This window comes from Oryza brachyantha, chromosome 3 (assembly GCF_000231095.2).
Source record: "Oryza brachyantha chromosome 3, ObraRS2, whole genome shotgun sequence".
NCBI lineage: Eukaryota > Viridiplantae > Streptophyta > Magnoliopsida > Poales > Poaceae > Oryza > Oryza brachyantha.
The window spans coordinates 9,200,389-9,261,336 of NC_023165.2; the positions used below are offsets into that span (position 1 = coordinate 9,200,389).

General features: G+C 41.6%; 6 protein-coding genes and 1 non-coding gene across 8 annotated transcripts; 3 read left to right on the forward strand and 4 right to left on the reverse strand.

The window, feature by feature from the left end:
- The first annotated feature begins 2,863 nt into the window (after positions 1 to 2,863).
- LOC102699767 lies at positions 2,864 to 7,422 on the forward strand. Of its 2 annotated transcripts, none has more exons than XM_015835771.2 (6): positions 2,864 to 2,970; positions 3,121 to 3,376; positions 3,457 to 3,515; positions 3,620 to 5,392; positions 6,299 to 6,443; positions 6,526 to 7,422. In XM_015835771.2, exons 2-6 carry the CDS (start codon positions 3,247 to 3,249, stop codon positions 7,251 to 7,253), a joined length of 2,835 nt encoding a protein of 944 aa, XP_015691257.1. In that variant the 5' UTR covers positions 2,864 to 2,970; positions 3,121 to 3,246; the 3' UTR covers positions 7,254 to 7,422. The 2 variants fall into 2 exon arrangements, with proteins under 2 accessions (XP_015691257.1, XP_015691258.1); XM_015835772.2 differs by having other exon boundaries at positions 6,535 to 7,422.
- Positions 7,423 to 10,663: 3,241 nt separating this feature from the next.
- Positions 10,664 to 12,076, forward strand: LOC102700043 (formin-like protein 1). Its single transcript, XM_040522219.1, has one exon. The coding sequence runs from the start codon at positions 10,786 to 10,788 to the stop codon at positions 11,851 to 11,853; it is 1,068 nt and encodes a 355-aa protein (XP_040378153.1). The 5' UTR covers positions 10,664 to 10,785; the 3' UTR covers positions 11,854 to 12,076.
- Positions 12,077 to 16,196: 4,120 nt separating this feature from the next.
- Positions 16,197 to 22,065, reverse strand: LOC102700323 (myb-related protein P-like). Its single transcript, XM_040522180.1, has 3 exons — positions 21,606 to 22,065; positions 21,190 to 21,319; positions 16,197 to 17,227 (listed from the first exon to the last, which is right to left on the reverse strand). The coding sequence occupies exons 1-3, from the start codon at positions 21,736 to 21,738 to the stop codon at positions 16,474 to 16,476; spliced, it is 1,017 nt and encodes a 338-aa protein (XP_040378114.1). The 5' UTR covers positions 21,739 to 22,065; the 3' UTR covers positions 16,197 to 16,473.
- A 19,317-nt stretch (positions 22,066 to 41,382) lies between these two features.
- Positions 41,383 to 42,421, reverse strand: LOC102719282. Its single transcript, XM_040522758.1, has 4 exons — positions 42,330 to 42,421; positions 42,159 to 42,235; positions 41,840 to 42,065; positions 41,383 to 41,753 (listed from the first exon to the last, which is right to left on the reverse strand). The coding sequence occupies exons 1-4, from the start codon at positions 42,415 to 42,417 to the stop codon at positions 41,608 to 41,610; spliced, it is 537 nt and encodes a 178-aa protein (XP_040378692.1). The 5' UTR covers positions 42,418 to 42,421; the 3' UTR covers positions 41,383 to 41,607.
- Positions 42,422 to 46,882: 4,461 nt separating this feature from the next.
- On the reverse strand, positions 46,883 to 48,112 carry LOC102719568. The gene is made up of 5 exons (XM_040521553.1): positions 48,060 to 48,112; positions 47,834 to 47,997; positions 47,650 to 47,705; positions 47,086 to 47,425; positions 46,883 to 46,995 (listed from the first exon to the last, which is right to left on the reverse strand). Exons 1-5 carry the CDS (start codon positions 48,110 to 48,112, stop codon positions 46,883 to 46,885), a joined length of 726 nt encoding a protein of 241 aa, XP_040377487.1.
- A 1,297-nt stretch (positions 48,113 to 49,409) lies between these two features.
- Positions 49,410 to 49,482, reverse strand: TRNAA-AGC. The gene has a single exon. It is a non-coding gene; the product is annotated as a tRNA-Ala (tRNA).
- Positions 49,483 to 49,791: 309 nt separating this feature from the next.
- On the forward strand, positions 49,792 to 57,203 carry LOC102719748. The gene is made up of 10 exons (XM_006649888.3): positions 49,792 to 49,917; positions 50,049 to 50,138; positions 50,216 to 50,320; positions 50,628 to 50,729; positions 51,921 to 52,005; positions 52,493 to 52,577; positions 52,677 to 52,721; positions 52,841 to 55,822; positions 55,991 to 56,207; positions 56,353 to 57,203. The coding sequence occupies exons 1-10, from the start codon at positions 49,819 to 49,821 to the stop codon at positions 56,923 to 56,925; spliced, it is 4,383 nt and encodes a 1,460-aa protein (XP_006649951.1). The 5' UTR covers positions 49,792 to 49,818; the 3' UTR covers positions 56,926 to 57,203.
- The last annotated feature ends 3,745 nt before the right edge of the window (positions 57,204 to 60,948 follow it).

Genomic DNA, 60,948 nt, shown 5'->3' on the forward strand with positions numbered 1-60,948 from the left:
TTAGTCTTTATAGATTTGTACCTGTATGTGTGAGGTAGGGAAAAAATGGAGATGGTACCTGTTTGACTTGAGGTTTCAAGGACAACATGACATTTTGATTTTCTCTTTTAGGCCTTATTAGTTGCAAAAAATTTTTGGCAAAAGGGTCACGTCGAACGTTTGCCCGGGTGGCAGAAGGGGTTTTTGGACACGAATAAAAAAATTCACAGCTCGCCTATAAACCGCGAGATGAATCTTTTAAGTCTAATTAATCCGTCATTATCACATGTTGGTTAGTGGTTACTATAGCTAATCATGTACTAATTAGACTCAAAAGATTCATCTCACGATTTCCCCCATAACTGTATAATTAGTTTTTATTTTCATTTATATTTAATGCTCCATTTAATTGTCTAAAGATTCGATGTGATATTTTTAAGAAAAGTTTTTGCAAACTAAACATGACCATAATGCAGAGCCACGTTGAATCTGTTGTACAAAAGCAAAAGTAGGAACATCCAATAGGATTTTTTGATGCTAAAAACCGTGGTATTAGGCATTGACATGTGGTCCTCACATCGCACACACCATGCGTCAGTGTCTAATATATGGTTGGTATTGTATGGCTGAACTTCTAAAAACTATAAAATTGAAATCTTCCTAACAAAAAGGTTCGATTTTAATTAAGTTCATAAGGTAATGACTTCACATGTTAAAGACAACCATGTGAAGAAGAATACAAATGATTTTACATTTGCATTAGGAATTTGTATAGGCGCTAGCCCTACAGGTTATAACTATGTTCGCTTATGATCCAGAGAAAAAAAAACCCATATTATCCTATAGCTTGGAGAAATAAATCTAAACAATTATATTACGAAGAGACTAAATTATAAAGTACGGTAGCTTAGATCCAATGGTACTTTTAGTATGTATTGTAAACCAAATAAATTGAATACTAACTACTACCTCCGCCTTATAATAATTTCAACCTTATAAATCAAGTTTGAACTACAATGCCGCAATTATTATGGGATAAAGTTAATGGTATAAAAAAACATGAGCTAAGAATTATGTATTAGATCCAATTCAACTAGCTTACGCAAAATTACATAGGCAAACCGGCTAGGTGATATTACCAATGTTGCGGTTTTTAGGCATATGAAATTAAAAATGAAAACTTTTAAAATTTTTAATAGCGATTTAATAGTATGAACTATGAAATTAACTGCTACAAAATAAAAAATCTAGTTAGAAAGGTCAAATGATGAACTTCTATATAATTTTTTTTTCATAAAAAGATTATACTATTTATTTAGTAGTTCTGAAAACATGCGTGTAAAAACTAAGAAAAAAAGCTAATAGAATTAAATAGAGAAGAATGGAACCTGTACTCCACTTCCATCAAGTTTAAAGAATACTACGTCTGCAAGGAACAGTTGAGCCAATAAAGAAAACTCAAAAGATATCGGTTTATAATTCATCTACCAGCAACTATACCTTTTTTCACTCAGCCCCCTTTGATTTCTAGGAGGACAATATAGAAATTTGGGAGGATTTTAATCATTTTTACTACTATAAAAACATAGCTAGTGGTGGTGGACCAACTACTCCTTACCCTCTTAACTTTGTAATATTAAAAATCAATCAAATCTAGATGTATATCCACATAAAATCAAATTGATATGGATATTTTTCTATTTATTCTAGGAATAACATAATATGTTTGTATCATTTATAAAGAACCGTCATTCAGCTAGTATGGAAAACATTCCTATAAAAACATCTTAAACAAATGATTGCTTCCTACCTTTTGCTCTAAAATTAATGTGGTTTGGACAATGCTATAGAGATTTTTGAGAGAAATAAACCTAAGAAAGTAGGACCTCATATTTTCTTTTTTCATTACCTTAATTTTTTTTATTTCTTCTCTGTACGAATCAAAAGTTGTTTTTCAACTTTCATATGTATTTTAATTTCTACATAAATTTAGTACTGGACAAGGTATATTCTATTATTGCTACGTTTTTCTTATTCGCAATGGCTGAGTAGTCGCACCCGATCGGATCTATACCACGTAAATATTGCACGACCAGGATTACGATTCCATGCATCGGCTACAAAAGGCTGTGCACGATACCAATCGCTGGATCCCAAGATTCAAATCGATCCGGTGGGCATCGGCCGAAGCTGCTGAACTGCCGATGCAATGAGGATGCGCCCGGACCCACCAGCGCATCACATGCGCAGCCGAAACAGTACCAACGGCACACTGCGGCCCGGCCCCACCTGTCATACAGGAATTCCGCGACAACCCCCTCCCAGCAAAATCATTTTTTTTTCAAACAGTCCCGGTCCCACCGCCCAGATTGTGTTTGACTCGGGCTCCGACTCGATCCGAACCATCCATCCAGCTCCGCCCTCTCAGAGGAGGACCACGCCACGTCACCGCCCAAGCGGAGGACCACGCCACATCCTGACCGTCCATCACGCGCGTCAAGATTCGCGCGCCCGCCTCGTGATGGGATCGATTCCTCCCGCACCTAGAAGAATTTGAAATCCTGCGCTTGAAAAGAGCCGTTGCGTTGCCCCGTCGCCTCGCTTGCCTGTTTCATCGTTTTCCCCACCACCCACCACCTGCTCCCGTCCACGCCACGGCGCGCGGCTGTCGATCACCGACACGTGGGACCCACGCTCGCGGGAGGCCCACCCGTCAGCCACCTCTTCCCCTCTCAACGGTAGGGCGGGGCCCGCCCCCGAATTCGAAAAAAACCCTCCATTTGTGCATGCCTGTTGTTATTATCTTTGGATCGACTCCCCTCGGCATAAATGCCCCGCCTTTAATGGCTTCCCCGATCTGATGCTCCCGGCCTCCGCTTCTCGCCTCGCCGCCGCCGCAGCCGCTGCTCCTGCTGCGGAGAATACCACTCGTGGTCGTGGTGGTGGTGGCCTGCTCCCCCCGAGCTGCGGCGCTCCACGTCGGTAGAGCAGGTACTCCCCCGAGGGCCTCTTCTCCCCCACTCTATTGTTAGGCTTGGGAAGGCGTGTTGCGCCGCGATCGATTGATGAGGTGTTTGTGCTCCGATCCGTTGGTTTTCTGTTCGGCTGTGGTTGGTTTTAATTATTGTTGATTTGTGATAGGCTGCTGTATCGGTGATTTTTTTTTTCCTGCGGGGATGGAACGGATCGGATGCTGAGGAAAGGGGAGAAGAGTTTTTGATTTGAAGTAGAGATTTTTTGGGATTTGAGGGGAGTAGACGTGGAGCGATGGGGACGGAGAAGGGTGGAGCAAAGGTTGGCGGCGGCGGCGGAGGAGGTGGTGGTGGCGGGGGTGGGCTGTTCAACCTGTTTGACTGGAAGCGCAAGTCCCGGAAGAAGCTGTTCTCCAACTCGCCCGGTAGGTGTTTGCTAGAATGCCTCGCTCGCTTTCTTCTTCTTCTGTTGCCGTGGTTTCTTAGCCGTGTGATCTGCTCGCAGAGGGTGCTAAGCTTGTCAAGAGAGGCGAAGAAACCCTTCCGTCTGGGCGCCTCCACTTGGTATGTGATCTCTGATCTCTCGTTGGCCTTTCTCTGCTGCTGTGATTTGCATTACGCTGTGGGACTGGTGGTGTTCACAGGCGTTTGGGATCGTGTATTTGCAGATTGACGACGACGAGGGGATTGGTGTGTCAAGCTTCAAAGGGAGCAGCGACTACAGCTGCGCTTCCTCGGTGACTGATGAGGAAGGGCGTGAGATGAAGGCGCCAGGGGTAGTGGCCAGGCTCATGGGCTTGGATGCCATGCCCTCTACGGGTGTCCCGGAGCCGTACTGTACCCCATTCCGTGACACACGGTCGTTCAGGGACAGCCAGAGCCTAAAGAGGAGCCCAGAGTACTCCGGGAGTGACCAATTCAGCTATGTGCCGCGAAGAGTTGACGGCTACATGAGGAAGCCATTGGATCTGAGAGCTCAGAAGATGCCAAGCAGCCCAATTGAGAGGTTCCAGTTAGAAGCACTGCCGCCGAGGTCGGCCAAACCCTTACCAATGTCCCATCACAGATTGTTATCTCCTATCAAGAATCCAGGATTCAGTTCAGCAAGAAATGCGGCCCAAATCATGGAGGCAGCAGCCAAGATTCTTGAGCCGAGGCCACAGGTCAGTTCTAGGGAGAAAATCTGTTCATACAGTCCTGCGCGGATTCCTTTGAGGGTTTCTGATACACGGGAGAATATCCCAGCTTCTCAGAGAGCAGTTTCTCGGCAGCTGCAGTCATCACGGACCACTATTGAGCTGCCTGATGTGAGATTTTCAAGGGGGCAGCAAATGAACCGGAGCTGGAACTCCAGTGAAGAGGATATTGTTATATTTAGAACTTCATCTGATTCTTATGAGATTAATAACCCTGGTGTTTCAAAGAACAACAAGGGGAAGTCTATTTCGTTGGCACTGCAGGCAAAGGTCAATGTGCAAAAAAGGGAAGGATTGAGTTCTTCTGGAAAAAATTCAGGACAGAAAGAACGTGATGAGTTCAGAACAAGCCAACCTTTTAGGAGCCAGTCTAATGGCCAGAAGAACAAGCAACAGAAGAAGCCATCATCATCAGGTACTTCCTCCCCTGTCCTTAGGCAAAACAACCAGAAACAAAATTCTATGGTTACCAGAGGAAAGTCGGCACCAAACAAATCAGTGTCAAGCCAGCAAGGTAGAAAGATGGCTGGAGATTGCTCAACTGGGAAGCTGAAGAACGGAAACAAAATATCTAAAGGTGGCAGCAGAAAGGACATCATAGAAAGCATAAGTGGTGACAAGGAAGGTTCATCGTCAAACAACAAGGACTTTCCACAAAAGAAACGCTTGATAGAGAGGAACTCCACCAATGAGAAGGGTACGTTCGTGCCTGAAAAATCAGCAGCTAGGATTCAGAAGCAAGTTCAACCTAATGTTGTCATGGATGAGCACATTAAGTGGAACAATGATAGTAAAGATTCTACAGATGTAGTGTCATTTACCTTTACCTCACCATTGGTTAAACCATCAGCTGGACCGTCCAGACTATCAGGGAAGTGGGATACAAGAGGTAATTTTAGCTTGGATGCCATAAATGAGGATGATTCAGACAAAAAGTCTGAAGGACTCTCATCAGGAGGCTTGAACTTTGTAAACGGTGATGCATTGAGCCTTCTCCTAGAAAAGAAATTGAAGGAGCTAGCATCAAAGATTGAGCCATCCATCAACTTTACTAGGGGTGACACATTTGTGCCTGCTACCTTTTCCTTAGAAGAGCCTGTGGTCTCCTCTTCCAGCAATTGGGATATGGAAAGTGGAGTATTTGACTGCAGCCCTTCTGAAGTAAAATCTTCTCAATATGTTGATTATTGCCAATCAGCGCAGTCATCAACCAAAGCCCAAATTTTCCGTGGAAGCCAATTACAGGTAAACACTGCCTTCTGTTAGCACAAAATAATCCTCTCATGCTGGCAGGAATAGCCATTTTTTTTCACTCTATATTGATGTTTTGCTGTTGACATCTAAATTAGCTTTATGTCACTTGGACAGCCCATTTCTTTCTGTAACACAAATTTTGAAGGCCTTGCCCTCAATGTTAGAATTGAAAATCTGGCTAGCATGTCCATGCAGCTTTACATAGCATTTCTGTGGCCTAATGTTTTTACTAGAAATATTTATTTTCAATGCTTGAACACTCATGCGCTCCCTTCTGGGACCACCGTGATGTTTATTAAGAAATATCGAGCTTCCCTGCTTAAATATGTATTGTGTGATTGAAAATCATGGTACAGCTGCAACCTTTTGCTGGCAGGCATGTTTACTGTTTTGAACTCTTTGTTGTGTTGAACATAGACGTTATGAGTGTATTTACGTGTTTCCATAATCCACCCTTATCATTTGAGAACTATGCTTGTCTTTTCCTCCTTGACCCTCGAATATTTTGCTTCTCGGGGTAGTCAGGTGGTGGCATGGAGCCATATAGTTAATTTGTAGTGCTTGTTATCTTTCACTTCTCGGTGCTTATCAATATCCATGTTCAGTAGATTTCCTTGTGTTGTGGCAGATAGATCATTCTTTTATAAGATTTATTAGCAGCAAATCCTTTCTGGTATGTCTGCTTATGTGGCATATCCTTCCTTATTATTTTATTTCCAAGGAAATTTCATTTCATCTGGGCGGAGGAACAGTTTGCTTATTATGTGCATGACCGGTTGGTTTCCTCATGTTATGGCACATATGTCTTGATAAGTTGTATTAACAGGCAGTGTTTTTATTCTGTAGCGTTTCCTAGCATGGGTTATTTTAGGTCTGAAGAAATTCTATTTCATGTAGGTAGAGGAACCCGAAGAATGCAGCAGTATAAGCAACACAAGGAAAGAACAGGAGAATGAAGATCTAAGTCCCCTCTCTGTCCTTGAACCAACCTTTCTAAGCGAGAGTTGCTGGTCTTCGGATTGCTGCTCAGGCAGCAGCAATGGTACTTAAACATATCAGAAATACTGTAATTTTTAATTCTAACTGTACCACTGACCTTTTTCTGAATTTAAATCATGCTTTAGTCTTTACAGGGAGCAAAGGATATTCGTCATCGTCTGAAGTTAAAAACCTCCCAAGGAATTTCTTGATCAATCCACCATTAGTGGATACTGAGACCAAGACAACGGATTCAGTGTCTTCTTCATCGATTGATGCTTCGGACACCTCGGCCTCAATTGATGCCTCGGACATCTCAGATATCACCCAATGTTCAAAGAAATCAAGAAACTCTGAGCTGGAGTACATTGGGGATGTTCTAGGCAATGTCAACCTGACAAAAGGTGGACTGGGGTCACTATTTATCAGTCAAGATGATGTATCGGTTTTGGACCCCCTCGTCTTCGACAAATTGGAAAGCATGAACTTATATACACAAGGGAAAAATAATTTGGACCGTATAGGGCACAGAAGGCTCCTGTTCGACTGCGTAAGTGAATGCCTGAAGATGAGACGGCTCACCTACTTCCGGGCAGGATATGCAGCATGGAGCAAAGGATTGGCCGTGATGAGCAGGGACATAGAAACTGAAGTCTGCAATGAGATCAGTGGTTGGAAGGGCATGGGCGATTGGGTGGAAGATGAACTAGTCGACAAGGACATGAGCAGCGGGCTGGGCACATGGGTCGATTTCCGGGTAGAGGAGTTTGAGACAGGCGAAGAGGTGGAGAGGGAAATACTGAGCTCACTGCTCGACGAAGTGATCACCGACGTCTTTGTGAGACGAAGGCAGGAGTGTAAATTTGTAATTTGACCCCGAGCGTTGTTGTTTTTGTTGTGTAATTTTGTTTCGTTAAGTTATATCCATCCCTATTTGATTTGTCCACCAGACTTTGTCCAAATCAGTTATATATATGTTGATTTGAGACTGGATAGTAATCAATCAATTCTAATACCGAATCTGCTACACTTGGTTGAGATGATTTCAACGGAGTTACTGCTTATAAACCGTAGTAGTCATAAGTCATAGTCTATGGTATTAAGGACTGCAAATGTTAGTGACACTGTTATACTGGCTAATAACTAATAGTGCATTTCACAGTGGTACTACCTGCTAATTAAGGCATTTCACAGTTGTTAGTCTGTTACTTGTACTAGTACACTAGGGAATTTATTTGCGCCTCACACGTTGCTGGAATGCAGCATGATTTGTGATGTGGTCTTCATAAATCAGAAGGTTGGGATCATATTCATGGGCGTGCCGACAGGTCACGCTGGCCTGGTATGCGCTAGAATTATTTGTCCAATGCAATTAGGACCTAATCCCATGCATTTGTTGTGATGTTATTTGGTTCTGATTCAGCTCTGCTGTACCAGATGGGTTTAACGTTGATTGCTGCATGATATACTTTTAACATATACCTGCAACCCGTTAGTAGTCTGTGAGACTGACATTTGTGTATTTGTGCTACACTGGCTTTTTCTCCATGGGGCGTGTGACGATGGAAACATGAGTTTCTCCTACGAAATACTCTCTTTGTTTCGTAACTTAACGTATGTTTAACTTTTTTACTCCTGTTCGACTATTTGTCTTATTTAAAAAATTAAAGAAAATCATTTATTTTTTCTAACTTAATTTGTTATCAAAAGAACTTATTTTATTTTTTATATTTATACTAAATTTTTAAATAACATGAATAATCAAATGTTGTAAAAAAATCAAACATTCTTCCGTTATTAAATGTAAACCGAGGTAGTAGCTCGGTCTCAGTGGTACCTACAAAACCAGGATCCAGCACCCATGGGAGAACTGGGCTGTGCGGAGGGATCGGCCCAACTTTTCGGTGCCCAGTGCCCACGTTAGTGTACGTACAGTTCTAACTTTTGTAATTTGTAGAAAATGCTAGATAACTCGTAAAATTCATAGAAATTACACCATGCTCCAAAAATTATCAAACCAATTTTTTTGAACTCGTAAAAATACCCTCTTTAATTTAGTTAAATAATTTTATACAGAAATAACTAAATACATGCTAATATATAGTAGAGTATAAATACCGTAATCGATGTATAAAAACTTCTAGAATTCATTTAGGTCCAAACACAGTCGATAAGTTGTTAGATTCAAAGAGGTATTCGCTTTAACACTGTGAAGTATAAATTTATTGAGTAATATGGAGAGAATACACTAAAAATTTGTATAAATCGCATATAGAATTTATCTTTCATTTGTACCTTAAGCAAATAGTTATAGCATTTTTTTTATTTTGTGTGTGTGTGTGTGTTTTTTTTGGGGGGGGGGGGGGGGGGGGGGGGTTTGTAAATAGAAATTACATCTTAGTTCGAAAATGCGTAACCTAACCATGTAAACTAAAATATTGCACTGTTAGTATAATAAATAGATCTAAAGTTTCGTGTATAATGAAATAGCTATAAATAGCATACGAGATAAAATGCATATGAACTTGTTGGAAGCTCCAAATTTAATGAAGCCAAATTTGTAGATATTAAAATAATATAATCTTTCGTGATGTAGATTTGCACCTCACACATATAACTCATAGAATGGACGTATAGTAGTAGTACACTAAGATATTTTGTGGAAAGATTGGAGCGGCACTTTGATAGGCTCTCTAAAAAGCCCGTAATGTAGAGGTGTGTGCTAGCTAATTTTATCTCGATCATACACATGTGAATTAAAAGTTTAACACAAACAAATACAATACACTAGAATTTATACTATTTATTATATCCATTTGCACCAAGTTTACTATTCAAATTGCATACCTGGCACCTCAGTCCTCAGGTACCCACTCTTTTCTAGGCTCTACCTTGAAAAGAAAGGTTAGTGTGCCTCTCTTTTTTTTTTCTTTTTTTCTTTTTTGAGTTTGTGTAAAAGTTGCTTCTTGCACAAAACATAAGAGTTTGGTTGTACTCTCTTCATCAACAAAATACTAACTTTAAAATTTTGACCCACTCTTGGTACATATAAATATAAAAGTAAAAATACTAGAATAATATTCACATCATCCATTTGCAACGTAACTGGTCATTATTTCCAATACATTTGTTATACTCCCTACGCTATATATTATAAGGTGTTTCTCTCTACCTAAATACATTCACGAATCAACGATTTTATATATATATATATATATATATATATGAGGAATAATTATCAATAGGAGAACGGAGTTCTTCTGAAAGATAATCATATTCTCATTTACTGGAGTGAAACCACAATTTCCTACTGAGGAGATGGCTGTAAATACTGAGAATATGACCATTCCAATGCCTTTTCTCTTTAGAATTTGCTGTGCACTTGGTACCAAGTTAAGGTAGAGGTAAATATATATAATCGTTGATTCATGAATGTATTTATATATATAATCTAGAAAAAAACCAGAACATATCTTATTAACTGGAACAGAGGATATCTTATTAACTGGAACAGAGGTAATACTTTCATAAACACCAATACAATGATTGTTTAAACATAAATTTATTTGGAACAAAATGAGAGGACAAATATGATCTTATTTGAGATGAAGTGAGTTGTCTTTTGTCAGTAATTTTCATAAAATTAGATGTGCTTTGACAACATTATCATAAAACTCCATATTTAAGGTTGTATGTGATAATACCATATATTTAACACCAAATTTTAGAAAACTATAGATTCATTGTTTCTATCCCAAAACTAGTTTCACTATTATCTTTTTTTTTTTTACAAAAGTTGTAGTTTTGTGATAAAATAGACATTAAATATGTATTTTATGACACGTTGACTTAAATCTATAGTTTTATGATAAATTTGATGTTAAATTTGTAATTTTACAATACACACCCTTAATATATTGTTTTAAGATAGTTTTCTAAAATTTACTCTTTATTTATTTCTCTCTTCGTCCCGCCCCTTAATTATATGTGATATTTTGTTTTACGTATTTGGAGGCTTATATATCTTGCTTTTCGGGTGGTAGAACGAGAGAGAAATGAATACATGATGTAGTAAATTGATACTTTACTCCATACTGATCACCCTACAGTCCATATAGATGGATCTTACCACTGGTACTGTGGGGGCGCGTCCTCGCTGGACTATTCCTTGGATCAAAGACGTGGAGGCAGTAGGCACACCGCCCAAGTTAGATTAGCCCGAGCAGTAAATAGACCTAATCCAAGGAGGCGTAGCCGCCGCTGACCCCATCCATCCCATCACCATTTCACCGCCCTTCCGCTTCTCTCTCTCCGTTTATAAGCCACCCGCGCATCTCCCTCCATCTTCCGGAATCCCACCACCCTTGTTCCTTCCATCTCCCCGCCACCACAACCCGAGGAGCGCCATGGACGACGACATCGACAGCAGCTGCTCCACCCCCTTCGCCAGCGCGCCGTCCAGCCCCGGCAGGTCCCCCGCGACCGGCGGCGGGTACTTCTTCAGCGCCCCGGCCAGCCCCATCCACCACCTGCTGCTCTCGTCCTCCTCGGCCGCCTCCGGTGCCGTGCACGGCGCCGGGTGCGGCGGCGTGGGCGACGCGGAGTTCGAGTTCGGTGGCCCCGGCGGCCCCATGATTTCTGCCGATGAGCTCTTCCACAACGGCCAGATCCGGCCGCTCACCCTGTCCCCGCTCCCGGATCTCGACCCCGGCAGCGACGACGACGACGGAGACTGCCGCCCTGCGCCTGTGCGAGGCCGCGAGCTGACACTGCGGAGCGGGTCTGTGCACCGCCGCACGCGGTCCATGTCGCCGCTCCGCGGCGCGTCGCCGAGGCTCAAGCTGCTCAATGCGCTCGTCCCCGCGCCGGATCTTGGGTCGGCGCCGTCGCACTCGGCTGGGTCGGAGGAGGCTACGCCACCGGTCACCGCCTCGTCACGCTCGTCGTCTTCGTCCTCGACGTCATCGTCCTCGTCCGCCTCGTCGTCCGTCCGCGGGTCACGGCGGTGGGTGTTCCTCAAGGACATGCTCCTCCACCGCAGCAAGAGCGAGCCCGGCGGAGCCCACGCGCACGACGCCCCCGCCAAGCCCGAAAAGGCGTGGCCGTTCTCGCCCTCGTGGGCATCATCAAGAGACAGGATCGCCGCCAAGCTCCGCGCGGCGAGGTCACCACCACCACCACAACCACAACAAGAACAACAATCGCCAGCGTCGACGGAGGCCGCCGGCGGCGAAGAACCCCAGCCGCCGCGGGGGCGCGGCAGGGGCAAGCAGGGCAGGCGTCGTTCGACCACGATAGCGGCGGCGCACGAGCGTCTCTACGCGGCGCCGAACCGGGCGCAGGCGGAGGAGATGCGGCGGCGGACGTTCCTCCCCTACCGGCAGGGCCTCCTCGGCTGCCTCGGCTTCAGCTCCCGCGGCTACGGCGCGCTCCACGGCTTCACGAAAACCCTCAACCCCGTCTTCTCCCGGTAAAAACTAAAAAGCGATGGCAGAAACGCCGCCATCTCCAAAATGGAAATGAAAAGAATGAGACCAAAAGGGAAGAGCTTAATCAATCAAGTTCTTTGCTGCTGCATGTTAGTAATTATTTCCTGTGTAAGCAAAGCTTGTACTACTTGTTTTCTTTTTTTTCATTTTCATTTTTCTGCCTTCGATTTGTGCTTGTGTTTTGTATAGGCAGGCAGCGCGAGAGGGATAACAGAATTCCTCCTCCCTTGTTCGGAGGCGTTGGTAGTACTAGTAGTTGTCACTGGTCAGTCACATCAGCTGGAAACATCAGCGGTTGGTAAATGTGGCGCGAAGCAGAATACCTGGTGATTTTTCCCCTTCTTGTGTGCATGGAACTATCATCTCAAACTGTACTCGTAGAAAGTATATAGACTATAGAGTGGCGTACAACTACAAACTGTCATCTCCACATGCGTATTATCCTCATCGGCCGTGTTGTGTAGTATACTACTCCTCTCCACTACCGGTAAACACTCCTCTCCACTACCGGTAAACAGTTTCGTGTAATTGCATGTCATCTAAATAGTTATTAAAAATATAAAAAAATTGATAAGATGGATTAATATGAATTATATCACTTTACAAACATGCAAGTTTAAATTCAACTTCTATAAGTTGTAGAAAAAAACCAATAAAACTGAAACTAACTATACGCATATTCATAATTGTTTTTGTTATTTTTTCTACAACTTGTAAAACATGAATTTAAACTTGCATGTTGGTGATATGATATAACTCATATTAAATTATCTTGTTAAATTTTTTTATATTTTTTAATAACTATTTAAATGGCATAAAAGCAACGGGTGTATATACATCCATGTATAAAAAACTATTTCTTTCCACTACCAAGTAGTACTTTTTTTGTCCAGTGCACCACAGTCGCAAAAAGCTAATGCACTTGCCCTCCGATGCGCTTAGATTTGCCTTTGGTTGGAGCAGCCGTACGGCTGCTGCGACCAATCTTTGCACCACCTTTCCCGAGCCAGTACGAAACAAAAAGATCGCGCACGCTGTACCGGTTCCAACTTCCAAGGCCGGCCGGGGGCCGTTCCTCCACAGCTCGCCACGAGCCAGCCGATCGATCGAGAGCTGGCGTCACCGCTCTCACCAGCACCGTGTTCGTGTCAAGCGAAACGGGACGGGATCACGAGGCGCGTGCACGTACACGTACGTACCACCGCGGCGCACGCAGGCCGGTGGGCCAGGTCAGCGAGTAAACAAACAAGCGGGGGTAGGGGGAGGGGCGCACGATCCACATGGGAGGGAGGGCGCGCGGGGGCCCTCGCGACGGCACGTGCCGTGTCGGGGTGGTGCCCGAGTCGTCGTCCTCCTGCTCGGCTCACCCTCCTCTCCTCCTCCATCCTCCAGCTGCCGCCGCATGATTGGGGTGTTTTTTTCGAGATCCGGAACGCGTGCGGACAGAAAAGAAAGAGGGGGGGGGGGGGGGGGGGGGGCTGACCGCCTTACGTGCGTGCGCCGCAGGAACGGTTTGATCCTTGATCGCGGTTTTATCTGCTCAATCCCCCGACGTGCACAACTCTTGATTGCACAGCTCGACAGTCATATGATCACGAAAGAGAGAAAAGGATGATCTGCTTAAGTGTTTGTTAGGATATATGCTTAGTGATGGATGAAGCGTTAGTTATCAGAACATTAACCACTCTCCCTGATCAGTTATAACTGGTTGTCAGGAACGGGCTTCATCGGTCTTGCATGTGCTAAGCTGTCGAGCTGTGCATTATCTTCCTTTTTCTTGTCTTAATGTTCTGGTTGCTGCTCGACTAGGGTCATGACAGGTGCTTAGTCCGCATGGGTCATGACTACGGTCTACGTAGCGCGACGTGTTAACCGACTGTGCCAGTGGGCACACCAATCGGCCAAAAGATGAATAGTAGAGGAACAGTCTTATAATCTGATTTTTTTTCTCTCTTAATATTTCGGAACCAACAAAAACACGTACGTCATTGATGCCGTTAGTAAAATAATTTTACATTCAAATGTTATAGTACTCTAGAAATAGACTACAAACAGTGTCTGATGAACACTTCTTTTCTGTTCTGCTCCAGATGACCTCTACAAGACTACAACACACATACAATGCACCACAGCGGCAGCATAATTAGTGACACGCCAACGCCAATTAAAACAAAACCGGCCGAAAAACTCAAACAGCTCGGCGATGAGATCACTGTGGGATGAACGCCACCTGACAAACCTGCATCATGACGCCGCACAGTCCCGGCCGGTGCGCAATCCAATTCGCCCACCGGCAGATATATATATGGGCCCTGAATCCCCGATTATATTCTCGATTAGCATGATCAAACACGTATTAGCGGCCCAAAGCTCGTACAAAGAGCGACCTGTTCGAGCACCGTGACATCAATACGTCTGCGACCACGCGCCCATCCATGAGACCATGATCCATCCACACACACACACACCCATGGCGCTGCAAAGATGGGAGGTTTTATGGTGAGACGTCGCCATGGATGAGGAGTTTCTGCGAGTTCAGACTTTCAGTTCCAGACATGGCCTGGCTAGCCAGGTCATGTGAGCGCATGTGATCGGCCATCAATCACCTCGCCACAAGCTGACAAGCGCGCAGTGGCCGGCCGGCTGCTGCAATGCATCGGTCCCAGCTCTCGTACGCACGCTGCAGACACGCACAATTATTTGGGGTGTACCCGCGTACATAGAGGCTAAAAAGACTGCTAAAAAGACTCACAATGAGTGACCCAGTTATCTTAGCTAGATCGATCGATCGATCGCAAAATAATTGCTGAAAAGGAGACACGTGAAATTGTACACATCATGAGAGGAAAAGCCTGAGCCAGTTCAGTCCTACCTTGAGCAAATGATATCGCCTTCCTGTAGAGATCGAAGTCAGTTCAGGTCTTAGCCTCTTAGGGCAGCACCACAGCTAGCTAGGCCGTGCACTAATACACATTGTCAGAGACTACAAGGATGTACCGAATCAACAGCTTATGAATAATATCCGATCATGATTTAGCACGTAGAGTAATGCCATCGACGAACGGCCGAACGAAGACACGGACAGCGTCGACGGATCGATTTCACACAGATCATTTATTAAGAAGATCTTAAGAATCTGACGCGAGGCCTGATTCAGACAGTGGACAATGAAATTGAATCGCTTTGTTAGGGATGCTAGTTAGCCACACATGTTCAAGCGCTGGCCTGTTCACCGATGGCTCAGCTGGTACGGTTGGGCCGATAGATCGCTTTAACCGCCGTACTGGTAGCGATCGCCGACGCTACAGTCGCCGGATGCCGACCGCGCAGCGAGCGATCGCCACTGCGTTTGTCCCCCCGGGAGTACAGCGTCCACTGGCCTGTCTATCTGCAGCACCGGAGGCAGACCTGACGGAGCGGACGAACATGCCCCGCCAGAGCTGCGTACTAGCTCCAGATGCCCGCCTGATTCGACCGGGACGGCTTGTTGGCTCCCGTCTCCGGCGCCGGCCGGCTGGCCACTGATTGCTGCCGAGCGTGTGTTCGTCAGCTCACGTTTCTGCTTGTCTAGTCGATCGAAGGCCTCCTTGTTGGCTGCGCCTAGCCACAGATTCTCTGATTTCTGAATTTCTGGAACTGGTAACTTGCAGAGTTTTGTGTCTGGTCAGAGCGTCAGGGTTGGCACTGGAATTATCAGTGTCAATGTCTTAACGTGTCATCCGATCCATCGATGGAGTGACATCTTTTGCCGAGGATTTGACGGGGGAACAAGTGGACAACTTCTCTGGAGTGTAAACGTACTGCTGCCAATTTATTACAGACGATAAGAAACCTCGTGATGGGTTGATCAGTTGATGTCTCGTCACTGGGGAAACGCTGTTATTTGCCCCTCTCGAGCACGAAACCTCTGTATAGTGCCATTGCTTGTTGCCGGGTGCTACTCTTCTCCCTGGAACAGAAGTTCAGAACAGCAGCAATCCTACAGTTGTCCCATACGGAACGTGAACGAGTATAGTTGTCTCAGATCCATAACTACGCTGTGTACGCACTGTCCTGAAGAAACAGACAAAACTATACTGCATAACTGGTGAGGAACTCCATCAGGAACATCTTTCAGATTTGTTTTTCCTCTCCTCCACCTGGTAAGCAATCTGCTAAATCTCATACTGCCACACTTGCAGCATGGGAGGGGTGGTGTATAGGTGGATGGGTTGTCTGCTCGATTTATTCCAAGATGTTTCCACGGTTTTATCTACCTCTTCACCCTAGAACTAATCAAGCGAACACAAAAACAATGATCAGTTGTCAATGAACCCAGTGAGACCAACCAGAACAGCCCAACGCCAAAGCTCACTTCATTTCCACAAGAGGTGCAAACAGGTTCAAAGGTGTCCACTCTACACTTCACAAGTCCACTCTACACTTCACAGGAGCAGGCGTGAAACCTGCCGATTTCCACTACAGCCTGCATGACATGTGAGGGAAACGACTCTCCATCGCACAAGAGACCGAGAGAGGGAAGCCACAACTACCAAACTATGAATGGCTAGCAAAAATTTGTACAAGTCTACGACGACAGCTTTGCTGTGCTGGCCACGGTGAGGCTCAGCACGAGTCCGAGAGGAGCCAGCTCGCGAACGACTCGAGCTCGTCCGAGCTGCAGCAGGCCATCGTGCCGTTCGGCTCGCCTGCGTCGCGGGCAAGGCCGCTCTGGGCCGGATCACCCCACAGATCGGCCGCGAAGCCGTCCCAGTCCATGTCTAGCAGGTCGTCCGCCTGGGCCGCGACGTCCACCGGCTCGAGGCCCGGTATACCGGCGCCGTCGGGCGCGACGCCGCCGCACAGCAGGGCCTCCATCTCGGCGATCTCGCTCTCGGCCTCCCAGAGGCCTATCTCCATCGGGTCCAGCGACATCGGGCCCGTCGTTGTCTCCTCGCTGCACGGCCCATCGGGCGTGCCGCTGTCGCTGCTGTTGTTGGGCTGCTGGCTTGGCTCCTCCGGCTCCGGGTCGACCACCACGCTGCCGCTCCGCGCCTCGACGCTCTGCTCGCGAGGCGGGCTCGACGCCGGCAACGGCGGCGTGGCATCGGTGGCCGCCGCCGCCGCAGCAGCAGCAGCCGCCTTGCGCGGCTCGGCATCCTCCCGCTTCTTGTCGCCCTTCCGCGACTGCCCAGCTGTCCGGCCGCCACGCCGCTTCCCTGCAGCCTGAAGCTTGGTCACGTCGATGGTCACGGCGGCCTCGCTGGCGGCGGTGTACGTCCTCCGGTACGTGTGGATCTGCCGGCTCAGGTGCGAGTTCCAGTAGTTCTTGATCTCGTTGTCCGTTCGACCCGGGAGGTGGCTCGCGATCAGGGACCACCTGTCAGTCATACAAACAACATTTTTCACGATTAGCTGGTCCAATCTCCTGTCACGCGAAGAAAGAAGGAATTCTCTCCTAAATCACCGCTGATTTTGATTTTTTTAATAGATGTTTGACTGTTCGTTTTATTTAAAAATTTTATTTAATTATTAATTATTTTTATATCATTTTGTGTTTCGTTAAATATATTTTTATGCATATATATATATAGATTTACATATTTGATAAATCTTTTAAATAAGAGAAATATTTAAACGCGTATAAAAAATAAACTACGTCTCAATATTTATATAGACGGGGTAGTACTACATTTACTGCACGTCTACACGTGACGCCGATGCCATGCGCCATTGCGCCTAGGCTTTCGCAATAATAAAGCTGTGGAGAAACTGTTGTACTACCGGGGTTGTAGTGGTACGCCGCTTAACTACACAGGGACTTGTAGATACTTAATAAATTAAGTTCTTAGATAGAATATTTGACTCTTTATTTTATTAAAAAAATTTACGATTAATAATTTTATTTTTATTAGATTATAAAATATGAATAGTATTTTAGATGTGACTAATTTTTTTAAAAAATTTTCAAATAAGACAGATGATTAAATGCTCGATAAAAAAATAAAAAAAATTGGTTTTTTTGACGAGGGAGCAGACACCAGGCCAGACGTAGCCCGTGGGGCGACCTGGTTCGTGTATCATTGCGGAGCGCGACGCTGGGACGCCGGAAAGCAATAGAAAGTTCAGTGGAGAAATTAAGAGAGGACCGGAGGCAGGTGCACTGCTAGGCCGCCGGCCCGGGGACCCCATGAGCAAGGCCGGTTTCGTTCGCTCTCTCTCCCCACCTCCCCCAAAATCTCCATGCGTGATTTGTTAACGTTAAAGTCAGGAGCGTCATGAAGGCATGTGGGGCCCGCAATTAACCTTGGAGGGGCCCACGGACAGCGACTGGTGAGCCAGATGTACATGATTAGCCAATTGAAAAGGGCGCGTCGTTAGCGCGATGATGATCTGCGTGAGAGGGACATGCCCTCGTTAAGGAGGAAGGGCAAAAGGAAAAGAAAAAAAAAAAGAAAAGGAGAGAGAGGATACTCCTTAAAAAAGCGCGTGCAAAGTGCAAAATCGCGCAAGCGGAGCGTGACAGACATGGCGTCCGTCCAAGACGGACGAGTCATGTGTCAGCAGTTAAGTCTGACGGCCCAGTGGTCGTTCTCTTGGCATTTATATGTACCCTTGACAGCTTGACAGATCAACCGGGGTAATTAACATGTAGCCTTGTCTCGTTGGCTTAGCTAGCTTGACAGGCACACGTTACACAGCGCTGCGACGACGTACCCTACACGGCTACACGTAAGTTTACTACGTAGGAGTGTACGTACCTCCGATCCTGTCTGCACCTCCGTGCATTCGTTTTGCAGAGCGCTATAGTGAGCTACAACACGTGACGTGGCCGGGGCAGAGGCCAACACATGCATTCCCTTCTGTCGCCGCCCTTCCTCCCCAATACCACACGCATGCGAAATCCTCAAACATAAAAGGAAAATCTTTACTACGTGCTAGCTAGTAACCGCATGCACAGTAGGTGCAGTAAAATGCTATAATTACTCGTGTTAGTGTACAATCGGAATAGATAAGAAAGGGTGGATGATCGATAATTTTTTTCGCGAATTATTATTCCGATCTTTATGGTGCTCAAGATAAGACACTACCTGGTATTTTATTAGAAACTTCAATTATGTTCACAGTTTGTGGCAGTGTGTACAACTATATATGCGTGATGGCCCATGCTCGAAGCCAGTAGCCACGCGTAGCAGGTATGGACAACATTTGTCCCACAACGACGACGGCCGTGTGCGCGACGAGACGTACGTTATATATAGAAGTCCAAATTAAAACTCAAGAGGCCGGCCGGCCAGCTTAATTTAACGTTTGTTCGTTCTGAGATGCAGTCACAACACTCACAAACAAGCAGTGCAGCAACACAAGTACTGAAAAGGGGTTAGGGCGTGTCTCGTCGTGAGGGGGAAACACCTGTCGCGAACTCGCGATACATGCATGTGTGTTTGGGAGATGCACTTGTCGTACGTTAATTTGGATCTCCCGCACCGACGCGGCAGACGTGCTCAGACAATCAGACATGTCGAATCGTCTATCAGTTAAGGCGTTACAGCCACGAGGAAGTCCCGTGCTTTTTTTTTTACTCACTACAGCCAGCGATACTCCATAATTTAGCTAACTGCAGGAAGCTTAGCTCGGATATGATGGTCTGTTATAGAAACTGATAAACTAACCGCCGCTATATATCTATGTGCGACGACTTCTGAAGGTATTTCCAATAGTACTGCGATCTTATGATCTTTTATCACGAGAAAGCATTTAGACCAACGATTTCCTCCCTCGTGTTTCTTCGCCTTTTGATGGAAGAAATTAATAAATCCAGAGATTAATCTGGTCTTGGAAATTGTTGAACTAGCAGAGAGGAGACTGTACCCCCCCCCCCCCCCCCCCCGGGGTGGGTGTTAGGCAATTGAGTTTACATATTTACTGCATTTAGGAATATACCATACCAGTGCAATCCTATAGTTGTATGATCCGATGCACAGGCATTTAGTCAAGAATTTATAGAGGGTGGGTCGATCGGAAATTCAACTTGTATATGCAATTGATTGGGCCGGTCCCAGATGTTAGGGAACGTACACTTATGCATGCCAAGTTGCAAACTTGAAGCATGCATAAAAGAGGTCATTTTCTGGCGGTCTAGTACCAATCTAACTTACAGCTATTACTACTTGTTGGAGCAAATTAACGTTGGTCGAACAACCCAACAAACAAGCCTGAAGGGCGTGTCCACCCGCGCACTACAAAAAATATTGATGCACGGTAAGAAGGGAGAGGTCAATCATCCTCGATCCTTGTGATACATGGTATAATATTTTCTGAAAGAACACATGAAAAGTTTTTAAAATCATATGATGGAACTTATCTTTCACTTGACATATAGAGAGCACTCTAGCCCAACACAAATATATATACTATATCGTACGAGACGACTACACTACTTAGGGTTAAGCGTGGATGGATTAATTGTGGGACACTGGACGTACACGTGTTGCTATCTAGCCTAGAAGCTACTGCATGCATAAGCTGCAGACGCGCCGGGCTCTTCCGCCACACGCTTCGGGGGTGACACACGTGACAGCGACCAAATTGATTATTTAACCGGCAAAAGCTAGCTGTGTGCACTTTCCCGGCGTATAGCACACGTACGCGAAGGCATATATGCACTGCAGGTAACATGCAGTACAAAAATACCTGAGACGAGACGACCTCGAAGTTAAAAGGGGGCCGGTACGTTTCAGCCATGCATGCATACAGGCATGCAGCTATTTCGTTTTTCCGGTGCCTTTTTTACTACTACCGTCTACTGCTACTACCTGCACATAGGGGCTGAAGCTAATTAAATGGCTAGCACGCACAGTTCGTACTGTTGCAGTATAGTATGTACATGTCTACGTGTGACTCTGTGAGGTGCATGACAGTAATGTCTCAACTCTCAACGACTCAACCGATCGAAGGACTCAACCCTCAAGGAGTCAATATAATATATTCGGATCTAACGAAGAAGCCTTTTTGGACTCGTCAGATGCGATATATTCGTCCGAAGTTGTTAAAACTAGCAAGTGTTCTCAAAATCGATCATCACTCAGGAGTGCACGTGACAAATTAAATGAACCTAATCATAGTTTATACACTGCTTCCGTCGAACGTACTGTGGGGAGTACTTATGCTGTCGAGTAGTGGAACCCATTTTTTATAAAATAAGGTTTAAAGTACATGAAGTGATATCTGTAGGGTACAGTGGGCGTGTATTAACATCAGTAACTAACAGTGTGTGGGATCGGAGGAGGGGAAAAAAAAAGCAGAGGAGAAAAGGAGAGGGGCGTGGATCGATCAGTGTACCTGTTCCCGAGGGTAGCGTGGAGCTTGATGATGACGTCCTCTTCCTCCTTGGAGATGTTCCCACGCTTCACCCCGGCTCTCAGGTAGTTGATCCACCGCAGCCTGCAGCTCTTGCCGCACCGCAGCAGCCCTGGAGATATACGGACGGCACGACACGAATTAACCCCAACGAGTCAAGGTGACGAATATATAGCCGCCGGGAAGCACGAGTACGTTTTTTTTGGCAGGATTTAGGGCTTCGGTTAATTAGCAAGCTGCTTAATCAACCGTACTGTGGCCGACAGGGAATGAACAAATTAAGGGTCGATCGATAATAAAGATCGATCGATTGTGCAGGTTGATCATGCACATGTGTGTGTAAAGATGGGAATATGCGATAGCTAGCTCCGGCGGTGGTGGGCGTAGCACACACGCACCTGCATTCTTGGGGAGCGAGCGCCAGCAACCCTCGCCGTGCTTGGCAATGTAGCCGGCGAGCGCCTCGTCCTCCTCCGCCGTCCACCTCCCGCGCTTCAGCCCCACCTTCTCGCAGCACGGCGCCCTCCCCATCGCTCGGCCGGCCGATAGCTCGTTCTGGCGGCGCGCGCGCGCGCGCGGGGCTCCGGACGCGGACGACGTGCCTAGCTAGCTCGACCGTAGTCTCCCCGGCCGGCCTTGCGCACGGTGGCTGTAGCTAGCTCGGAGGCAGCTAGCCAGTGCGTGCGTACGCGCTGTCACTGGTTCGCGCGTGTGCGTCCAAGGCGGCGGGTTGGTGGTGGTGATCGGATCGATCGGCCGCTAGCTAGCTAGCTCGCTCTCGCGCGCGCTAGTTAATTTGGATCGAGAGGCCACGCACGCACACGACGGCCTGCACGGCGCCATAATATAGGAGGCGGAGCAGCCAGCCGCGCGGTGGCGGGCGGCGTGGTGGTACGTATAAGCTATAGCTCGCTCGCGAGCTAGAAGGTGGGGGAGTGTGGACTAGCGGTTGGCGACGGTGGCACGTGGGCGCACGGGGGTATGTGGGCGCCGTGGCGCAAGGCCTCACCACCGTCCCCTTCACGGCCTTGTGAGCGACCACGTTGTCGGCGATCGACGACGCTGCCTAGCTCGCTCGATCGTTTATTTACTGCGCTGCTACCCTCTGATTAATAATATATTGGGCCTCGGCGGAAGCACTGTAGAGAGGTTGTACTTGTTATCGAGAGCTAGCGTACGGGCGTGCAAAATTATCTAATTAAGCATGGTGTGTTGCAACAGATCACCACAAGTTTGTATGGTTCGAGTGCTTATGAAAAAAAGTAAGTAGCTAGAGCTAGATCATTACATTAGAATGGTTGTCACCTAAGCAAGAGCTACAACATCCTCGATTGACTTAGGTTAGTGACGCTCGGTGTGGTGGTGAACTAGCGTGTCATCAACTAGTAGAGTATACTAGCAACTAGCAGTTATCCTACGTACGTGCAAGGGGTTTTTATATTTGTATTCATGTATTTATTGTATTTCTCGGCCCGCAATTCTTGGAGGTGGTAGGTAGATGTGTAGGATTAAACTAAGCTACTACCTACCTACAAGTGTTAAACCAATGGGACTACAGCTCGCCATAAACACAAGCCGTATGCTTAGGGGGGTTTTGGACTATTTGCCCCTCTCTTCATTGGTTGACTCTCGTATGACATGTTACCTATACAGACTTTTAACTATTTGTCATATGAATCGACCAAACTAGCACACGACTAGTATCGTTATAAATAGTATCTATATATGGTCTTTTATTTTGATGATAACAATTTTTTAACTATTCATTCAATCATATTTTTTGATAAATTGCATGGAACTACATTTCTCATTATTTCAATCTGTACTTGTACATGAACTCTTTTCCACATAACACTAATTTGTAATTCAAATTTTAGATACTTTTAAAGTGTATTTATACGTTGACCCTTTCTCTTAATTTTACTTATTTTTAACCATAATTTTTTATGTTTCCAAAATGTATTTATAGATGGATTCTTCCCTCAATATTAATTATTTAAAAATTTTTAGTCCGAAATTTGGATTTTTCTAAACTGTATTTACACATGGACTCTTTTTATTATTTTTTCTTTATTTTTAATTAAAAAATTAGATTTCTAATCTAATCCTTTTTACCTGGAATTTTAGATGTTTCCAAATTGTATTTATAGATGGACTCTTCCCTAGTTCCCTTATTATCAATTATTATATTTGGATTTTTCTAAATTGTATTTGCACATGGACTCTTTTTATTATTTTTCTTTATGTTTAATTCCAAAATTAAATTTCTAATTAGATTCTTTTAATCAGAATTAGAGATATTTTCCAAATTGTATTTTTATAGATGGAGTCCTTCCTTGGTATCAATTATTTTAAAATTTTTTATCCAAGATTTGGATTGGATTTTTCTAAACTATATTTACAATGGACTCTTTTTATTATTTTTCTTTATTTTTAATTCTAAAATTGTATTTCTAATCAGATTTTTTTGTTTTTCGATTAATATGATACTTTCTAGCCATGTGAGTGAACGTGATGGCTTCTTTTTCTATTACATTATATATATATAGTCTAGCTACGGTGAGTCACAACACACCAGCTTCTCTGGGAGTCAGGGGTCCGAAAACATATCAAACTACCTTCAAATTTTGATTTATATGGCTCAATAGATTCTTTATATCAAAATCTTGTAACATGCAATTTTTTTCTATTTTTGAAGACTTCTAAGTATTTGTATGAGATTTTTTTAAATGATACACAACACATTGATTATTTTACTTATATTGTATATTAACTTTTAAAAATCTTAAACAAATACTTAACAATCTCCAAAAATGGAAAAAAAAATTATGTGCTATAAGATTTTGATATGAAGAATGTATTGAGCCATATAAATCGAAATTTGGAGATGATTTGATATGTTTTTTTGACTCTGACTCACAGAGCAGCCCGTGAATCACGACTCATCTTAGCAAAGCTCTATATAAATTTGGTGAATTTTGACTCCAAAGACTAGGCATGGTGTTATTTCGTGACAAAAAGTCATCACATTATTACTTTTATTTCATTTCGTTTCTTCCAATAACCTTCTACAGCAAAATTCTTAAGTTTATACCTTTAATGAGTGAGGAGATAGGGGTAGGATGGAGAGAAATTGGAATGGTAGATGATTGATGTATCAAATCAAGAATGTGGGTACATAGGGTGAGGGGTGTCCAGGAATTCGGTCCAAAAAAATGTTAGCTATAATTCATCTATTTTCGTCACGTGTGTACCCTCTTAGTCCAAACACAGACATTCACAGCAACCTAAACTTAGTTCAAAATATAGTAAAACAAACGAGTGGTGGCACCTCTCTTCATTTTGTTCAAGCCATGCCCACGTGTCGAATTGTACCCTAGAGTGACAAGTTTTTTTAGCCAAATTTTATATGTAACAGTGTCAAACTTTTTGGGAGAAATTTTGAATGCCAAAAATTGATTATTTTTTTTACGAAGAGAATATATATCTTGCTGTTACGATCAACGTAGGCCTGAGTTTATTATTCTCTCCCCTCACCCCTTCCCTATCACATTACAAGATTCACCGCAATGCAATTTATTGTTCTAGGAATTAACATACTTTAAAGCTTAAACTAGAATAAATTGCAGCCGCGCTACATAGACTAGGGGGTGATCTTCTAGGTGCTTAAGAAAAAAATGTCAAACGGCATATTTATAAATAATAATTTATAAATAAAACTTTTATATACTTAAAATAAACTACGATGAAAAATCCCAAAATCATATCAAATTTAAGGTTGAAAGTTTAAATGTTAGCTTATAAGCATGGCCAAAAGATGGGGCCAACATAATATTGGAAGCATGACAACTACTCATGTGGTGGGTGTGAACCAGTGACAAAAATCGGAATAGTAACTATTGGCTAATTAAAGCTTAGTAATAATATACTCATGCATTATAACAAAACTATACAATTGATAATAGATTATATATGTCCATAGAGAAAAAATATGTTCATACAACTGATGATGGACTATGCAGACACACAAAAAAGAAATAGATTTCTTAAAGAATACACTTGATTTTTCTGGTTTTTTGAAACGGTGCTTTCTATGAGACATGGATTGTGGATGGAGAGGAGGACGGACGATTCCGTTTTCAAGGAGCAAGATATAATCCATCTTATTGTTATTTTACCACTCCAGTGGTGCCTTTAACCACATTTCTCAAATTGTAGTGAAACACAATATTGGAATTGATTGTTTTATGTTATACTAGCTAAATATTCGTGTAGTTTGCTACATATTAAAATAAAACATGCACGCGATACTCATGTGGTTTGTGGTTTGCTAGAAATAAAAATAAATTGTGCACATGGTAGCATTAAGAAGCATTAATATTTACTTCTCTAACATTAACGTTAAAAAAACTTTCAGTGACTATTTTCTTCTTTTTATTTGATATTATTACTTTTCCAACAGAAACATACATTTTTTTTTCTTCTTAGAGCATTAGAGCGCTAGATATACGTTGTTCTCACCAGTTGATATATACTTGACGGGTCCACGAATCAGCATGTATCTTACATTATTAATACACCATTAGCTACCAGGACGATCGACAGGACCACATTGTACCACCCACTTCTCCTTCCTGTTGTTTTCTACAAATATATCGCCCTTCATCATTTTTCCTCTCGTTGTCCAAATGATCAATGCGCGGCAGTGCAGTACCACCTCGCGGAAACCTCTCCAAAGCAAGGCTGCAATCTGACGGCGCCGGAAAACCTTTGCAAGGCTGCAATCGAAATTTTTTTTACTTTTTAAACTTTTTTAACAAATAATTTTATTACTGAACATCCGGAAAAAAGTATTTACACCACCGCATGAACCTTTTAAGCACGGCACCAACATTGACGTGGCGAAATGTCTTGCCACGTCATTGTTGGTGGCCACTGACATTGGCGTGGCAAAACGTCATGCCACGCTGTACAGGCTGCGTGGCAGTGTTATCTTATCACGCCACCAGCACAGGTGTGAGTAAAAGGTTCAGTTTTGGAAAAATTTTGTCCGACGGTTTAGTAATAAAATTACTTGCTAAAAAGGTTTATTTAATAAAAAAAATTTCGCCTCAATCTGCCGGCGAACCTAGCGACTCCATTCACCTCTTCGGTTGCTCCTAGTTACACCGGCCGGGTTGATTCTTTTTTGAACGGATGGAGCCATGAGTACTCCATTTGATTTGTTCATGGTATACCATTTGATGTGAAATGGACCGTCCTAGTTAAAGCACTACAATAAATCACTACAGTATTTTCGTGTCACACAATGAACTAGACACTATTTGCTTCGTGGATTAGATCGCCGTTACATGCTCATTTAACTGTTTCTACAATGATTCGCTACTTATATCGCAGAGGATCTCGATCCACCAGGTTTACTTCACCGCCCTTGTCCTTAACTCTCCGTGGTAGTAAGATTTTATAATCAATGGTGTATCTGTCTATGTGCATATAAATAAATCTAGCATATTGGTTTTATAATTTTCTGAACTATTGGTAATAGATTGCCTGTTGTAATCGAATATAAAGCAGTACGCTGCGTTCTTTAAGCCATATTTTCTCTGATTTTTCCTTGACGTTTGTACACAGGCTTCCGAGTTGCTAAACGACTATTTTTCAGAAAATATTTCTATAGAAAACTTCATCATCTTATATTTTTTTTACATTTTTAAAGTAGACTTTTAATTTTATAGTATTTAATTCTTCCATTTATACCATAAATAGCTATCATAAAATCAAATAATCTTTTATCTTTCATCAATAATATGCAAAAGAATACAAACTAAAGCCTAATTATTTTTTTACCATATGCTTGTCTTTTGTTTGTTTCTTTGAGGTGGTGGCTGTGCTCTTCGTGTTACGTAGAGAGGTAGAGATGTAAATTTGTCTACGGTCCAGGTATCCATGCTTACCAACCCGATGAATATGGACATTGGTTTATTTTTTTTATTTTTTTGTATGTGGGTACAGCCATCCGCAACACAAAAATATAGTGAGTGGTAGTTGTGTTTTTTTATTGTATCTATATGTAAATTATTCTCAATCCGATATACATGTATATGTTGATTTTAGTATATCTCTCGTATATCTTTTTCATTGGTCCATTATAGTGTTGAAAATTTTGATGAAATTACATGCTAGTTTGGCGATAATATATGTTGCTCTCTGAACCATTCGTGATAATTTTATAGTTCATTGTTTTCGTTGTTCTTTGTCAAACTATCCATATATGAAGATATTACTCATGTGAAACCAGTTAAGTACGCACATAGTGTACCTGTGCCCCTGGACATAGGTACAAACACAAAGTTCTACCCACAAAACCAATCAACTATGGATCAGATGAGTGAAGATGGATATTGGGTCAAACATGGATTTGCTCTACCTTACCTAGCCCGACACACCGTCGTCCCTATAGAGAGGAGCAAACTAATGAGCTGAGTAGTATCGGTAGCATACACATGAATCAAAATTAACCCATGCGAATGGGGATGGGTTAGAACTATGGACCTATCATAAATAACCGAATCTTATATTTTTTACTAACTGCTTGTTTTTTTATACTTTTCTAGAGGAAGGCATAGTTGTGTAATTCATACAAAGTGGGAAGAAATTGATGAACGACTCCACTTTTAATCAGTATAAAAGCAACAAACAAAAATCAACATCTCCTGCTTCATAGCTGTCTTAGAGTGAGATTGCGATTGAGCAAATAAGCTAAAAATAACACAAAATGAGTTATCTTATTGGTGAATAATAGCTAAGTATTAGCCAGTGCAAACTCAAAAAATTAATTAATATGATATTTTAAAGCAGGTTTTAGATATATTTTTAATAAAAATATTGTTTAGCAGTTTGGAAATATTGCTCACTGAAATGAGTAGGATTACCTTCCTTTTCATTTATTTTCCTTGCAAACTAACGGTGCCTTTTATGAAACTTTTTTATCACAAATAAACCCATACTAAAACTAATCTATAAATAGACCCAGCCCTCTGTCATCGATGAGGAGGCTAAACTAATATCATGTTAGTGTCATATGTTTTGGTGCTAAGGAATTTGCCATGGTGGAACCGAAGGCATTGGTGCTGACCTCATACACATGTTAAATAAATAATGCGTTCTTTTTTACTAAGTGTGACAAGTGTAATGTATATGATGGAACCTCATTACCATGTCAATAAGTTAGGGTATTATTATTCACCGCCCCCAGCAACGGTGCTGAGATGTTGTTAGATTTAGTTTTGTCATATACTCTCTCAACTTTTTTATTCAACACGACTTTTGAGTCCAGGTTTGGTCGTTCGGTTTATTCAGAAAATTTATAATTTATAATTATTTTATTATAATTTTATTTTTATAAAATACTTTAAACATGTCTTATAATTTTATATACTTGCAAAAAAAGTAAGACAAATAGTCAAATGTATATCTAAAAATCAACCCGTATCAAATAAAAAAAGAGTAAAGTACATGGCCGGTCCTTAAATTTGTGGCGCGGTACCACTTAGGTCCGTAAACTTAGAAAATACACATTTAGGTCTGTTTTAATGTCTAAAATCATGGACCTGGATAGTACATTAAAACAAGTTTATAGATCTGGATGGTACATTTAAAACAAGTTTATGGACCTAAAAGTGTATTTTTTAAGTTTATAGATCTAAGTGGTACACGGCACAAGTTTAAAAACCGACCATGTAATTTACTTTTTTTAAAAAGGAAATGTCTATTTATGGAAATAGTTTCCCAAAGGGGTCGAGTTGTACTTATACGGTCATGGTACTCGCGTAAAGGACAATATCGTCATCGTATCGTTCCGTAATCGATGTCGTCCCATCCATTATAAGCGCTCATCATCATCGTTAGAGGTGAGTATCTCTCGGGACGGATTTCGGCTGGGCCGAGGGAAGAAAACACCCAGCTTTCATTCGAGCTGGAAAAAAACGATGCCAAGGCTGGACTTCACGAATCACGAGTGTCGAGTCATGAGAAGGGCCAAATTCTCTCAGGTCTAATCGGCAACAAGTCCAGCTGGGCAGCGGCGCAGCACGTACCAGTCCAGAAACAACCAAACAGGATTCGCGAGCGTGTGCGCAGGCGCAGCGGCACACACGAGAGGTTTAGGTATGAACAAATATTACCAAGCCGGTTTGGTGTGTGTGCCGGCTTTGACAATACGACCGATTGGATAGATTCTTCGTCGTCGTCGCTGTTGCGCAGGAGTCGGTGGGGGCCGGCGCGCGAGCTTTAATTTAATTTGTCGTGCGCAACTCGCGAAATCAACCTCACCGCATTCACTGGAAGAAGAGAGAAGAAAGGCAATTGAAAAGGGCGGCAACCCCAACTTAGGCCGCGTTCGTGTCCTGACGCGGAAAACATACTAATAGATTAGTACATAAATAATTAGTTATTAATTATTAAAAAAATATAAAATAAATTAATATGATTTTTAAAATAACTTTTCTACGGAAAATTTTTAAAAAATACACCGTTTAGCCGTTTCGAAAAACGTGCGTACGAAAAACAAGGGGTAAGTTAACTAAATGGGGCAACCGAACGCGGCCTTGTTGTTAAAAGAGATCTTAGCGATCGAGAGCCGTGATATTGATGACACGATGCGTGCCACTACCATTTGGTCCATACAGACCCACGTATGACATGATGCGCTGCCTCGATCTGATGGGCACAGGGTTTATACTACAGTGGTGGTTCCCGTTTTAACCACACGATTATACAGGCTACTAATGTATGCGCACAATTACGTGTGCAGTTCGATATTCACAGAACCTGAGCTGCCAGTCTCACGTAGACGCGTAGCTACAGGGCTGGCCAGTGGCAGATGGAATTCGCACTGTCGCACAGAAAGCATATTTTCGTTAGAATTAGCCTGGAGACAATTGACATGACACAGCACGAAGATCACACATAATAAAAGGCATAAACCGGAGTATTTCGTAGTGAACAACGTACAACCGAGTTGGCGAGTTCGGATGAGAGTTCAATCTGCGTACGTGGACGTACGGCATCCGTGTTGCACATCCATGCGGACGTAGACATGTATAGGAGTATAGGACGTACGTCATGCAAATTCAACTGGAAATTAAGACGGCTCATGCATACAGCTGGCACGGTTGTAAATACATGGTAGCATATTCGAACCTACAAAAGCTTCATGCCGTCCATAAAAGAGACATTCATGGGAGGAGAGACTAGGTATTATACTACTACCTCTGTACCATAATATACGAGATTCTGACTATTCACTTATAATTATTAATTATTTGTCTTATTTGAAAATTTAATATAAATATAAAAATTTATAAGTAAACTGCTTTTAATGATAAAGAAAATAATAAACAAAATAAATAATACTTTTAATTTTTTAATAAGATGAGTAGTCAAACATAACAAATAGAAAGTCAAAATTCCTTTTAATTTGGGACGGAGGGAGTACTATATTAGTCAGTCAACCCGTATGTTGAGTTATTATATTATTATTGTTAATACAAAAATTAGTTGCTAGTTAAATATATTGGTAATTTGGAATTATAGACTCTTTATGACTTTATAATTAGTTACTTTGACTTTATAATTAGTTACTTTGAACTTTAAATAAATAAAAATATGAAAATGAGAGTTCAAAAGATTTAAACCTTCAGAATTATAAATTCTAACATTCATAGTTATTAAATTCTAGAAAGACTAAAACTTAAAGAATCAATGGTATTTTCAAGGGTAAATGGTGTTCCTACTTTTGTTATCAACTCTAATTGTGATGTGATTTTTACTCATATTTTTTCAACTTTATAAGTTTGCTCTCATTTTTTAAATTGAAACTGGTGTTTCCCCCTATTCAGTTGAGTGATCTTACAGCATTAAAATTCATATCAAGCTGCATTCTTATGCCTGATCTTATTTTTCTGAAAAAAATGAACAGGTGAAAAATCCTATTAAACAAGGGGAAATTAACCACAAAATATCTAATGTCAAAAGAGGGGCAAAATCAGAAAGTATTCAAAAAGTAGGGGCAAGCTTGTGAACTGCATGCATGTCTTTAACACCATTATAAGCCAAATTTAAATTTTCAATTTTAAATTTAGAGTTAATTTGGTAGTTTTTTTTACTGAAATTTATTTTTAGTATTAGCTTTTAGATTGCTAATAATATGTATATAAAATTCTTAATTAGCAAATATGTCCTATAATCACCTCATGCATCGTCACAACACTCCATCCTGTCGAAGGCTGGTCTCCAGGTGAACCTTTATGGAGGCATTCCTTTGGTTGACTTTCTTCATGTACCATTGGCCATTGTTGGGAACGTATATACATCAGCTTGTTGGCAATTGAGATCCTCTACAGTACTACAACCAGAGGATCCAGATCCGCTTGTTGTCTATATGGCGATGTCCTCCGAGGATCGGATTTGATAGTTGTGGTCTATAAAATATCTAGATGAACAATTGTTTTACTGTTTAATTACCCTCCAATGTTATCTTTCGTTTTGGTTCGATGTCAATCAAAAAAATGTTGCGAGCAAATTCCATTGCACATTAATTGGTCACTGGTCAGATTTTTTTTGAATGACAAGTGACTAAATACAAATTACAAATCATTGTAGAAACAATTGTTATGTAGTTCCTCATAAACCATAGATGGAAGTGTTATCTCTATCTTAAGTTTATTATGATAAGTAGTTTTTTTTAATTAATTGTCATTTTGTAACATGGTCTTTCCACCCACGATCTTTATAATAGTTGGCTGCAACTTCTTTAAAGCAAAGATCCGAAGAGAGTGTGTCCTGGGATGGCAATTATGCTCGTTTACCCGTGGTAAAAACCCTATTTATGTTGAGTTTGTTCTTTGTTTAATACCCATGGGTATTTTTATTGGGTCTAAATTAGTACCCAACATGTATGGGTACAGGTAGACACTATCCATACCCACTTTATCTATTTACCTGTTAATATAAGACTGACATGTGAGGCCAACTTTCATGCATATAAATTGATTCTAGGGTTTTAGTTCCTCATCGACCGCTCCCATCCCCCACCTCGATGTCACTCCCCTCCCCCACCCACGCCGCCGGCGCCACCCCCTTCCCCGCCTCCGACACCACCGCTGCCACACCCGTCCCCACCTCCGATGCCACCCCCTCCCCCAGCGACGGCGTCCCTGCCTTGTCTCCGATGCCTTCGTCCCTCTTTCCTGCCTCCGACGTGGCCCGCTGCCACCACCACCCCCTCCCCTGAGGCCCTGATGCCGTTGTCCCCCTTCCTCGTCTCTCACGTCGGCGCCCGCATCTGCCATCCGCCGTCCCCGATGCCAGTGCCCCCGTCTCCACCTTTGACACCGATGCCCGTATTCTCTTGTGTCTATTTGTTGTTTTTGGCAGACATGCTTACCCACGGGTATCTCGCGCCCGTGTTTATTTTGGCGGGTAAACAGGTATACCTGTGGGTATATGACGCTCGCAGGTAGTGGGTATGAGCATAGTAAAATTTTTACTCGTGACGTAGTAATATGTTTACCCACAAACATAACTTTTTTCTTATAGGTATAGGCATGTGTAGTCAATACATGTACTCATCGTACCCGATTGCCATCCCTCGTGCCTGCCAAAGTCATCGTTGGATGTGATCATCCATCTCGCTGCGATAATTAAGTAGCTACCCATATGTCCATGTCTCTTGGCGCTTGCTGCAGTACCACATTCTACTGTTAGCAAGTTTATCTATTTATCACCTATACGCACGATCTCATGATGTATGCTATTCATATATACCAGAAATTAGCATTTTGTCCATACGTTACTATGTGATTTTATTAAAAAAATATTATTAACACGTAATTAATATTATTTTTACGTGTATTATATCTTAATTACTACATATATTAGTTACTGACATGTTAGTCTATTTTATTGTACGGTTTTTGCTATGAAAGCAGAGTTAGTAAAAGTGGTTGATATGTACGTTTATAGTATTTTTTTTAAATCAGAGAATTTGTGTGATAGGTGATAAATTCACGATCACTGGCCACTATCAATGATAATGTTTATAGCAGTAAAGAGATATGGGTGTGCATCGTAACGTGCCTGTATGGAGGTATGGTTTATACGGCTCAAAGAACCTATTATGGATGTGAGCTAGTGTTACACAGGCCTGTAGAAGAATGACGTATTTTTTAAAATATGCCTCGCTTGACTTTTCCCGGGTTTGGAGGGAACTTGTTTTGCTCCCTAGGGGACATATGGAGCGCTACGCGTGATATTAGGAAGAGTAAGCGAACTGACGTACCTTTTTAAAGTATTAGGCATACTGGATCCAGGATCCTCATGTCCATGAAAGGGACTCCGTTAGTTGAGACATGCCCATCGAAGAGAGAAATATACACATATATACCCGTCCTTATGTACAAGTTTCTCGGTCAATTTCACCATGAACCGACGGTCCAACAAGAGTACGTAACGATAGTTGTTCCCCGCCGGCCGATTTCTGTACTGAGAGGGGGTCCGTATCGTCAGCCTTTGCCTCGAAAGGCAAAATTTGCCGTTAGTCCCATCTAGGCCATCCATTTAGCAATCAGCGGCTGGTGGCTCCGTGCGTCGGCTGTATCACAGGAGAATCAATTAGCAGCTAATTAACGAGGGAATCTGAATTTTGTATGCATGAAAACACAAAGAAACAACTATCGCTTGCTTTTTTGGTTGATGTCTCACCATAATGTGCATTCTAGTGCTCTTTTTTTCAAGCCTATAAGTCAGGTGCTTATCTCGAAGTAAAAGTATATTACTCCATGGTGGTGTTCTTATTTCGAGTCATTTGGTTTTTTAGCCCTTTATCTCGTTTTGTCCCCGCTCACTTTGCCGCTAGAAATATGTTTGTTAATTTTGTATCTATAAGAGGAATACCTGATTCTTTCAGTTAATTTGGTGCTAATCAATCATTTGTTGGAGCCAACACATGCAACCGTGGATTGCTGAATGAGTGGCTAGATTGAAGCAACGGCAAAGTCTGCCTTTAAGGCCAAAGGCAGACGATACGGACCCACTAATTAAGAGGGCGAGAGGGAAACAAAACGTACTCAACTGTCCACCATGCATGCGCGCGCGTAGGTGGTATGTACACGTTTGATGTTTCTACGAACGTTTTGCAGAAAAAATCTCATGGGTGGCTACTATCCCATAATAATTTTTTTTTCGATCTCTGCTCTAAAGTTTAACCATTCATCTTATTTAAAAAATTTATAAAAAAACTTTTAAAAAAATAAGTTATGTATAAAGTATTATTCATATTTTATCATCTAACAATAATAAAAATATTAATCACAAAAATATTTTAAATAAAACGAAGAGTCAAATATTATATCGAAAAACTAAAGGTAGTAATAAGCTTTTGGCACCGTGGAGTTAGTTTCAAGGTCCCATGCATGATCCCAGTCACGACGAGTGAACCGCGAGTGCGCCGCATCGACGACGGCGCCGCCTCTCTACTGCCCGCGCGGCTGGCGGGCGAGCGAGCTGAGCAGGGTCGGGGTCACCGGAAAGTGCATCCTCCCACGGGGCGGCACGTAGCGGGCGCGGTCGCGCGAGCCGACGTGCCCTTTCGGCGACGGCACGACGTCCACCCGGCGCATGAGCGGGACCGCTGGAGAGTAGCATATAGGCTATAGCCCATAGGCTGAGTTAAGGCTTGACGTCGTTGCTGCGGTAGCCGCTGAGACGTGGCTTTGTCACTAAATTGATTTGGCATCTAGCTTCGATTATACTCTTCCCGCTTTTTTTTACAATGATTTTTCGATCCTATATTTGACTTTCGTCTAATTTAAATGTATTAAAATGATAAATTAAATCATAATATAATAATTAATAATTCTTTTAAATAAGACGAATAAGATAGACAGTTAAATTAAATTCATAAAACAATAATATTAAAAAAGGCAAAGTCAGTATTTGGTTATTCCGATCTCCCGACGTTGGGCCGCCACGATCAGTAGTGAACCTAGAATAGGAATTACCGGGGTTCAATATGTATTAATTATCTAATTTTTATACTTGTACACTAATTAATATGGTATAATTTAGTAAGAATCGGGTAATTTACCTGAGGTTCGAGGACCCTGGGTAAGTCTTTATAGGTTCGCCACTGGCCACGATCACAATATTGTCAGTAGTTGAGACCGTTCCTAGCGTATACACGCACTTACGGGTGGTAATGGGTCTAACTATTTTACCTGCAAAATTTAAGGGTCGGATTCAAAATAGGTTAAAAATAAAATTGTAAAGAGTTTTAAGCTAATTTTTTAAGAATTAAATAGGGTTATAAAAAAAACCTCGGGTCTTAGTCCATTCCTACCCTACACGCACTACGGCACTAGCAATTTTCCGTGCGTTGTAACATGAATAAGAAGATGAGAAAGTTAAGTGTATTTTATATGGTGATGCATAAAACATTTCCTTTGAGTCTATCTCCTCTACTCTAAATCTTTGTTTTTTCCTATCAGTTCATTCAGAAGATACGACGCTCCAAATTAGGTAAAAGACATGGTAGATGGAACAAGCATTAACCTCGCATTTTACATGTTCAAATTCACTATATACAAGAACAAATAGACATCTACTACACTTGATTTTATTTGATCTACTATTCATTGCAATGTCAAATAATAACTAATAAACTAGCTACTATTTTGCCATGGTTACACTATCGAATAAAAATGATTGTTTTCTATGGTTGTTATAGAAGTGGTATTTTTTCTCTATGTGTATAATAATAAAAAAAAACTCTAGTACGAGGATTTGTAAGAGGATTGTAGGAGAATCGAGATTTAAAGGTTTCACTTAAAATTAAAATTTATATGTGGTTCTTCGTGGAAAAGTAAATCATAATAGAAAATAACCTTGCTAAATGGAACGATAAGAAATATGAGCAATGTTGTTTTTGAAATGTGCAAGAGACAATTAACGTTTATTTTTTATTGTCATATTACCTGTTTTGCATGGCGATGTTTCTTGTCTAATGAAGATTCACTACTGACAATGGCACAGTCGGCCTCCGAGCCTACCATGCAAAACAACGATGAGAACCAATGTCTATCTGGATAAAATTGCATGGAAAAACACAATCGGTGTAATCATAGCAGACAGTTTAACTTTATTAAAAAATAAATGGAATATTTATTTAACTAAGGAAAAAGTATCGATTACCCCTTAAATCCGAAAAACAGATATCGTTTACCCTGAACTTTCAATACCAGGTGAATTAACCCCCTCAACCCAACCCAATCCAATACAGTTTTATTCTACGTTACGCACACATGGCAATTCAGTCATTATTTTTTAAAAAATATGAAACCCATCTGTTATAACATGTCTCTCTCTCCCCCTCCCTTTTTCTTGGGCCGGAGGACAGGCGGGGGCGAGGGCGGCGGGTCGACGAGCTCAGCCGGCTCCGGTGGCGGTGGCGACCTTATTCCCAACCGTCGCGACGGCGCGGAACTTGGACACGCCGACACTGCGGCGGCCGCTCCCTCGGACACATCCTCGGTGCCCTCCCTCACCCGCACGCCGCCATTCTCGGCGCCGTCCGCACGGCCTCCGCCTTGCCCGCCCGCCACGTCGAGGCAGACGGCGCAGAGCTGCGACGAGGAGGAGGAAACGGCGAAACAGGGCAGGAGGCGGAGGTCCGCGGGGGGAGGTAGTATACTCTACTGTAGTGGTACGTTTTACGAAGCAGAGACCAGACACGTGCGTAGGCAGGACCTCAGATCGGTTCATCCGTACGCCATCTAGCTGCTCGGTGATTCTCAGTCCCTTCAGATCTGACCGACGCAGAGCGCCGGTTGCCACGTACCGCGCGCGTGTCCGGCCGCCACGCCGATCGCCTGCCCGTACGCGCATCTCTGTGCCCGCGTCGTGACGAAACAGATGCCTTTGTGCTGCCGGTTTTCCACCAGACAAATGCATACTATATGAACGCGCGTTACGCGCCCGTGGACAAAACTCTCACGAGTCACAGCCGGTCAACCGGATCAATCAACAAGCTTTAGCCGGTACTACTCGATCAGAACACCGTCTTGACCTGTCTCGCTACAGAAATGCGTTATGCGTTACTGTTCCGTGTATCAGCAAACGGCACATCGGCGCCGACGGAACGTTTTTCCTTTTTCCAGTATTCCTGCCTGCTGCGTGCCGCCTGTGTGCGTGCCTGTCTCGGCTCAGGTACGGCATGGCCCAGTGGCCCAATTCGAAGCGCGAGCAAGGACTCATCCGGTCATCCCCTCGATACGAGAGGACAGAAGAAGTCTATTTCACCTCCTTACTGTAGCCTCATTCTTATTTTGGTACGTCTCCACAAAAACTATCAATATACCCATGCTAACACTACAATCTAATTTTATAATATAAATAAATTATTATAAATCATCTTTTGCAATCATATATAAACAAAACATTCAAATTTATTTGTATATCAAGCATTTATTAATTTAATTATTAAAAAACACTAACAAAATAGTTACAAACCACCATTTTGGGGGCTATTATAGCTTTACATAATTAATTATAGGTTATACCACATTGTAATAAATTGATAGTTTTCAAGTTTGAAAAGTAATTGCAGAACTTAAAGGTCCATATTTATATGCTAATTTCAGAGACATTTCAACAATAAATTGATACACTAATTTTAGAATCACTACGATAGCAACTTCACATATTGCAAGGAAAATTTTAATTAAATATTTCATTCACATTATCTGATATTAACATAAAATTTAAACTGTATGAAGCTAAATTTAATGAAAACCATTTCTTATAAATATGAGTTGCATCACATATAACTTTCCGTCTTCCTATAATAAATGAAATTTTGTAGACATTTTATATATCAAAAATACAAAACAACTGTGCAACTCTCAAAGCTAAATTTGTTACGAGTTTAAAAACAAATTTCTTCATGTCTTCTTATATTACATAAAAAGATATCTGGATCAAATATTAAATGATCATATAATTCATAGCAAATATTTATCGCACGATTTTTTTGTAGTTTTAAAATATATATGAATTTTTTTAACAAATTGAAATTACAAATGATATTTTTCATTAGTTATGTTTCTAGTTCATTATTATTAGGATGTGAATATATATTTCCATGATGTAAAAAAATATTATACAATGATGCGTTATTTGACAGACCAAGAAATTTACTTATTTCACATAAGAACATGGTGCTAACAAAATATTTCTGGAACGCCGCCACGTACCCACTCATATTTTATTAGAGATTTATATGTGATATTATTGATAGTGATTTGACTATTTGGGTGTGCAATAGCAGTGGTATAGAGCATTGATCGATTTTATGTTTAGAGCAAATGTGGTATGATATTGATAACGAAGTTCGTTATCTTGATATTATTATCAGCGTTGTAACGATGTTATTGAAAATTGTGATTAAACTTAAAGATATACATTACATGTTTATTGATATTTATGATTAAAAATTTTATATATTTATCTTTATAGATAGTCTAATACATAGAAAATGTTTCTAACTGGAAAGATATCAAACTCTGTAATTGGTAAGATAATTTGATAATTTCTAGTTTAGAAGTCACTAATATATGAAAAGTCTATGTAAACAGAGGTGAAGTCTGTCATAGCCTCCAACCTTACGAAAATGATTTTAGTCGTCTGCTTCGAAGAATGATGAATGAAATATGTGGCATGAGTAAAATTAGTTCACGAGCTGTAGGGTAGAGAGATAAAAACACTCACTCATCGTTTAATATATGCTAAACATGTGTGGTTTAGATGCTGAAGTGGTGTTTTGTGTGGCGCTTACATATAAGTACTAACAAAAATAAAATTAAAATATCTTTTTGTCCACATGTCCTAGTCACATCCCCTATCGCATGCCAGTATCATTATAAACATTGAGATGTGGACACTATGAATGTGATTCACATGTCAGTGGTGGTAAGAGCACCATCGTAGAAACAATTTTAATAGCAAAGTCAACTACTAGTTGTTACGTATCTTAGATTAAATTCAACATGTATAATAGATTGGCTATTAGTTTACCTCTAATCTTTATCTTATGTCTCTTTCTCTCACCTATGCATTTAATACAATTTTTTTTTGTTATGTGTATAGCTGGCTCTAGCGTGAGAGCCAATACCACATCTTTTTTGTTTACTATCCCTTGCTTATTGTCTACTGTTATACTTACTCTAATGACAAAATATGCACCCCTCTCTCACACCTCTCTCTTCCAAGCCGACCTCCTGGGAAGAGACGGCGGTGGCAAAGGAGCAACAATGGAGGGCACAAATTAAACCCATATGCCTCTTAGGAGATGTCTGGTTTCGTGTGCCTTACTTGAGCCAGGACCAGTAGATACAACATTTCACTGTTGGGTTAGGTGCATATGGTTTGGAGCATGGCTCATCTAGTTCACAAGGCATGGTCGAGCCTGGTTGTGGGGTAACACAAACTAGGTCCGTTTCTCTTCGGCCAGCTCATGGTGGCCACATTAATGATACTATTACAAGGTAATCAGTAGAAATTAACTAGTATTATGATATACTAAGCTATATTAAGAACAAATATGATAGATAATGTCTATTATTTTTTGAGATAATTAAAAACTCCGCTATTAGTTTTTCTCTCGCAGTGCAACATCTTCGATCCATCGACCAAACAAATCCAAACATATACAGACTCCCTGTATGAAGCAATCAGACACATCAAAGTTGCATCCTTATGTCCTGGCCTAGCCTAGCCAAATGTATCTGGTTAACCTGGCTACAAGCATCAGCTCCTGCATGCAAAGCTCGTCGCTCGGATCCAATCCACTAGCCCCTCCGCCGACTGGTAAGGACGTGTCATCGGGCAAAAATGATGCTTGGGCCCATGGATAAGTAAGGGAGGCAAAAATGAACTTTTTCCACGAGGACCTGCTTAGTTCCTAAAATCTTTTTCTAAAAACATCACATTAAATTTTTAAATATTTAAATAAAATATTAAATATATATGAACATTAAAACTAATTATGCAGTTATGGGGAAAATCGTGAGACAAATCTTTTAAGCCTAATTAGTACCTGATTAGCCATAAGTACTACCATACGAGCATATGCTAATGCCGGATTAATTAGACTCAAAAAATCCGTCTCGTAGTTTATAGGCGGAATCTAAAATTTGTTTTGTAATTAGACTACGTTTAATACTTTAAATGTATGACTGTGACATTTTCCTAAAAAATTTTGCCATCTAATCAGACGCTTGAATAGGCCCGTAAATTCAAATATCCCGAGCACTAGCCCTATTTTGCAGTGAACAACCTAAGAAATAATTTAGTACTCCTTTAGGTTCTTTATGCCTGATATGACGTTTAAATATATGTTTCACTCATCTTATTTAAAATTATGTAATTATTATTTATTTTATTATCATTTGTTTTGACCATTAAGGCATTGAACACTATGTATATTTTGTATATTTATATAGAAAATTAAATAAGATGAATGCTTAAATGTAGATCTAAAAGTTAATGATGTAGAACATAAAAAAATTGAAGAAAGTTCTCATGTTGATAAGTAGGTATTTCATTTGTACTAATAACTAGTACACGATTGGATGTTACATAGTACTATGAATTTAGATACAGTGTCTAGATTTATATTACCGTATAATATCTAATCATATGCGGGGTATCTAACTACTCATTCCATCCAGAAAAAAAACAAATTAGATAGTTTTTCATTTGGAAAGGAAGGGGCATTACCCTATTGCAATAGGGGGAGTATCGTACTGGGTTATCACCAGACAAGGAGGGCTAGGTTCGCAGGTACAGAGATACGCGTAAAGGAATCTCCATTAAGATATGAACAAAATATGGAGGGGAAATTGGGGGTCTATTTAGGGCTAATTTGGGGTGATTTAGATTCTCAAAAGGAACTGTTTGATAGTTAGCTTTTGAGAATCTGATAAGCTCTGAAACCAGCTTCTAACTTTTTGGTTCATTTTCTATAATCTTTAACTACAAATTATTCGAAGCTAGCAGAAGCAACTTTTAAAAAAAAACTATGGCCACAAGAAGCTTCCAAACAACCCTTAGATTGATGTCAAAGTGTCCTCTTAGTTTTTTGGTAGTTTGAATAGTACATATATGACGGTTTGGTTTGAAGCCAAATAGCTAGCAGTATTCACCCTACCAATAAATTGTTAATGGCAAAAATGTTTAGATTTTGGCGCTAACAAAGAATTGATAGGGTAGAGAACCAAACATAAGAACCATGGCAGCGTCGCCTTTGAGGAATTGAGGTCGCTGGTGCAATCCACCGGTGTCTCCTCAGATCAGCAGCCAGGCGGTGGCGGCGGCGCCGAGAAACGCGAGCAAACGTGGAGAAGCGGCGTTGGCCTTGCCACCGTCGCTGCTGTAGTCGCCATAAATGTCCGGGTAGTCGCCTACCTGCGGCTCCAAGTCGTTGAAGTCCCCTGCGCGAAAAGCCAGTTTAGTAGAGGGGAGACGCGACGCGAGAGGAGATTGCAAACGGAATGCACGGCTGGCTATCTCTGGGAACCTCTCTTGACGGTGTGGCTGCATCCCCGCCTGAGCGCGTAGCGCGCGTCCTCCACGGAGGCGCCGTTGTAGAAGCGGAAGCCGTCCAGCGCGCTCGCCACGCAGTTGAGCACGTCCTCCGTCTCCACCACGCACGCGCCGCCGCAGTAGTCGTCCACCTCCCCCGGCGGCACGGCTATTATCCCCGACGGGTTCAGCCTGTACGCGCCCTCGCAGCAGCTGTACACCTGCACGCCCGCACGTACGCCGCGATCTTCACCCCAGTGCTCTCGTGGTGAGAGGTGACCTGTGTGTTGATCGATGATCGGTTGGTTAATTACCTGGCCGTCGTCGAAGCACCGCAGGGACCTCCACGGCAAGCCCGGCAAGGGGTCGATCGGCACCGGCACGTCACCATCTGTCACTAAGGATGTATCATTTCGCTTTTCCACATCAGATCGAGTTGCATATCTTCATCTGGTGTCTGTGGCCGTCGAAGCGTGGGTGCGCACCTGGCTTGCAGAAGGGCGCGCACAGGAAGAGGACGGCGGCGGCGAGGCAGCACCAGCGGCGGCTGAGGCGAGCGGCGGAGAGGTCCATTGTGCATCGGTGGTCGAGCCGGGGCTGTTCAGGCCCTTTCGGAGGCCATTTTAGTCCCATACTCCCATGCATGGTGGGGTGGGGGGTGAAGTGGTTTAAGGAGCACGCCGATGAGGCCGAAGTGAAGAAGACGAAACGTGCCCGCGGGCGGATTCAGGCCTACCTGCACCTGTCTCTTCCTTTTCCATGCGTACGAGTATGAGCATCTTGGTCTGTATGCTGCTTCACTTGTGCTTCTGGATTGAGAAACGCAAAAGTTGTCGGAAAGACGACGATTTGGAGCGGGAAATGCCTGTCGAAATGGAACTACTTGGTTTATAATTGGCTACTTGTGCTAGCGGGACCCTTTTTGGTGGGAAAAACGTATCGGATGGGATGTTAGTTGTTTGCCACTCGGGTCAGCCTGACGCTGCCTCGCTTAATTTCACCAGTATTGGTAAGTGCTAACTACTACTGTACTACACATTCGTGTTAGGTTGTCTATGGTGAAAAAATAAATTCTTCTAGAATTCATCTTCGGTGATGCATCATCGATCGAGACTCAAGAACGAGGGTTTACAAGAAATTTCCCCGTGTTCCTTGACACATGGATATGCTCTGGGAAAATTCCTTGCATGCACTCCAAACATTAGACTATCCCATGTGTGCCCCTAAATTTTGCTAACTTCTTTGCATACTCTTAAATTTTAACTAGCAGGTTTGCCCGCGCATTTGCGCGGCTAGATTTAGGTCATTTTTATGTTTTATTCATATCTCTTTTGATCTTTAAACTCTAAAATATGTGATTGTTTACTTCTCTTAATTATTTTCTATTTTAGTGTAATTTTATTGAATATTCATCTATTTTTATTGATTCTTTAAGTGTATTAATCGTGCCAACTTGAAACGATAGCTACATGTGATATCTATTTATATGTTTTACTTTATCGGTTCTACATGTCAGATTTATTTTAAATTCTGGTACATGCTTACAAACAGAATGATTCTATTTTTATGTTTTGTTCATATTTATCAATTTTTATCACCAGAGCAAATGTGTACGTTAATGATCTCTATTCTTATACGGATAGGACTTTGGCCTTTGCCTCGTGTGGGCAATTAAATTTCCTAGCTTGCTTTTGATTAGGCTACGTTATCCCGATGGTACATATCCACCTATCAACTTTCCAAAATGGCGAATATTGAGTTTAGATTCATATAGCAGCACAATCAATCTTCACCATTAAAATCTAGACTTACCATATCTAACGGATGCTATTTTGTGTTTTTCTCTAATTAACGTGGTAATTTTTAGCCTGGTGGCCCACACATATTATGCAGCTAGCATCCTTATAACTTGTATTTATATAAGGTTTCTTATCTTGATAGTAATTATTTTTAATTGTTAAATCAAATTTAATTTTCTCCAAATTATATTTTTACACGAATCTCATTTCCCCTATTCTAAATGTACATATACATAAACTCTTTTCTACATAATATATTATTTGTAATTTAAATTTTAGATTCTAAAATATGAGTTTATATGTTGACTCTTTCTATTAATTTTACTTATTTTGAACATGAATTTATATGTTTTCAATTTGTATTTATAGATGGATTATTCCCTCAATATCAATTATTTTAGAAATTTTATCTAATATTTATTTTTTTTCTAAATTGTATTTACAAATGGACTCTTTTTTTATTATTTTTCTTTATTTCAAATTCCGAAATGGTATTTCTGATCAGATTCTTTTTTTATTTATAGGTAAACTCTTCCCTTAATATAAGTATTTTATAAATTTTAATCTGAGATTTGGATTTTTCTAAAATATATTTACACATGAACTCTTTTTTATTATTTTTTATCCAGTGAATCGAACAATAATGAGAAAGGTGTTTGTTAAATAATAAATCTAATGTTCGTCTAAACATATGCATATATAAAGAAAGGATGACATAGCAAACTAAAACCTGTGGCGAAAAAGAAGAAAGGAAAAAAAATGAATTGTCATGTTGCTTTGCCTGTCCCAACATGCAAACCGTGCTTGTTCTTCTTATTCACTGTTTGATTGTTTCTAGATGTTGATTGTAGTTGTGTTGTACCGATAAGCCGATTGCTTCTTTGGTGCTCGGCATTTCTCCAAACAGAATCATAGACAAATTAATATTAGGAAAAATTTTGACTGCCATGACATGGGCAAATGTCGGTAATTTTTTTATCCGTTGCCTTGGTGGAGTCCGAGAACAATACCAATTGAAAATAGTGCTTTATTTGATTTTATCTGCTATTTATTACGTATGATCTATTTGCTTTTCCTTTATATAATAAATCTAGACTATGTAATCTAGATACATCACAATCTAGCGGTGTAGATTTATTTTCTTTTTCTTCTATTAACGTATAGCCTCAGAGTGAACGTAGTTACACAAATGAATAAATATATCTTCAACCGGACAAACAGCCAGGCAACGATCAATGATTTCATTTTTTTTCCAATAAATCTACGCCATTAAAATCTAAAGTCTGTCACGTTGTTGTTCGATCAGAGTAAGAGTCTGATTCCATATATGTAGCCAAATTGAGAGGGTTACCATAATTTTTTTTCCAATATCTTTAAATATGATTCTATTTCTTACATATATTTAAATTAATCTATTAAAATATAGACTTACTACGATCTAATGACATAGATTTTTCCACATAATATTTAATTTTCTAAAAAAGTTACCACGTCAACAAAAAACTGTGTGGCTTTTGATTAGACGGATTGTATTGGCATAACTGAGATTAAAAGTTCATGTCAAATAAAACTTGTCGCTTAGGATAACATGGACTCTTTAGTTTCAGTTATCATAAAATTTATTAAATTAAAAATAAATATTAAGCTGTCCATACCTTCTACCTTCGACTCTCAATGATTTTATTTTCTCTTTTTCCTGAGTAACAGATCAGATATACGCGGCAACCATCAATGATTTTGTTTTTTTTCCCGTAACAGAGATATACGCTGCAACGATCAATGATTTTGTTTTTTTCCTGAGTAACATATATATATATACACGGAATCTGATTTAACGGTGCATTTTTTTTCTCCGATTAATCTACACCGCTATAATGTAGACCCGCCATGATCTAATGGTGCATCGACATTTCTTTCAGCCCTAATATTATGGACGCCAGCACGTCGTAGAACCAATCCAGCAGAAACGACATCTTCAGCGGCGAAGGTATATAGCACTCGTTTACTTCTTTCTGACTGATGCGGTTGGGGACCAGCTTGTCTTATCTTTCGATGATTCGATCTTCCTTCCCTGAGCTTGCGTTTCGACTCATGAGGAAGCAACCCCGTCTGTATTTGTACTGTTTGTAGTTGAGAATTTATAGAGTACTCCATAGTAGTTACCGGGCGATCAACGACACATGGCGAGAGGAGAGTCTACATGGCCTTACTGTTCGCGTCACCTGACGGATCTGGTGCATCAGTTTGTCATCCGACGGGAGTCCTTACAATCCAGATCTATTATTATCGAACATATTTTTTTCCTTATTAATCTACACCGTTATAATTTGGATCCACCATGATCTAACGACGCATATTATTTTCTTTTTTTCGATTAACGTGATAATTTCTAGCCTTTAGAGTGAACGTGATGCCTCCTTTCAGCCTGTCTTATATTATAATAGAAGATAGATAGATTTTGATCCCTTCATGTCCTTTTGGTCGATTGACCTCTAGTTGACTTTTTTTTTGCAAAAATGTCAGTTTTGCCCTTATGCCTGGAAAGAAAAGCAATAGAAATACGTGAAATATAGTATTAAAAAGCTATAAATTCATTGCGTGTGACTATTATATTCCTTATCTTGTAAGGTATTATTCGTGGCAAAAATATTTTATAATAATAATAAAATATATCATTTTTATTAAAAATATATGTAATGCATTTTTGTGATAGTAGTATAATAGATTGGCTACGTGTCGTATAACTTTAAAAAATGTTACCCATAATTTAAAAATGTTACACATATATTTAAATATATATATTTAAAATTTTAATGTGTAAATATGATAACTTAAATTTATTATGGTTACTATTTAAAAATCCATTTTTCTACCCATATTACTTTCTCGCACATCAAACTTATTGTCATATAATTAACAAAGTATTGTATTTTTAATGTGTAAATACTTTATTTACTCATTACTTACATATTCAGGGATAAATTAGTCACTTTTACACTTATTTAACGATCAACTAACAGAATGGATATAGAAGGGATCAAAACAAATATTTAGGGGTATATATATATATAGAGTGACCAAAACTCAATGAATGAATTTTCTCTATGCTCTGTTCACTTGTTCATTTAATCCGTACGTTTCATTTCCGGGGTACATGCATATTTACGCATTTTGGGAATCATTACAAGTTAATTATCCCAGTTAGCCGTGCGAGGGTACAAGTGCTTTTGGCATCGCCATCACGCCATGTGTGTCACCGCAAGGATGGCCGCCCACACAAGGTTGCCGACGCGAAGTCGGCCGGCGCCGTTCGCGGCGGAGCTTCCGGACACAAGAGAACCCTTAGCGGCGCCTGCACGGACGACGAGGCAAGATCAAGGTCACGTTCCAGTGGCCGGCTAACCAGCTCGATTCTCCTGACATAAATACAAGTGTGCCTCACCGTGCGACGGGGAATGGCGATCGTCCGCGTCGCCGGTGGCGACTGTGGCGCCGTTGGCCGTGGCCGCGGTGACCACCCTGCACGACATCTCGAAGACGGCGCGGTAGCCCTTGATGAGGCCGGCGCTGTATCCCTGGAAGTTGGAGAGGATGTCGTCCATGCAGCCCGTCATCATCATCATGTGCCCGAAGCACGGCGTGTCGCACAGCGCCGCGCTGGCGTTCGTGCTCGTGTCCAGCACCGCGGCGCGGTGGCCGCGACCGCCGCCGGCGGTGGCGCCTTGCGTTGAAGCCCTCGCGTTGCTGCTGATCCCAATTTGCTGCAGGCACTTGTTGATCACCTAATCGAGCAAATTGACCACCGTGTCAATGTTAATTAACAGGATCAAAATCACCATGCAAACATAAACTAGCTGGAGCGGAAGTGACTGTAGCCTAGTGATTACATAAGACCTTAGTATCAAAGTTCAAGGTTTGACTTTTTGTTGGAGCAAATTTCAATGGGAGACGTCTAGTGTGTTCTTATAAAAAAAATAAACTAGCTAGAGAAATCGATATGCCGTACCGTGTGGTTATCGAAGCAAAGAACCGCTTTTGCTACGATCTGGACTGCATCTTGCGCTGCATGCGAGTGTCGGACAAAACCAAACTGTTGATTAGCCTTTGAAACGAGCGAGAGCAATGGAACCTACCAGTGGGACTAATCAGTTAATAGTGATACTGAAGCTGGAGTGACAGCAGCTGTGTACCTTTGCAGGAGGGGATACACGTACAGAGGATGACAGCAGCTGCAAGAAGAACGTGTTTGGATGAACACTGGGGATCCATCGGCACACTGACAAACAAGAGACAAATTACACACCTCCTGAAACAAACAGCGATCGAGATCAAGCATGCAGGAAAAGGCAAATTTCTGGCCGGTTGTGCTCGCCAAAAAGGACACTAAGCTCGTATATAAATCCCCGGCTAATTAACCTGTCGAAATCGACATTGCGCAATCTTAACTGAAAACCATAATACTTTAGCATCCCAGTTGACCAAGAGCTGCATATAATAGCTAACGGATTATCTTCTTTTTTCACCAAGTTGGAAACAGGTACATGCGGTTGATCAACAAACTTTCGCTAATTTCCAATATCATTTCATGTTTTCCAAATTAAAATTGAAGTACAGGAGAATCATCCCAAAGCAAGCACGCGCGTATGCATGATTGCAAAAGGATATGCATTGTGGACCTCTCGCCGTTTGTGTTTCTGTTGGTTGGGGTAGTTGCAAAACTGCTTGTATTGCTCACAACAACGCATAACTAAGCTGTGTCGCTGGCGCCATGCTGTTTTGTGCATGCGGCCGTATCAATTATCAAGTTTTTGGGCGTGGCATCGGATCCTGAACTCGGTGACGATCGATGGCGACACGGCCATGCATATATGCTGTATTTTGCGTGGTTTGTGCGTCCGTGTCAATTGGTCAGGGCTGCGCGAGATTGGTGCGCAGGGCGTCTGAAGAGCGCGACGCGTGGTAGGCAAATTTGGTTGGGATTAGGAGCTCCAACAAAAACGAAACGAGCAATTTGACTTAAGGGTTTGTACATGTAGCAGGCGGGAGCTTACGCACTTCCGAAACGAAGCAGGCCGTTTGACTTGGGATTTTGTAGGTCTGGAGCTGATGCAGTCGGCAAAAGTATATTAGCATAATTGATAGCGGAGTTAAAAAATAATCAGAGGTATTTGTAAGCCAAAACGACAATGGAGGAAAAAAATACAACGGGGCAAAATATCGTCCCTATCTTTTCACTTGATCTGTTTATACCTATAAGCGAAAATTTAAATTTTTATTTTTAAATTTAGAGTTTACTTTAGAGGGTTTGTATTGAAGTTTATTTTTCAATATTAGGTTTTAGATCACAAATAGTATGTATATAAAAAATTTATTAATTAATTATTTATTATTTACAAATATATCGTGCCAAACCATCACACCCTATAAAGATCTATAAAGTTAGTGAAGAAAAAAACAAAATAGAAACAGAGATGAATACATTTTTAGAAGTATATAAGTCAAAATAGATGGAGATGAATAATTTTTAGAAGTATACAAGTCAAAACAGAAATGTTAGAAGTATATAAGTCAAAATAAAAATGGAGATGAATTTTTTTTAAGAAATATATAAGATCTTTATAAAGATAGTGAAGAAAAAGACAAAATAGAAATGGAGATGAATAATTTTTAGAAGTACATAAGTCAAAATAGAAATGTTAGAAGTATATAAGTTAAAATAGAAATGAAGATGAAATTTTTTAGAAATATATGTGTCAAAAACAAAAATGGAGATGCGGGGTATCGATCCCCGTACCTCTCGCATGCTAAGCGAGCGCTCTACCATCTGAGCTACATCCCCATATGTTTATAAATATCAGAAAGAATATAAATAATAAAGCTGATGGGCCTCAGTTACCAAGAAGATCCAGGTTACGAGTGCCCAGTAGCCCACGGCCCAGTTAGAAACTATTTTCTACTGTTTCGTTCCCAAGCCGAAAAATTTCCTCAGTTTCCCTCTCTCTCCTCTCGCCCAAAATCAAAATCTTCCCCGGTAAGACACACTGAACGCGGCGCGAAGCGAACACGGAGGAGGCGAAAGTAGAATCCCCAACCCAAATCCAGGGACAAACCCTAGCCCCTGCTCCGATCCAGACTCCCTTCGCGCGGCTTGGCCTTGGCAGCCCCCCCAGTCGCAATGGCCTCTCCCATCAGCGGCAGCGACGACGATGACGGGCACCTCTTCGCCGGCGTCCGCTTCGTCCTCGTCGGGTTCGACACCGTATCGGAGTCCCAGGTGAGCGCGTGGCTCCGCCCCCCATCCTCCACATTTCGCCCCCCACACGCGAGCTCGTGGTTTCGCGGCGGTTCGCCTCGGTATTCTCTCGAGGAATGATGTTTTGGTTACTTTCGGTGTCGTTCTCCCAGTACCGGTCGGAGATGGTGCGGCGCAGCGGCGTGGATGCGGGGAGGTTGGGCAACGGGTGCACCCACGTCATCGTCTACGGCCTCGTCTACGTGAGTTGGGCTTAAGGGTTCTGTCTGCTGCTTCGTTGGGGACTTGGGGCCATGGTGTGATTTTGGTTTTTGGGCAGGATGACTCGGTTTGCGTGGGGGCGCGGGCGGAAGGGAAGAAGGTCGTCACTGAGCTTTGGGTGGAAGATAGCTTGGAACGGGGAGTGCTTGCCGATGCCGATAGGGTCAGTCTCTCTGCTATTTGTTCGTGTATCTTGCTCCTATTTTCGCATCACCCATAAATTTGGTTGAGTTCTTCTGTAGTGGGCGTGAGATACCGGAAGATTATAACTCCCTGTGACACACCGAATGTACTGAAATTCTAGCATGGTTTTTCCGAAAAAATGGAACTTCCATATAATGGTAGAAAGACTCGAATTGTTTCAGTTTGTTTAAAAACCTTGCAGCTTTCATTGCAGTCATATGTTCGCATTTTTTTTTTCACATGTTGGCTTAGATTTTTGAAACAGTACTGATTGTTTTCTTTTCCAGGTTTTGTATTGGCCGGTCAGGGATTTAAAGGGAATAGCAGGGAGTGAAACATTACACATTTGCTTGACGGGTTACCAAAGAAATGGTCGCGAAGATATAATGGTAATATTCAAACCTGCTAGTTCAAAACTGCACTGCGTATGGTTCTACATATAGTCTATCGATCTGTTTGTCTTTAGTTGATTTATTGTAAATATAATAATCTAAGGCCACGTTCGTTCGGCAAGTTTAGTAACCGAGATTCCTTCATTGTTCGCGCGTACGCTTCCCAAACTGCTAAACAGTTTATTTTTATTGAAAATTTTCTATAGGAAAGTTGCTTTAAAAAATCATATTAATCTATTTTTTATTTTTTATAATTAATAATTAATTAATCATATACTAATCTATCACCACATTTTCCGTGCCGGTTAGTTACCTATCTACCGAACGCAGCCTAAGACATTGTTTTTGGCACACCATTTTGAAATGCTCTGTGTTGAGTCTTAGAATGCTGTTTATGGTTTCTTAGCTGCATCCTAGATTATATCTGAAAATATATGTACAAATTGGAGTGGGTGTTTCTACAGCATGTAACAGTAGTGTGAATATGCCTCAGGAGCAGATGGATATCTTCTCCTCTTTGCTTAGTTGACTAGAAAGAACTGTGTGCCACCCATTAACAAGTAATGAGCAGCTGTAGTAATACATTAATACTCCCCACGTTCCATAATCCATATTATAAGACTTTCTAGCCCTAACTAGATTCATCCGTTGATAAAGGTATATGGTTTGTATATGTGTCTAGATTTATTAGCATCTATATGAATCTAGAGAATGCTAGAAAACCATACATTGTGGAACGGAAGGAGTATTATATAATCCATTATCCATATTTTATCAATCTGACTTATTTGTACAAATGGAAATGGATTGCTTTGGGTGTTTGCATTTTCTTTTGCCTCATAGTTTATTTAGATCTTTACGGACACAATTATTGCTTTTATCGGTGGGAAGCCCTGTTATTTTGACATGTTGTTTGCACGTCATATATGTTTCTTGAAAAGAATGTAGTGCACTTGGTTCCTTATGCTGATACTTGTTCCTACTTTATGTGGACCACATCCTTATGCAGATTTAGAGATTTGTAAATGCTGTTGCATTTATTATAGTGAATGGTTTATATATCAGAAGTTCAAGAAAGGACCACATTGCGTTCATACATAGTCTTTAATATTGTTGGAATTATGGTTGCACTGTTATATTTATTTATTTGTGGTGAAGCATTCCTTTTTTTCTCATATTTTATTGCAGAACATGGTTTCTTTGATGGGAGCACAGTTCTCCAAATCTTTGACGCCAGGCGTAGCCACTCATCTTATTTGCTATAAATTTGAAGGTTTGTTGCTACTCTTCATAGTCCATTTATCCTACATATAGATGAGCATGCTTCATTTTAAGCTTGCATTATATTGGTGGTTGTTTTGTCCAATTTTTCACCATGTAATTTCATCGCGCTCTAAAGTTTAAACAATGTATCATTGTATCTTCAACCATTTTTGGCATTTCTTTGTTTGTTATTCGTATACTATGTAGAAATTAATCTCATGATCATGGTTAATGTTTTTTCTTCATTCATGCCATAGTAGTAGACAGATGAAAACCTGCACAAACTTTTGAATGTTTGTCATAAAAAATGCTTCTTTTGTCGGTTAGTAAGCATCCAGAAAATATTCTTCTTTCTAGTATATTGGAAACAAAAATCAGGATATGGCTATCAAATGGCTGTTAAGGATCACCTATTTTTTACTCATGTATATTAATGATGAAATAAGACTTTATCATGTCTCTTTTCATGACAAATCTCAGTTTTCCAAACGAACTAGGTGAGAAGTACGAGGCTGCTAAGAAGGTGAAGTTGAAGTACAACTTGGACATCAAACTTGTTAATCACCGTTGGTTGGAAGACTGGTATTACACAGCGTTCTTTCTATACCAACTTCACTGGTAGCAAACATGTTAACCGGATTATTATATAACTTGCCTGTTCTTTTTCTAAAAAAATGGCAGCTTAAAGTCTTGGAAAATTCTTCCGGTAGATGATTACAGCAAAAGGTAAGTAATCTGTTTTCTTCTTTGAAGATCTTTTTTGAACTTGTACTGTATTCCTGTGTTGAGTTTGGAATATATTTCTGGATTTCACATGAACTAATGCTAGCTATTTATTCTTACAGTAGTTGGGAGCTAGAGATAATGGAGGCGCAAGCGAAGGACTCAGAAGACGAGGAAGATGTGGTACAAAAATCATTTAGAAATAAGACTGTTGGATCCACTCCCAACCCAAAAGGTAGTGTGGGAACTTCTGCTAACCCTGTGGTGAATGCACCAATTCAGCCAGCTATTATTTCCAGCGATAATATAGAGATGGTTGCCGAAAAGCTTCAGAATATTCCTGGTCAGATCAGGAAAGCAGAAGATGCCCTCAACAGGACACATGATATCACAGCCCAAGGAACTCCTAAAACTACTGGATTGGTGATGTCTGCTAACACTGATTTTAGCACACCTGGTCAGGTTCCACTTATTCTCAGTGGCAACAGAGGGGATGCTGCAGTAAGAGATTTGAACAGTACAGATCAGATCCAGGGGAACAAAGACAAAGATGTTGGCACAAGGATACTGGATGTTACATCAAGTGCATTGGGCACTCCAAGCTCAAGCAAGACGGTTGTTTCTGCTAACCATAATCTCCATTCCTTGAACAAGACAAATTCTGTGGAGGATCATGGCAACATTGGTGCTAGCAAAGCTGACTTAACCACCTCATCAAGAGAAATTCTGTCTTCAAATGTACTTGATTCATCTACTGTTGCCAGAGGACAAAGTCAAGATGATTATGGAGCCAAATGCACTCTTGACGCAGCTGGTCAGTCAATTATTAATGAGAAGGTCACCAATCATGATGTTCATTTGAAGTCAGAAAGCAATGCTTCGCTCAATATCAACAACAAAAGTTATTTGAAGCCCACAGAGAAGTCAGTATGGACTGAACAATATTCAGGTGACCATATGACATCACCTCAGGGGACTGAGGGGAGCATGTTGAGAGCTGATTCTAGTATCTCGACAGCATGTAAAGGAGCAAAAATAAGTGCCAAGCTAGCTGACTTCCAGGTTCTGAAAGGTGGTGAAAATATACAGAATGAGAATTTACTGGATGGTACACATTCTCAAAATAAGAAGTGCTTGATCTCCCCATCTTGCTTCAAACTGCAAAGTGGTGATATGGGGAAGGAAACTGGGACATGGAACTCTACCTTTGCAAGTAGGCTTAGTGACACATCTGAACCAGCAATTTGGCCATCTGTAGGAACAAATCCAAGTGAAGCTGCTAACGTTCATTTGGGAAAGCAACAGTCTGGCTCATCTAAATCAAGATCTAGGACTGCACTCAAGCATGCTAATCCGGTTGATGGAGTCAAGCTTCCTCAATATTCTGCAAGTGAGACAAATGTGCAGCCTCTGCAGAAACCCAAAGAATTGCTCACATCAAGCCTTTCAGCAACTGTTCAGGATGTAAAAAGATGTCCAGATTGCTCTTTTCAAAACAAGGATGGGGAATGTGCACAAGATAGTGGTGATACAATGAATCAAGATGGCTTGCCACTGATGCAAGACGTTCATAAAATGGTCAGAACTTCTGACATATCTTTACACAGTTTAAGGAATTCAAAACTTATCCACTGTTTTGGAAATGATGATACTGAGATGACTAATGCACTTGATGTCAGCAAAAACGAAGCAGCAGTGGCTTCACATTGCAAGCCTGAGAAAGTGTTACATGGTGAAAATGTGAAGGCAGACTGTCTTAAAGATTTTCCAGGTACTTCAAACAATGTTCTATGTCAAAAAGGTTATCTAAAGAAAGTGGCATCTCGTAATGCAATGAATGCTGGCACAAAGAGACCTCGTAGTGCTGCTAGCAATGTGATAGATGGTCCAGTGATTAACAATGACAATGCAGTAGTTTCTGACTCAGAGCCGGATAAAATGATTGCTTACGAGCACATTGGTGAAACCACTAAAGACAGCCATGATAATGCAACTGCAGCAGAGTGCAGAGCCAACTCTCTGGACAAAGTTCCTATGGATGGAGTGAGTACTATTTCCAAAAGGCTGCGGAATATTCACACCAAGAAAAATAATACACATGCATCTTCCAACTTGGAATCCAATAAGGTTATTTCTGAGGAAAATACTGGAACTGGGATAAACCATAGGAAGTTTGTGAGTAATAATGCAACCCCTGAAGAACATCAAACAAATTCTCCAAAGAAGTTACCTAATACCAGTGTGAAAAATACAGTTACCAAGAGGTTTCGGGCATCTGACACCAAAATGGCTTGTGAATCATCAGTTGATAAAACTGAAACAATGGCTGCCAAGTCACTGTTTGGTGACTTATTTACTTCCCAAAACATTGACGATAACCCTAAAAAGCTTTCAAGTAGTGCAAGTGCTGATGGCTGTGGATCACTCTCCCCTAAGAATGTATCATCTGGCAGAGTTAGGAATGCTGTGGCCAAGAGGAAAATAAAAGCTCTAGAAGACAAGTCAGACAGAAAGCTTGGTAAAATTAGTGATGCCATTGTATCTGCAGCTAAAGCTGTCGCATCAAGGAGAATTGAAGAAAGCTCATGCAATATCAACAAAGTAACTGCTGATCAAGATTCTCTGGAGGCCGATGGAACAAGAGATGTATCTGGCTTATTTTCCAAAGATACTTCTGTGATAAGCAGGTCAAAAAACTTGAATAACTCTAGGTTGAGATGCAGCAGAAGAAATAAATCTATTTCTTTAGACGATGGAAAGGAAAACATGCAAGGCAATGGTATTCTCAGTTCTAAATCCAATGGCAGAACTGGTAGTATGAATTCCATGTTTGATGCAAATTCAATGCAGAACAGTGCAAATATATTCAATGAGCCTGTAAGGATAAAAGGAAATAAGCCAGCCCTCTTGATCACACCTGAGCCTACATGTTTTATTTTAAGCGGACATCGCCAACAGAGAAAGGATTATAGATCAATACTTAGGCGCCTAAAGGCTCGAGTTTGCAGGGATTCACATCATTGGTCATACCAAGCGACACATTTTATTGCCCCAGATCCTCTCAAGAGAACTGAGAAATTCTTTGCAGCTGCTGCAGCCGGCAAGTAAGGACTACAATGTTGATTCTTAAGGTTTTATTTTGAAGCAAGCAGTTATATTAGCTTGTCATTGTATTAACTTTTTACTACATATACATATGGATTATATTTTATCACATGCTAGAATGCTACACATGTATATTCACAGCTAAATTCCAACTTTCCTCAAAATAGGTGGATACTGAAAACTGATTACTTGACCTCTTGCAATGAGGCTGGCAAACTGTTGGACGAAGAACCATTTGAATGGTTTGGTACGGGCTTTAATGCTGGGGAAACAATCAGCTTTGAAGCTCCCCAAAAATGGCGTATTTTGAGACAGCAGATGGGCCATGGTGCCTTCTATGGGATGCAGATAATTGCATATGGACAATTCGTTACTCCATCGCTGGTAAGACTTGTTAGTCCAAGCAACTCATCTAACAACAGCAACCGTACCTTGTTGCGGAAGCGCAATTATACATTATAAGCTACTACTCATCGTCGTATTACATATCTCTGTTTTCATCTAATTTTCAGATTTCCTTTCTTACCAGGATACGCTGAAGCGTGCAGTGCGATCTGGTGATGGCACCATCTTAGCGACCTCGCCACCGTACACACGGTTCTTGAACTCTGACGTCGACTTTGCTGTAGTATCCTCGAGCATGCCAAGTGCAGACGCATGGGTTCAACAATTCATCAGTCACAATATTCCTTGTATCAGTGCTGATTATCTGGTTGAGTACGTCTGCAAGCCTGGGCATCCGCTTGACAGACATGTTCTCTTCAACACAAACGATCTGGCCAACAAGGCCCTCAAAAGGCTTCTTCAAAACCAGCAAGAGGTGGCCACAGATATAGTGAAGCCTCAGGAGGACGGAGATCCCGATGACATGAGCTGCTCGGTGTGCGGGAGTACAGACCGGGGCGAGGTGATGCTCATCTGCGGCACCGAGGATGGCTCGACCGGCTGCGGTATCGGCATGCACATCGACTGCTGCGATCCTCCCATGGAAGCTGTCCCAGACGATGACTGGCTGTGCCCCAAGTGCGAAATGCCCAAAGCGACCAAGAAACCTGCTGCGTTACGCGCAGCCAGCAAATCAAGAGTATCCAGGCGAAGGTGATTTTCTGCGTTCGCTCATGTTTAAATGATTGAAACAAAATGAACGGTGTATTTATTTTCATCCGTTGTAAAGTTCTTATCAGCGACAGAAATGCTGGCTCGGCATTTCTGAAGTTTAGTATTAGTAGTTTCTCATGCTGCTGCAATGCTAGCCTGTTTCCCCACGGCCTATGTGCAATGGATCGGTTGAAGTGGATAGCAAAAAAAAATGTTGATTCTTCAAAATGCAATGTAAATGTCGGGTGATTGACGAATAGCTTCCTGAAGATATAATCCCGTTTTGAGGCCATCGGTCGCTGAACAGTCAGTTTTATCAGTTGCCAAGAAAAGAAAATGGAAAGAAACTGTCGTTTCAGTTGGGCCTAGCGACGTGTCGAAAAGACTAAATTCCGCTAAGCACAAAATTATATCAACACAGGCTTGTGGGCCTCTCAGAAAAACAGCAGGTTTGTGGGCCAGGCAGATTGGGCCACACCGACCTGCTCCACCTTATCAGAAAAATTAGAGCAACGCCTATCGACGACACGTCCGTGCACAACAGTTCACTTATTTTGGAATGGGGATAGTGTTACACAGCAACCGAGCCGCCGTCGTCACGCCATCTCATGATTATCATCTGCTCATTGCCTTCAGCGCTTTCCATATCCACCAGAGGATGCTATCATGAAACCATGCAAGGATGAGAGCACGCCACTGTTCAAACCTGGAAAAACCACTCGAGAACCACTGCATCACCCGGCCGAAAAAAAAATTGCCTTGCCTTGGAAGAAACAGTAGTAGAAAAAAAAATGCGTCAGTGAAAGCTTTTACATCAAGCTCCAAAAAGCATTGCAGGTGATTTGGACACAAAGCAACCATGGTTAACACACGCCCCGGCTATACTGCTCATCTCCTCTTTTGCTATTCTCCAATTCACCAATGAGGCGATTAGGCCATAGCCTTTCCACCAGCTGGTCCTCAGCGACACTCAAAGCACGGCTTCTTTTTGGATCCCCTACCTTGAAACTGTCCCGAAAAGCCAGTGCAGCCATCACGCCCTTCCTCTTCATCCATGTGACGCGATCCTTTCCTTGCACATGTACACACTTGTACTCGTTCACTTCACTCTACGAACCATCTATCCCCAGGCTAATAGAGAGGAGGCAGTAAAGAAGGCGGCAAAAGGCAGGGACGCATTATGGGTGGCCGAGATCGGAAGCATTTCGCTAGCTCTCGTCCTACTAACAGAAGAAAGGGCAGCAGGCCATGATTTTCTTTTCATCCTCTCACAAGTCGCAGCCTGTTGGTTGCAGCGAGAGAGGGAGAGAGAGAGGCTGCGTTCGGTAAGGAGAGGAGTAAGCTAACTTGCCAGCCGCGGAAAACACAGTAATATATTAATAAATGATTAATTAATAATTAATTATTTAAAAAATATATAATATATTAATGTGATTTTTTGAAACAACTTTTCTATAGAAATTTTTAAAAAAATATACCGTTTTACAGTTTGAAAAGTATACACGTAAAAAACGAGAATGTTAAGTTATCTTACTGAGGTGGCCCGTTCTCATTTGCTATCGCAGGCTTGCCAGGAACGGGATCGCATTTGCTATCGCGTCGCGCTGGCCCGTTCTCATCCGTTGCTACTGTTGTTTGCCCACGCTCCAAAACGGCGGCTGTATCGGTCCGCCCAACCTTCAACCCAAATTTGTGGGGCTGTATTTGGTAATCGACCGAACACAGCAATTGCTTTTGTCTCCCATGGTTGCTGTACGACCTCCCGTTTTTACACTATCTTTATATTTGCATTGTTGCCATGACTTTTTTTTTTCAAAAATATTTAGGGAGAGAGGACTATGGACGCGTTCGCAAGATGCTAATATCTCCCTCTTTTTCTGTTTGCACGTTTTCCAAACTGTTAAATATTATATTTTTTTGCTAAAAAGTTTATATGAAAGTTGTTTAAAAAATCATATTATTTTATTTTTCAAGTTTAAAATAGATAATACTTAATTAATCATATGCTAATGATATTTCTCATTTTGAAATTAATCATATGCTAATGATATTTCTCATTTTGCATGGCTGGGTAGGTACATCCACACCTGCTGTTACGAACCTATGTGAATGTACCGTATTTAGGCCGCTTTATTTTGATGATGGTTAGATAATTGACACGTAAAACGTAGTAGCAGATTAGCATATGATTAATTAATTCTTAGATATAAAAATTATAAAATGGATTCATATTATTTTTAAAGCAATTTTCCAATAAAAACATTTTATAAAAATACATCATTAAGCAATTCGGAAATTTAACATGGCATCTACTATCTACCTATATAGCATACAATTCACCTAACAATTGATAGGTGTATTCCCTATGAGGGCATTAGGATCAAGCTAACTCCACACCTTTGTTTTCTTTTATTGCATGGTATATCTATACGAACAACGTATCACATTACCACAACACATGTACACGCACACTCGTCCACCCGTAAATATGTCCTTGATGTATAGTTAAAGTGACAAAACTAGTGATAATTTCGCTAACATTGCTAAGAAAATTATATTAAAAGTTTTTTAAGGGTTTGGGGATTTAAGCTTAGTTGGATTGAGCCATAAGTTCACGTCTCCACCATCACACCGTCAATGCTTTTCAAATCTTATGGCTTTCTTAAACTACCCATAGGGTGCTTTACTCTTGAGCAATTTTATCATCCTTAAAAAGGTATGAGGAGGTACCACTGTTTTCTATATAAAATTTGGTATATCTTGGTACTTTAGATACTAGAAGGTATTAAATTTTACATAGAAAATAGTGGTACCTCATAATAACTTCTCAAGGATGAAAAATATGCTATTTACTTTTACATATAATTCCAAAAATATAGAAAATACCCTGCCCCAACCCCCATTTTTTACTGTCCCTATTGAACCCCTACAGGATAAGATCCTTGGCTCAGCCACTGAACTCCATGACCAAAGAAGCCAATCAACGTGCTAATCAGTAATCACACACGCTGACGTAGTCACGTGTGACCAAAGGAACCCATAAAAAAGAGAGAGAAAGAGAAAGGGAAAAAAAAAAAGAAAACACCCACAGCACAAGCACAAGCAGGCAGCATCAGCCAGGCGAACAGAGGTGGCCACTGCGGGCAAGTACACATCCAAGCCGCAAAACAAATCCCCTTGCTTTCGTTTCGTTGGTGGGGTGGGGGAAGGGAAAATTAAAAAAAAGCGGCTTAAACGCGGCCCAGGTCAAGGCCCCCCATGTGCATGCGCCTCCGCCTCAGTCTGCCCGTGCCGGCCAGCTCCCCCCACCAACGAACGGCCTCCCGGTGGAATCCGAGGCGCAACGCACCGCTGCTTTGCTTTGCTTTGCTTGCTACCGATCTCTCCGTGACGCCGCTGCGGCTGCGCTTTTACGCGGCTCGTGCAGAAAAAAAAAAAACTGACGCCCTAATCCAAAACGGCGCCAATCGGAGAAAACTGGGGAGCGGATCGCCAGCGGGGAAGATGCTTGTTATTATGCCGTTATGCAGTTAAGCAGCTCATGATTATTGGGCGGGGCGTGTGCCCAGCGCCGATCATGTGCCAGCGTATAGGCGGGCACGGGCTAATTATGAGCATTACCTATCCTGGTTACGAGTAAATATCTTCTCTCCCTTCCACGGTGCGATGGTGATCCATGCATCTGTTTCTGCACTGTACTGTTTGGATCATGGAGTTGTTGTGATCTACTTACTGCTAAATGGCAGCGTCCAAGATTGTGCTGCTAGTTTCTTATACGATCTATGCAATCCTTGGATCGGAGATGTACAAGTATTAGATTGTACAAGATCACAGAAACGAACAGGATCGAGTCCTTGAGAAGCAGCATTCCACATCTCCACATGTAATTGTTTTTGCCCAAGCTTCTCTGACCTGTCTGTGTACTCCCTCCCGTACAAATACATGTTTGTCTATTAAGACATCATCAAATGGTATTCAAGTACGAGTTTAACCACTGGATTCTATTGTCAAATAGCTATAAAACCGT

What these genes read in the sequence shown, in the direction of transcription:
- LOC102699767 (XM_015835771.2), top strand. Translation starts at nt 3,247, where the DNA reads ATGGGGACGGAGAAGGGTGGAGCAAAGGTTGGCGGCGGCGGCGGAGGA. An exon ending in GCTGTTCTCCAACTCGCCCG is followed by an intron (nt 3,377 to 3,456) that starts GTAGGTGTTTGC and finishes ATCTGCTCGCAG; the next exon opens with AGGGTGCTAAGCTTGTCAAG. An exon ending in TCCGTGGAAGCCAATTACAG is followed by an intron (nt 5,393 to 6,298) that starts GTAAACACTGCC and finishes TATTTCATGTAG; the next exon opens with GTAGAGGAACCCGAAGAATG.
- LOC102700043 (XM_040522219.1), top strand. Translation starts at nt 10,786, where the DNA reads ATGGACGACGACATCGACAGCAGCTGCTCCACCCCCTTCGCCAGCGCG.
- LOC102700323 (XM_040522180.1), bottom strand. Translation starts at nt 21,738, where the DNA reads ATGGGGAGGGCGCCGTGCTGCGAGAAGGTGGGGCTGAAGCGCGGGAGG. An exon ending in CTCGCTCCCCAAGAATGCAG is followed by an intron (nt 21,320 to 21,605) that starts GTGCGTGTGTGC and finishes GTATATCTCCAG; the next exon opens with GGCTGCTGCGGTGCGGCAAG. An exon ending in CACGCTACCCTCGGGAACAG is followed by an intron (nt 17,228 to 21,189) that starts GTACACTGATCG and finishes TATGACTGACAG; the next exon opens with GTGGTCCCTGATCGCGAGCC.
- LOC102719282 (XM_040522758.1), bottom strand. Translation starts at nt 42,417, where the DNA reads ATGGACCTCTCCGCCGCTCGCCTCAGCCGCCGCTGGTGCTGCCTCGCC. An exon ending in CGCGCCCTTCTGCAAGCCAG is followed by an intron (nt 42,236 to 42,329) that starts GTGCGCACCCAC and finishes CCTTAGTGACAG; the next exon opens with ATGGTGACGTGCCGGTGCCG. An exon ending in CAGCCACACCGTCAAGAGAG is followed by an intron (nt 41,754 to 41,839) that starts GTTCCCAGAGAT and finishes CTTTTCGCGCAG; the next exon opens with GGGACTTCAACGACTTGGAG.
- LOC102719568 (XM_040521553.1), bottom strand. Translation starts at nt 48,112, where the DNA reads ATGCTAAAGTATTATGGTTTTCAGTTAAGATTGCGCAATGTCGATTTC. An exon ending in TTTGCTTCGATAACCACACG is followed by an intron (nt 47,426 to 47,649) that starts GTACGGCATATC and finishes TTGCTCGATTAG; the next exon opens with GTGATCAACAAGTGCCTGCA. An exon ending in TCGCCATTCCCCGTCGCACG is followed by an intron (nt 46,996 to 47,085) that starts GTGAGGCACACT and finishes TCGTCCGTGCAG; the next exon opens with GCGCCGCTAAGGGTTCTCTT.
- LOC102719748 (XM_006649888.3), top strand. Translation starts at nt 49,819, where the DNA reads ATGGCCTCTCCCATCAGCGGCAGCGACGACGATGACGGGCACCTCTTC. An exon ending in TATTTGCTATAAATTTGAAG is followed by an intron (nt 52,006 to 52,492) that starts GTTTGTTGCTAC and finishes CAAACGAACTAG; the next exon opens with GTGAGAAGTACGAGGCTGCT. An exon ending in GTAGATGATTACAGCAAAAG is followed by an intron (nt 52,722 to 52,840) that starts GTAAGTAATCTG and finishes TTATTCTTACAG; the next exon opens with TAGTTGGGAGCTAGAGATAA.